Source organism: Stylophora pistillata, chromosome 8 (assembly GCF_964205215.1).
Source record: "Stylophora pistillata chromosome 8, jaStyPist1.2, whole genome shotgun sequence".
In the NCBI taxonomy this organism is placed as follows: Eukaryota; Metazoa; Cnidaria; class Anthozoa; order Scleractinia; family Pocilloporidae; genus Stylophora; species Stylophora pistillata.
The window spans coordinates 16594538-16664993 of NC_142526.1; the positions used below are offsets into that span (position 1 = coordinate 16594538).

A 70456-nucleotide genomic window follows, 5' to 3' on the forward strand; every position below is an offset into this window, starting at 1 on the left:
AAAGAATGTCACAACGTACTGCAATGCACATCAACTCGGACAATTCAGTTTGAGGAAAAAACACCAACACTAGAATTGGCCAAGGGATTTAAAGAAATCACATGCCTTATGTTTATACCTTCCCATTGTCTTAGCATTAGCTGAGATAAATAATGCACTAACCTACAGGTCCAAAAAGATTTGCAATCAATCCATTTGGTAAAGCAACTGACTGAAATTTTAGTCCATGTACACGTTTGTGTCCATTGTACACAGCCCTTTGCATTTCCCCAGGGCAACAAATGGGCCTGACCGTGCCATCCACAAAACCAAAACAATTATCCAGAGCAGTACCTTTAGGGAAAACTCCATCTGCATAGACTTGAAGACTATCAAGAAGGTTGTGATTGTATTTGGTTGTTCTATGGCCATGGAGGTTATAGACTAAGTCAACTACTGTGTTACAAACCATGCTCATCACAGGAACAGGGTGGCCAAAACGGGGAATTAAATCTGAGTACCTGCAGGGGTAGCTAAATCTTTTCAGCATAATGCATAGCCCTTCAATACCATTAGTCACGGATCCCTGACTGCAGGTGAAAGTTTCGGGTAAACCAAGGACTTTTGCCAGCACCGGGATGTCTACTTTATGGAAGCGAAATTCCGCTTTACATTCAGCGTCGTCCATATCTTCAAGATCAAAATTTCCATACTCTTCGTATGGAAACTCTGGATTTTTTGATCAATTGGCATCATATAGCAAGCAAAATTCCTCGTCGTCTATCACTCTGTTGTCATGACATAGAACCAAGGCATCTCTTGCATGCCTAAACCTCATTTTAACACGTATTTTGACACACAAAACTAAGATAACAAGCTGAACAAACCAAGCAAAAGAGTTAGAGGTAAGAAAAATTTTTTTTACTGCGATATCAGCAGGATGATAAATTAAGCTGACATATAAAACTTGCGTCATGTTTTGAAGCACCAAATACCCATGGTGTATAATAAAAATAAAAACGCTTCTTAATCAGTGATATGAAATGTTAAACATGCTGTAGAATAAACCAAAATGGAAAACATTTTCTGGAAGCACAGTGGCATCCTTGTCGACAACAATCTTAAGCTATTTAACCAACGCGTGAGACCGAGACTTAGGCCCAGTCATAACCGTCCTACGGCGCACCGTCATCCTCATTCCCGTCCTGGATCTTAAGGTCCCTAATAACGGGACTTAAGGCTTCAGAACCACTTTTAAAAGTGCTAGAGACTCGTTTTGGAGATGAATGAACCTGTAGGAGGAGTTTGAGAGAAATTTCAATTTTTGACCAAAATGGCCATGCTACCCCTTGGCCAAAAATTCCAAGATGGTGGGTACCAAATGGGGTGCTCCCATGGGAACTGCTATAACTCCCCAATCTCTCACGTTCTTGACTTGCAATTTATAAGAGCAATACAAAAGGTATAGTACTAGTCATCATCGCCCAGAATTTAGTGACATATCCGGGACTTTCATTGAGACACTGGCGCTAAATTTAAACGCTAATTAGAAAATGATTGCCAAAAAATAGAGGGAAAGGGCTGAAAATGTCGAGGAAAGCTTACGTTCTATTCGTTTACGGATAAACTACTTTTTGAATCCTACTTTTACCATATGGCTTTTATAGAAGAAAGTTCAATTGAACAGTGTATCAGTCACACTTTGCTCTTGCGCTTTCAGAAGAGGTCACAAATTTGCCTTGAAAATTGACTATGTTGGCGTCCTGCTGGTATGAGAAGTCGATCTCAGCACAATTTCAGGCGTAATTCATCTTCACTCAATTGCTAGATTTTTCTTTTACCATACGGTTATTTTTATTTAACATTCTAGAAAGCGCCATAGAAATTTTCAAGGGATTTCAAGCTTTCGAAGCAGTCGCAAAACGCGAATTTCGAAAACGTTTGCTCTGCATCGCAGTGATCTCTCCAAATTTGTCCTTTGGGGACTCCCACGAGAATACAAGTTACCCATTTCAAACTTCCCGCAAGATTATCAATATATGCTAAGCTCCGCCTCCGCAAACAATCGCGCAAACGCCGCCTAATTAGTATTGAAAATGAGGTGGTAACTAGACAAAGCTTAAAAGACTAAAAGCTTTTAAGATATGATCCCTACAAAAATATTTAGCGATCGTTATTATCATATGGAAACCACACCTCTCCATCGTTGTCGCAAGAGAGACTTTAGTTCTATTTCGACGATCGTCGCAATCACATGCCAGTTGTCAGAAGAATCGCTCAAATATTTCTCTACCGATTGAAGCGATTCTCTTGGGAGCAGGGTTGGCGTAGTGGTGAGAGCGCTCGCCTTCCACCAATGTGTCCCGGGTTCGATTCCCGTACTCGGCGTCATAAGTGGACTGAGTTTGTAGGTTCTCTACTCTGCTCCGAGAGGTTTTTCTCCGGGTACTCCGGTTTTCCCCTCTCCTCAAAAACCTACATGATTTGATTTAATTTACAGTTTATTTTCATTTCAGTCTCCCCAGTTAGTAGAGCATTCATGTTCGGCTATGTAGCTTTGAGACTTAAATAAAGTGATTATTATTATTATTATTCTAACGAAATAGAAAGTGGGCAGAACATCCGGCTATTGAACTCAATCCTTGGTGTAAGGTTCATGCAACCTGCTATCTTTGCGAGTTCGATTGTTCGACTAATCGAACTTTAACGATACCATTATTCTCTTACATGTCCCTTATTAAGATTTTTCCTTTGGCTGGTCTTTATGCTTGACTCAGAAATCAAGTTACTTCAGTACTTAAATACGTCTAGCAATGTTTGAAAACTTCAGTATAACTGTTTATTAAAGAAAAGTGTTATTTACAGACGAAAGATTTTCATTTTAAGGTAACATCTGCCTCAACAATTAATTTTTGTGATCAAGACTATATTTATTTTTAAAGATATCTTATGCAAATTATATCATATATATTATACAAATTTTTACATTTATTAACTATTAGTATTCTTACTTCTATTTTGTATGTAAGTTAGTAATAGACATTAGTTTTAGGACTAGTTAAATGCACGACCCCATAAGCGCGAAGCTTTAAACATTTATCGTGTTGAAATAAAGTTGATGTATGTATGTAGGTATGTATGTTATGAATTCAGATGCGCAACTGTTGGCAACTGCTGTCTAATTGGCTCTAATGTCACAAATATTGTTCCCTCGAAACAATTACCCTCGGGGGAAAAAAGCTGCTTTAATCGTAAGTCTCATTCAATCGCTAAAACAAGTTTCAAGAGTCTCATAATTTCAGTCATGTGTTTCGTACAAGAAATGCAGCGTATTGATCGGGAGCTCTCATCAGAGCTCGTAGAATCCCCGGTCAATCCTGCTTTCATTAATATCTCTGCACCGTTGATGGGTAACAAAAACCCATTCTTTACTCTTCAAGTCAATGGAGAGGGCCTCTGGCAATGGAGGAAGCTTCATAGTCACAGCCAAGTTTTCGATAGCCTACAGGTTAGCTTGGTTAAAGTCGGCTACGAATTATCGTCGTCTGCTCGCTCTCGAGTTGGGATGGCCGTCTACAGAAGAGTGGACTACATCGTGAAAAAAGCACGTGGCGTCAAAAACAATGCAACTCGCCAAGCGGAGCGATCTCAGTACTGGTGTCAAGTTGCTCTTCACACAGACGAGATCACCCAAATGCCTGGGGACATCATCCATCGGCTGAAAAAGGAAAATGAAGAGCTGATGTGTGAGAACCAAGAATTACGAAATGAAATGGAAGGTACGAAAAGAATAGAACGTTGTTAGTAAAGCCTCGTTCACATATGATAGCAGGCAACCGCCAGCGATCGTTTGCGATTAAATGTGGCAATGCGATCGAAGGAATAGTTCTATTCCTGTTCTATTCCTTCGATCGGTTGCGATCGTCTGCGATGCGATCATACCATTCGCGATCTTCGGTTGAGTGGTTTCAGCGATCGTGCGATCATGAAAGTTAAACCAAGGCTGACACCAGCTTGAACAGTAGCTTTTGAATTCTGAATGGTCAAATTAGTTTCTGGGCTAATGTTTTTCAGGTATCGACTTTAATTTTAGCTCCAGGTGAAAACCGTACATATGTAGACTAATAGTTTCATGTTTACCAATCACCAATTTTTACTACACAGAACTAACACACCGCATACAACTCTAGATGACTAGCCTGTATTAGCTAACACTAGTAAAAATATACTTGACTGACCTCCACCCATATGTTACCCTTTGCATAGACAAGGCATCGCAGCTTTACGACGCAATGGCCCAGCTAAGATGTCTGCGAGGACAAAATGGCCATCGAGGCAAACACATTGAAAATGTCGGACATCGACAACAACGGAGACATCTCAAGGAAATAAGGTATCTATCTTATACATTTATCGGACTTGACCAATTTTCAAGGCACGTTTTATTTTGCACTTTTGCGATAATATGAACGAAATTTCTGAAAACCATGTTTTTCTAATTTGTTACAGGAAAAAGCAGAGACTGCACTGTGGTTTGCAGAGACATATGGGCTGACTCCAAAATCGCTGAGTCTAGAAGACACTACTGGTCAGCTGATCAATGTAACATTTCAAAGTCAAGAATTTAATCAAGGTAACTACCGCTACATAGGTTGTAATGATGACTAAGGCCCAGTTGTCTGAAGGTGACTATAGTTCATCCCAGTTTTGTTTTACCAAAACACTTCAATATCAAGAATTTTTTCCCTTTATTGCAGAGAGTATTGTCTGTTCAGAGGGGAATCAGGATATGTCAAATGAGAAGAACACAAGTATGTTAAAAAGCAACAATAATCTCATAACAAAGTAGGCTTGTTCCTGGAGCCCTACAGTATGTCTCAGTATAGAAATTAACTCTCACTTTCAAATGTTCACTAGGCTTTGATACTGTTTAGTGTGAGCAGTTTGATAACTAGGCTTTTTCTATTTTTTCTCACAGGCCAACCTAATAAGCCCTATGACAACCTTGATGAGGAGGAAAAGGAAAAGATCAGGGCTCTCCTATTTATTATGGATAGATTTTCCATTTCACTGGAGGGATATCATGAACTCACCCAAGTTGAAAAGAGTCTCCCCAGGACATACCTGATTGAAAGCTGCACCAAGGTTTTGGACAGTAAGTGGGAAGTTAGACGGACACCAGGAGATGCACAAGGTGCAGAGCTGCCGTTCAAACTTCTTCTGGAGCATGAAGTTCGACAACACGTAAGTTGTATTATAACCTGTTTTCACTAATGTATTAGATGCCCAGTGTAAAAGTCTTCAGATACAAAAAATCCTTTTTACATACCAGCCCAAACATGTTTGAGCATGTTTAACATGTTTAATATTAAAGTCAAAGAGATATTGCCAACTATACAATAAGTTGAGCTAAAAAAGAGAATGTCAAGGATTCCACTCACACTGTGCCTCTGTGAGGTACAAATAAACTTCTTTTTCAGTTCCCTGGCCAATCAAAATCTCAGCATCGTAGTTTGATCCAATTGTTTCCTGTGTTGCATTCTTTCCATAGCTGAAGAATATTGAATTGCCTGTACAAACAATGAAAGTTAAGATATCAGGAGATGGCACCAGAATGTCTCACAGCAGCAATGTTTTTGTGTGTTCATTTGCCATTGTGGAGAATGGACAAAATTATTTGTCAAGCTCAGGTAAGTTGCTTATAGGAAGAGCAAACAACTAAACCAGTTTTAGACAAATGCCACCTTACATGTAGCATGATTTGAAAAAAAAAAATACAAACACTATTTAGAAATTCTCTTTATATGCACTCACGGACTGGAAGTTAAATTAATTTTTATAAAAAATTATCCTTTGTAGGAAACCACACCATTGCCATCATCAAGGGAAAGGAGGAGTACCAGACTCTAAAAGCATCACTAGCAAATGTCATCTGTGATGTGAATGCCACCATCAAAGAGGGTCATATTGTGGTTGATGGCCAGAAAGTTAATTTAGAATTCTTCCTGGGAGGAGATTACAAGGTAAATCAAGTTTCATGTACCTATTCTAAGATTTTGAAAAAGTAGTTATCTCTCCTGACAGTATGCATTTTTTTACAAAAGATCTGGATTTAACTCAAGCAAAAAGTCATTGCCATTGGATTTGTTTCACTTTAATTAAACCCTAACGAAGGATTAAGGAAGGATTAAGTAATCAAGATCCCACTGTATTATAATATAATGTACATGAACTTCATATTATTTCCAACAGTTCCTACTCCTAGCTATGGGAATGAAGGCTGCCACCTCCAACAACAGCTGTATTTGGTGTAAAATCTTTAAGAATGACAGGTAAACAAGATCATGTAACATTCTGGTCACAATGTCATACCATTTTGCAAAACTTCTAACTTAATCTGTAATAAGGAAAACATGAAGCATTAACAAATGTTCTCAAGTTACATTTCTCATTTTTGTAGAAGTAACTGACATATTTACTGATTTCTAGGTGCAACATGTCCCATAAATGTACTCACTTTCAAAGTGCTGAGCTGTTGCGGGTAGTTGATGGTACTTGGTCCAAACAGCCAGGATGCCATTCAGAGCCATTCTTCTCAATTCCTGTAAGCAATGTTGTCTTAGATGAGCTTCATCTAATGTTATGAATAACAGACCGGTTAGAGGAAGGACTTATCTATGACATTACTAAATGGGATAAGGTAAATATCAAACATGCCCTTTTGTTGAGACCTTAGAGAAATCCAGCAAAAAATTTCAGACAGAGAATCAAAACAAAGTGATCTACTGAAAAAGGCAAGGCCAGTGTCATGTGGTGTTCCTGTTCTGAGGCATATACTCATCTTACTTAAGACATTTTAACCAAACACAATAAACATAAGTAAATAGTATTTTCATATTCATGGAAACTAATGCAACCATGTATGTTTGCAGGATGACAACCACAAAAGACAAAAGTCTGAGACTCACTTACAAGAATTTCTTGTAGCCGTTCGTTCCTTGGGTGTGAGCCTTCGTGTCTACTGGGTTGGTGAGAAATTGGAGTGGACTTCTCTTTTGGGTGGGGAAAAAAGGATTTTACTAAAGAAGCTGCCTGATTTGTTTGATAAGTTTCTTCCTCAAGAGAGAGTTGAGATAACCCGCCAACTATGGATGGTATGTATTTATTGTGTTCATCAAAAATTTTTGGGACACACCAGGGGCAAATTACATCATGAGCACATGCACACAGTCTAGTATACATATTATATATCTAGAATGTGTAAAACTCTAAGCATTTTCAATTGCTTGATAAATGCAAGCTACAATAATAGACCTGTTACAAGTATGTAAAAACTTACTTATCATCTTGCTTGCCTGTGATTTCAGAATTTCAGAGAGCTGCTAGACATCTTGAACAAAGAGAATTTGACAGATGATGACATTACAGCATTTGAAACCAAGGTAAGATAACACAAAATACATAAAAACATAAGACTGCTCATATATTTATATCATAATAGTAACAAGGTTTTTCATAACTATGTAACAAAAACATTTGCTTACTCTTGCAGGCACAGAGTTGGGGAAAACAGATGCTGAACATGTCTGGCACTGGTCCTGGGTATTCACAGACCATAATCATCACCCCATACATGCACAGCTTGGTGTACCATGTGCCAGTAATGCTGCGTAACCATGGAAGCCTTAAAATGTTTAGTGGCCAAGGTATGCATCTTTACTTTATTCTATAGATCCATTGTAACAATACCCAAGATAAATTTATTATTTGGCATTGTTGGAAGTTGTAAGAAGCCAGACCTGCAATTAAGAAAAGTAACATGACATTTCATAACAGGTGTTGAGAAGAAGAATGATGATTTGCGGCGCTATTTCCACCGTAAAATCAACAGATGGGATGCTGCAACAAACCTGCTGCTGGTGGAGAAAAGGCAAGAGGAGCTGAGAGAGGAAGAAAGAGCTAAACGGCCATACCAAAAGAGGGACAGCTCATATTGGATGGATGGTGGCAAGCAGAAGGCTGCAAAGAAGGTTGCCAGAATTTCAACCTCAATTCTGTCAACAACACCAATGCCACAAGCAATGATTGAAAGTGTCCTCAAGAAGAAGAAAGTTCCTGACCTCATTACCCTGCTTGAGCAGAGAACAGGGAAGAAAGTTAATCCCAGAACCAGAAAACAAGACCTAATAAATGCACTATTGAGCTCAGAAACAATGCCCAGGTCTGAGTAACCCTGCGTTACTCACACTTAAAACAAAACGGCTCCTTTAGGAGCCACCAAATACATGAAAGCAATGACCAGCTTAATGGGTGGTGGGTGAAGCACCCCTAAAATAAAAATATTTTAATCCCTTTTCTCTCGACTCCAATTTTATAGTTAGCAAGAAGGCACCAGGTAAACTGACGAGAATCCAAGTTATCTTCAGCCCTAATTCAAAATTATATAAAACACCTGATGACCGTCCTTAACAAGTATTAAAAAGCATTTTATTACAAGCAAGAAAATAAAATGAGAATTTAAATGTTTAGATGGGCTTGTAGGGCGTTCCTGAGTTAACAGGCTTTATCATCATTACTACAAGACGTACCTTTTTCCAAGGTCTTTCCAAACGTTGAGAATGTCCACGTTTCAATCGCCGTCGCATCCGTTTTCTTTCTGATGTAAAATAAACGCGCGCAGACAATCTTAGCGAACAACCGCTTGGCGCAAGTACTGTTGTTACTCTTCGTAAGCTCTGAGTCTCCGAGTCCCTTTGTTTCGCGTGTTGTGTGAGAGAGACATGTCATCCGCGCAAGATCAATTAATAACGGTAAAACATTTTTCATTTCCTAATTTGGACTCTTGGCAACTAGGCCACATTCTTGAGCTCAGCTTCGAACATAGAATAGTTTTTCAAAATCACCAAACATTTCATTTTGCAGCTCACATTCACTGACGGCCAAGTTGCCAACTTTTTAGAGGAGCTTGGCGCCTACCTGGAAGGGCACTTAGCCCAGTCAGGTGAAGTAAGTAGAATTTATTCATATCTATTTTAATAAACATGAATAACAAGTCATTATTTCATAGCAATTTCTCAAACAGAGAGATTTCACATGTCGCGTTTTGAAACTCGCAAATGGCGTGAATTTGGACTAAATCTTATTAATCTCCCCTGATTTTAGGTCACCCAGCAAATGGATCCCCTTCAGAGATGGTTAGTATCTTGTGGATTTTTCATTTTTCACCATGATTGCATCATTGTTTTATGCTCTTCAAAGAATTTATTGTTCTAGTGGTCATTTCCGGAACTGTCAACTTTAAACAGGGACTTTATGGTGTTGCTGGCACTCCAGTTTGTGGGTTTCCAGCCAGCCGTGCAGGAAATTCTGGAGAACCAGAATACCGGTAAATGACTATTTTGTGTTAAAAAACGTATTTCATGCAAAATGAACGATAATACTAGTTGCGGTTATCGTAGGTGCGATTCCGTCGATCTCCGCCACTCTCTTGAGTCTGTAATTGAGCCCAAAGTTGTGGCATGATGTTAGTAATGTTTCACTTAGGTCTAATTTCTAACCAATCTACCCGCAACATCAGAATAATTTAATCGGAGAAAACAATTGGACTGTTAAGACTTAAAACCGATGTTTTTTTTTCCATAGGTTCCCAGACATAGTGTCATCAGGGAAAAAACTGCGGAATCAAGTTGTAAAAATTAAATAAATTTATTATCTCGAAAAGCGGTGTCGACTTATCAATAAGTAACTGTGCAGCTATGAATAAATACCACTGTTGCTCATAAACTTTTATTCCATTTGGTGGCTTCTAAAGAAGCCGTTTTCGAAAAAGCAGCATTTGGCTCACTGGATGCGTCCGGCGAAATAACTCTTCGTAAACTTGATCTGAACTTTCTCTACCGGGCGGGGAGCTATTTTGCGGCCTTGTTCATCTACGAAGGAAAGCGACTTGCCAAGAAACAGCTTCAAGCTGACTGGAGCTTCGACACGACATCCGCCGCCTGTTACTGTTAAACACCTCTTCAGATAAGGACCAAGGCCTGCTGCTATCAGTTCCTCTTCACTAGCGAGGTACGGAGACCCACGGAGGTCTGTTGGCAAACCAGGAAAGAGCGCTCGTACTACATCGTGCCGTATCGTGATAGTATCGTTGCATGCCAGGGGCGATTTTAAACCCTTCTCAAATAAAAGAGCTAGTCTCTCTCGGCATTCATCAGCGCGAAATGGATCGACAGATCTGTTCCCGAAGGCAGTGATGAGTTCTTCGGGTAGGTGCTCGGCTGGTTCCCACGTATTTTCACTTGGGGAGTAGCTTTGCCATTGAATGAAGTACTCTGCTCTGCTTCCTTGAACTCGTTTTGCTACAATACGTTCAACTTCGTAAACGCCCATAACAGTAGGTTTTACCTTCGGTCGGTATTTCGAATGAAAGCCACGATGGCGGACATCATTCAATAATGTTGCGTAAAAGCCTGGCTGATGTCTCGCACGCTTCGACATGTTGTTGCAAATAAGCTTTACTGAGCTACTGATTGGATTGAATGAAACTGTGCTATTTATGTGTTTTGATTATTCAAAACGGATCAAACTGTGAATAATTATGTAACTGTTCCCTCGGCCGTCAACCTGTTCGTGGCGGCCGTTTGTTAGTCGGTTTGCTTGCTTTTTCTTCTGTTTGGTCGGACTGCATTTATCGGTGGTGAAAAAAAAAGCGCGATTGTGAAGTGCAAGTGTGTGATATGCTTTTACTACCGTCAATACGGATAAACAAGGAAGAAAAGCCCTGTTTAGCCATCAAAATTTTTTAGTGGAGTATGACAACACAAGTGTCAACTTGAAGTTAAAGCGAGTGACCCGCACATCGCACTCTCTATAAAACTGTGAAAAGGCCATTTTTTCGCGCTCCTTATTCTCTTTAATACGGGGGCGCGCCAAAACCACATTTAAGACAAAGATTGAATGAAAATAAAATTTCACTTGACCACAGATTAGCTAGCTTTCTGAGCACCGCTTTTTATAACCTTCAATCAGGCGTTTCTTTGTTGTCAGTCCGCAACCGCAGGCCTTTCGCCCTCGAAAACCGCCTGATCGCGACTTACACTTTTTAAACCGCCTATTCTTTACGATACTATTTTCTAAATTTTTCTATTTTCATGATACTAATTTTTATAATTCAGAAAACATTTTAACCAACGGGAGTCTGTCAGTCTTTCTAAGAATCCGCTGCAAACGAATTTGCTAAACGTTTTGTTAAGAGCGTGGCTATTGTTAATTAGTGTTATTGTTCACTTTATATCACCTTGGGATTTACTTTACGCATCCAACCGTTTGATTGACAGCAGCTCAAATCTACAAAGAGACTCGTGTATTCCCAAAGCTTTACCTGCTGACCAATCACATCCGACTGGTTCAGGATATGCAAATTATTATGCTGCCCGCTGATTAAATGGGCACTGCAAGTACATGTCACGAAAGACAATAGTATTCTGGGCGATGTACCAAATATGAATTTATTTCTTCAAGAGACAATGGAGTTACAGTTCTTTGAAGATTGCCTGGCCATCTCACAATTAGGATATTTTTGCTTAACTTATAGACCTTTGAAAATTTCTAAGAAATTTAAAAATCATTGACTTCACCTAATTTTACCAGCATCAAATAGAACATAAACTGACGTTTTATGAATAATTTTTAAAATTAAACTTTCCCCTAGATTGACAGAAGTCAACCCAAATTGACATATGTCAATCAACATCACTTTCATAATTTAGGAATATGACAAGAAAGGAATATGACAAGAAAGGAATATAACAAGAAAGGCAAAAGACTGTTCTGTCATGCCTGTAAGTTTCAAGTTGTTTGAATGAAAAACCACGTGTCCACACTTTGTCAAAGTTGAAGCTTTCTCTCACTTTTTGCTCGGTGTTAAGTGAACATGCGTGTTGCAGACCTACAGTACGTCACTCCAGCCAAGCTTCAAAGCTGTAAATACAACCTTTTCTGCTCCCGTTTTTTGACTTTTTTGCACCCTTTAAAGAGTGCGCAGAGGCCGTTCACTTATCGGAAGATGTTTCTAAGGTGCTTGGGCACCTTCCTGAAACATTTTCCCCGCATAAGAAATGGTGCTTCTGCACAGGCTTTGCTTGAACTTTAAGGGTGCAATGACAATCATGATGTCAGTAGAGGACCTCTTAAAAGTACCGAGGACCTCTTTTTAGTGTTCAATGATGTTTGTGCAAGTAGTTAGGAACCGATTGGTGTTGCTTTTGAACCCTTCAGTTCCTTTCTTAACTAGTAATGACGTCATTTGTATAAAACTTCACACGCGGATAACTTTGCGTTTTCTTAGTTCTTTGCATATTGAAATACTGCTTTCGAGAGGTCTTGGCAACGATTACGTGCAAACCAAATTTCATTGCAATCGACTAAATTCTCATAAACTTATGAGCGTTTGAAATTTTGTTCAAAATGGCAGATGGAAGTGTTCGAACCCATGCTTCCCCTGGTATTTACACCAAAGTGAGGCCAACTTCAACGGCTTATATCTCCTCAGGGATTTGACTTCTGACTTTCAACTTTGAGGGATTGTTAAATGGGGGCAAGGCCTATGTGTGAAGAACTTTCTTTCACTGCACTAGAATAACTGTAGGTACTCAGTTAGCCGTTGAAGTTACTCGCTTTGGTGCAATTTTTCATGTTGGAGGACCTCCTCATTTGCACTTGAGGCCCTCCCATTTATGTTTGAATGATGGTTGATGCTTGTTTTATGCTTTGATGTTGTCAGAGGACCCCCTATTCATGTTTGATGATGATTGATGCTTGTTTTATGTTGAGATGTTGAAGAATGGACCCTTGTTACTAGAACTTGAGGACCCCCTATTCGTGTTTGACGAAGGACCATTGTTACCAGAACTTGAGGAACTCCTATTCATGTTTGATGATGATTGATGCTTGTTTTATGCTGTGATGTTGTCGGAGCACCCTTGTTATTAGAACTTGCGGACCCCCTATTCATATTTGATGATGATTGATGCTTGTTTTATGCCGTGATGTTGTCGGAGAACCCTTGTTATTAGAACTTGACGACCTCCTATTCATGTTTGAATGATGATTGAAGCTTCTTTCATGCTGCGACGTTTTCTCGGAGGAGCCTTGTCACTTGAGGAACTCCTATTCATGTTTGAGTGATGATTGAAGCTTTCTTCATGCTTTGATGTTGTTCATGGAACTCCTTTTTGAACATGCGCAACTTTCTTAAACCATTTTTTTTTAGTTCCCAGGTTTCTTGTTATTGCTAATGTCGGGTGTTTCTTTGATCTTCAATTAGAAATAACTCAAGCAAGAAAAACTAAGGAGGAGCTGGCCAACCTCATCAAGCTGATGAGGGAGGCACTCTTGACAATGATGGAGCGAAAGAGGCTTTGGCAATACATCAAGGAGTGCCTTTCAAGCCCCCAGAGGCATATTATCCCAAAGACATGGGGCAGACCCTTGCTAAGGAAATACAGTTCTTCTACTACTTCGTGGCGGCTAGCCAAATATTTAACTTAGACCACATAACTAATGTATCCTACAGGATGCTGTCGTACACAGTATCTATACGAGAGCATTGCTGAGAAGCGCTTTCCCCCTCACAACAACCTGGAGGTCAAACATGTTGTGTGACAGAGCCTGAAGATCATGAGAGATGCGTGCCAATCCATTGAAATGTTCTGGAGGTTCCAGAAGATGCTGTACAGTACTGTGGGAAGGGACATGACTGATGACACCGAGAGCGACCCTGATTATTCTCCCAAGGTTAGCCGGCGCACCCTTATACTAGCTTCATTGGCAACTCTTTGGTATTCAACTCAAAGGACGAAACCTAAACCCCCTTTCTCACTTATTAACTTCCTTAGGCGAAGAACATGTCCGAGGACAAAGAAGTGACCTTGGGGAAGTATATCAAAGCACCGATGGCGAGAGTGATGGTGGAGAGGAGGTGGAGGTGGGATGGGAAAAGAAGGTGCAACCAGCAAGCAAGATCGAAAGCCCCGCAAAAAAACCAACGCCAGAAAAAACGCCTTGTTCCCAGATGCAAGGGCTTTGCGGGATGGAATTTAAAGAGGCACCTTTCAAAAGGTAAAACCTAGTATTAAGTGTAATGTCTGTTCCCGTCCCTTTGCCTCAGTATATGCACATAACCAAGTCACAATCAACATGTGCAAGTTCGATTTGTTCGTTACTGCTCTTTGTTCAAGGTTCACCATTCAAAGGGCGAGATATCCAGTGGAGACGTGGAGCGTCTCTTTGCCCTAGCCACTGCTGGGAGCGTAAAATATAGCACAGTTCATGAGTATCAAGGCAAGGCTAGTACCTCGAAATCAATGAGAAGGCGGCGGTGTGGCCCGGTCCAGGGCTGCACATTTGTTGGGGCCTTCCCTCCCCAACATTTGTGCCAAGTCCACGATTTGGACAATAAAGGTATGTCTAAGCCTTTCTCCGTGTTTTGTAGAGTATAATGCATAACTAGGGTCTTTGAAGGTGGTGCTGTCACGTTTCTAGACCTGCAGTCCAAAAAACACCTTGTTTATCATTGATACTATTCTTCTAACTCCAAAGGGCAGACATATAGATCGTATTTACAAATGGCCCGTCACTATCAGGGGAGTGATGAAGAGTGGCATCCACACCTCTCCACACCCTCTTCCAAGAAGACCAGCCCTCTAGCCAAACACAGTAAGAGGCCATTGGAGGTGCTAACCCTCGCGGACGACTATGATTTGGAACCAAAACCGAAGAGGAAGAGAACAGAAAAGGAAAATGAGTCTTCTCAGTACTCATGGGAAGCGGTGCCTCCTTCACCCCCCCGCACCACAACACCATCTGTGGCGCCTGCATCAGGTGCAGAGGTGGACTCTGAGGAGTCTGACTCTGTGTATGAGCAGGGGGAAGATGAAAACGAGGAGGCATTCTTCACACATCCCACAACACAGACGCCTCGCCACAGATGGTTGGTGACATTCTTCACCTACCTTGTCACCCCGCGGCAGGCTACCACCGTGATAGAAACCGATAACAATAAGGTCATGTCTTTACAGTTCCAATCATACCAATTTCATGGTTTTGATGTTAAAAAGAAGTCAAGACCCGCTCTTTCCTCTGCCTTTTGTTTTAGTTTGCAGCATGCAGTGCAGGTAAAGAAGATCCTGGAACTGCAGCCATCTGGGAGCGATGCTTAGGTGCTCAGCAAGGACGATGGCTGCAAGGTTTGGTTAGATTGGGTTGTTCCCAATCTAACCAAATGGGCAGCTGGAACCCTCAAGAGCTACTTGAACTCACTCCATACGTTCCTGGAGTTCGTGCTCAACATGGGGAAGAAAGCAGACCTACCCGACATGCCAGAGACCGAAAGAAAGAGCCTGGATGAGGTGCACAACAGCCTCAAAGGATGGCGGTGGACGATAACCAACGAGACCTTGGCTGCAAGATACACAAAAATCTAGCAGGAAATGGAGAGGAACGTTCATTTCAATGCTATGTTCCCTAAGTTCACAAGCCTTTGGCTATTACATGCTACCCTGGATATAATTGTCCTTTATTGTTATAACTCTTAATTACAGTTTGCTCACCACCAAGGAAGTGAACGATATCATGACTTTGGAAACAGCCCAGGAAGGTATCCAGGTCTTGGAAGTTGCACAAAATACCACCGACAGCCATGGTCTAACTGTTGCCCAATACACAGCTGCGCATGATTACATCCTCGTTCAGCTGACAAGGAGCATCAGCACATGTCCCAGCACCTTGGAAACGGCCACTATCAGACAGTTTAATGCGGCCAAGGGATAAGAAAGAACAATGTAAAGTAATGTTGGTTGTTTCACACAAGCGAGAGGTCGATGGACCAGCGCCCATACCCCTAGACTCCAATATGGTGCACCAGCTTGAAATATTCATAACAAACCTCAGGTCAGTAGTGACCAAGAATGGATCGGATTCCAGGAAAATCTTCCTGAAAACCGATGGTGCACCCTTTCAAAAGGCCACCATCAGCTGGCAGATCACCACCTTTGTCTCCAAGACAGGTGTACGTGTGGACCACCCGATAAGCGCCACGGATTTCCGAAAGTGGTTAGTTACACGAATGAGACAGCAGATGCACGTCGGCATACCCATAAACGAGGATCTGCTACGACGCCTCATGTGCCACAGTGAAAAATCGGCAGACCTGGTAAGTAACAGGAATACATCCATCTTTAAGCAGCTTTGTGAACACTTCTTTCTCCCAAGCATAATGACATTCACACAATGTGTTTTACCTTCATCCCGTGTCCAACTCTAGGTACCTCAGACATGATCTAACAGAGCTTGCGGCTGCGGTGTCACAACAGATCAAGGTCCATACAATGCCATCCACTCCGACCAAGACCAAGGCCTCACCTACGGAGAGCAACCCCGTGGAACCTTCCCCTAGCCATTCTAGCCATTCTCTGACCCCAGAGGAGCAGGCCACTGTTTCCTTTGTCTTTGAAGACGACATCTGGGAACTAACAACTCCCCGGAAGAAACGTGTCGTCTCTCTGATGGGGAAGGATGAGGTCCTAGGGGAGATCGTGTTTTTAAATGAGAAGGTGAAGCGGGTGCTCGACAGGGTGTGGTACTTGGTCCAGTCTCAGCAGCCTGTCGGCCCCACCAACCTCCTGAGAGCTATGTCCTGTCCCAGCAAGTGGAAGAACAAGAGAAAGGAGAAATGTCTGCTGCGTCCCATAACTCGTCGGCGTCTGGTAGACAGGCATGGTCAGGCGAGGAGACAGTCCTCATCACAGAAGCAATTGCCCACTTGGACAAGGTGCCGACAAATTCGCAGATAAGATCAATTTTCTGCTCCAGCGTCCGACTGGAGGCGATTCTTCCAAAGAATACTTTCGAGTGTGTGAGGAACAAGGTCTACAACCTGTTCAAGAAACGCCATTAGATGCGACCCTGGCTGTGTACGTTAAAAAAAAAAAATAAATACACCAAAAAATACAGAGACAAAAAAAAGTCTGTGTGGTCACTGTTGTATCCCGTTGTCTGATTCTGAGTGATTCGTCAGGGATCAAGGGCGAGCTGGGGTAACCAACCCCTGGGGGAGTGCCCCACGTATCACTCAGTCTCATGACAACAGGTTCATCACATCACACGGCACCCGTTGTGGTTTTTTTTCGCTGCGTTTTTAACTCCACCATTGCCGGTCCAAGGTTCGGACAAGAAAGGAGGAGGGTTGGGCCTTGGTATTGCATCCCAAGCCTGTGAAAAACACTTGAGCAACGGAATATAAGTGTTATTGAAAGCTCTGATAGACTATTGTTCTTTGTTGTTGGAAGGAATAATGGACTTCAATCTTTTTTTATCAAACAACCACATATACTATATCGTTAGAAAGGTCTTGACGAGAGGAACATTTTGTTGTATTTAAAACCCTTCAATGCACAGGCCTAGCTAGGACTATGCCTACAACTAACACTATGATTTTGACTATCACTACAACAAAGACGATGGCTATGACTATGAAACATTCCACACCATTGCTTGATCTATTTATCTCAGTAACATAAGTAGGCTAAGGGGTGTAGGCGAGGATAACTCGTTTTGAGGCTTTAAAACCACTTTTAAAGCACAATCAATTTGTTTTGGGATCATTGAATCTATAGCAGGAGTTTGAGGGAAATTTAAAACTTTGAGAAAAATGGCCATGCCCTTGGCCAAAAAATCCAAGATGGCGGACGTCAAATGGGGTGTTCTCATGGGAACTGCTCTGACTCCCCAGCCTGTTATGCTCTTGAATTGCAATTTTTGAGGGAATACATAAGATATAGAACTAGTCACATACCAAATATGAATTTGTTTCTTCAAGAGACAATGGAGTTACAAATGTTTGAAGATTGCCTGTCCCTCTCACAATTGATATTTTCGCCTAACTCATAGACCTTTGAAAATTGCTTAGAAATTTAAAAATCATTATCTTGACCTAACTTTACCAGCATTAAATAGACTATAAAATGACGTTTGTACCATGTGAAATTCTATGAAAAATTTTAAAATTAAATGTTTGCTTAGATTAACAGAAGTCACCCCTAATTGACAGATGTCAATCAACATCACTTTCATAATTTAGGTGTATGACAAGAAAGGCAAAGGTCTGTTCTGTTCTGTCATGCCAGTAAGTTTCAAGTTGTTTGAATGAAAAACAACATGTCCACACGTAGTCAAAGTTGAAGCAAAATGGCGATGCTACCCCATGGCCAAAAAATCCAAAATGGCAGACATCAAATTGGGTGCTGTCATGGGAACTGCTGTAACTCCCCAACCTGTCATGCTCTTTACTTGCAATTTACGAGAGTATTACATGAGGTATAGACCTAGTCACATACCAAATATGAATTTATTTCTTCAAGAGACAATGGAGTTACAGTAGTTTGAAGATTGACCAGCGAAACATGAAAAATGGGCTAAGGGGTGACAGTGACAAAAACTCGTTTTAAGGCTTGGAGACCACTCAAAAAGCACTACTATAACTACCATAACTCTTGAACCTGACATGCTATTGACTTGCCTCCAGTGAGCTATAAACGTGGCATGAAACTAGTTCTGTGTGAGGTCTGACATAATTTAATGCAGAAGCAAGAGAATTAGAGAGGTTGGAAGATTGACTAGTAAGACGTGTAAAATGGGCTAAGGGAGTAGTTTAGCACGTCAAACCACGGATTCGTGTAAGGACTGGATCCAGGTTTAGAAATAAATTAAAAAACGGCACAGTCATGAGCCGAGTTTGTTCCGAATTAGATCCGAATTAGAGTTGAGAGCCAAAGTTGAGAGTCATAGAGTTATTAGAGCTGAAGATTGAGCCGAAGTTGTGCCGATTGTTACTGTATGTGTAAGCAGGTCATCACAAGTTGCTCGTAGAGCAAAAGATGCCTTGGTTTGTGTGCGTTGTAGTGAGTTGTTATTATTGTTAAATGTTGGGTTAGGTATATCTATGAAACCGTATCTTGAGTGCCATCCATGTGGGACGGGAAGACAGAAAAGTGTCTGCCCATGCTCAAAAAACTTTACGCATGTGTAATTGGATAAAGTAATGTTTGCACATTAGAGCAAATTATAAACAGAGGAGAACTGTACTACCAAGATCCAGAAGAACCTTGATCAGACTACGAAACGCGTGTAAAGTAGTTGAAAAGAAGAATGAGATTTTTAAGGCTGTCGTGGAATATAAAAAAGTGGTATACGAGTGGGAAGTTTCAGACATAGAATATGGTCGATAGACAGCATTATATCCTCGACAATCCTAAAGTAGCCATTGTGGAGATAGAAAGCATCTTAGATATCATTTTGCACGCGGATAAAGATTCTTTGAGAACAGAAGGAGAGAGAACGGCAGTGGAAAGAACAGAAGGAGAAAGATTGGGAAAACAGTCCGTAGTATGTACCGCGTGAACCGTATTGAAATGTTTCCTCCAGCGAAAACGCATGAAGATTTAGTACACGATTGGGATTTGAACGTGTATGCATATAAAGAGCATTTAAAACAATTTGAACAGCAAAGTGAAAATAAGGGGGAGAATTAGGATGGAAATTGATGATAATTCACCGGAAGAATTTTATTTAACATTACTGAGTAACCATGCCAGTAAAAAGTATTATCTGGAAAATTCAAATCGTTCGTGGAAAAGTTGTTTGGATCGAACCATTCGTTGAAAAGGGACTTGGCAAGTGGGATTATTGAGTCTTAGTGTACCCACTCGAAAAATAGGAGAATCAGATGATGAGTTAAAAAAGTATTTGGATACACTTCAAGATACCGACATGTTATTATCTACGAGTTGTGTTACCCTTTCACCTACTCAAAGACAAACTCAAGTCAAACATTCGGTCACCTACTGACGTATGAAATTTTATTGGTTGGATACACCGTTTGACGTGTTAGAAGCACTTTTTAAAGAAGAATATCTTCATTTTATTTATGATTGTCCGGCCCATTTATGAATGTGTTTTAGCAATGGTGAAAAAGCTCAATTTGAAACACTCTTCAACTGTCAGAGAGGTACCATCCAAGTAGATACGATCAATATCGATCGCAATCAAATGACAGATTTTACAATTCAGCAAGAAGTGTATTTTGAATTAGCTAAAGGATTGTGCGAAGTCGCCGGATGGATGCGAAAAACACAGGTACTGACCACAGGAATAAGCGGGCAATCAATAGTCAACAATAACGTCACGTGGCCTGGACCTAATTTGGACGCATGAAAAATTGGAACCAAGTGGACCTTTGATAGAAGTTACGACACCGTAAATTTGTTAGATGAAACCTACGAGATACCGTTTGTAGATCGAAATAGTCCCGTCACGCATCGATTTTTAATGAGCAATGTGGCATGGACGTTTTTATATGTAAATCAGCCTACGCACCTCGTGGCTTCCAAGAGCCACGCCTACAGAAGTCTGTATGTGTATTCGTCACTGATTGATCCCATTCTCATGGGAGATCAAACCGTGGATTTGTTGCGTCAGGTACCGTTGGAAGAAGTCGAGAAAGGCACGTATTACTTTCAACCAAGTCAAATTCAGTATATCGAATTATGGAACAATCAATTTCAAGTCGTGGAAATGCAACACGGTGAAACTCTGACAAACGAATTAGCAGATATTTCAAAAGAAGGCGTGAGTATATTGCCTTTGGATTTTAAAAAGGTCAAGTAGTAAGAGTCCCGTAGCGTCAATCAAATTAGTAGATATTTCAAAAGAAGTATATACGCATTTTAGTAGAGTCACGTTTGAATAACAATGTAATTCAGTCTATTCAAATTTTGGGATTTCTTTTGTCATTTCAAAAACAATACTTACGAACTCTATTCAAACAACTCGGATTACAAATTCAACCGATGCTGCAGTTTCGCAGTCGTTATTGAGAAATGGAGTGGACAGGAGATATTGCGAGAAACTATGCTGAACTGTATATATTTATCTTGGAATGGATGGGTTATTCAACTGAACCCGAAGTTCAGTCCTTTTTAGCTCAATTGAGGTTGCTAGCAGATCTCACACGGGTTCTATACAGACATATGGGACGTCTGTTGTGGGAAGTAAGATACCAGAGGAGGTTGGTAAGATGTACCAGGTTCCCCAGAGGATAAAGCTGTGTATATACTTGATGTGATAAGTAGTTTAGGGCGCCTTACTGGCATAAACCGCGTGGTCTAGGTCCAAGTGGTTCAGCCGAGTGCTTAATTTATTCATATTAGGGTTAGAATTAGGTTTCGGGTTAGGTTTCGGGTTAGGTTTCATTCATATTAGCGTTAGGGTTAGGTTTCGGGTAACCACATTAACATCTTTGGGGAATCAGGCTAAAAATATCTCAAAGAAGCCCAAATTTGGTGCGTAGATAGTTTGCATGCTTGCCTATTAAGTGATTTTAACCAGCGTCCATTCCCTCTAATTTTAGAAATCTGACGCAAAGCAAAAAAACCTGGTACAGGTATACAACCTACACAAGGCTTCACACGAAACTCAACCTTGAAACTAGGGCTAGATCGCAAAACTGCTAAAACCTTTATTCTTGGGAGTTGAGAGCTGAAATTTTCAGAGGATATTTATGGCATACTTTCTTTCACGTGCACCAAGTTTCAAGTCATTTCAATTGATATTTTGGATTTTTTAGCCTTTTTCATCAAATTTACATATTTTGAGAAAAGTGAGGGTTAGGGCTTAAGGGCTTTTTGCGTTTTTTTAAGCACCATTTCATTGAATGTAGACATGTTATACATCGTTGGAAAGGTCGTATTGAGAACTACAACTTGATTTATTCAAAAGTATTGAAATTACTGCGCATGCGCTGGAGACCGTAAAAGCTCGAAAAAAGGGGTGGTTTGATTCTTTTTTTGCAGGGCTAAAACACCTTAAAAATCAAACGAAATTGACACGAAATGATATACACATGATTGTCCATTTCCTTAATATTGGTTCGTTGTAATTGGCATAGAAAACGGTCAATTGGAGATTTTTTACGAATTTTCCCTTAACACGGGTCTCATATGTACGCTATGTGGACCTATGTTTTTATTTTCAAAAATTCCTAAAAAAAACGCGTTTTATCGGTTTTTCGTTAAACCTACACCAAAATAATAACAATTGAACGTACTTTTAATTAAAATTAAAAAAAGGATTGATTTTTCTAACCCTTTTCGTCTCCTTTTACACGCCATAAATCTTAAGCGTTTCTATCCATTCACCTAATACTTACACATACAATGGAACAGTTTCCGTACTTAATGCCTGCTAAGTTTGAAGGCCGGAACAAGGAGGGTTTTTGAGTAACAGTAGATTTAATGAGTGCCTGTCCATTTCACGATTACGTCATTTTTGCCAAACTCCTGACGTTTGAAAAATTCTAAATAATTTACAATTTATTCATTTTACCTCATTTGACCAGCATAAAATAGAACATAAGAGGACGTTTTGTACCATGTTAAATTCTATTTAAAATTTAAAATTAAATATTTGCTGTGATTGACAGAAGTCAACCCTAATTGCCAGGTAGCAATCAACATAATTTGCATAAATTAAGAACACGATAAGAAAGACAAAGGACTCATCTGTTATGCCTGTAGGTTTTAAGTTGTTTAACAATAAGGTTATTGAGTCCTTAAGTGTGACGTCACGTTACCATGGCGCTAAAAAATGCAGTTCTAAACAAAATATCTTATGCGAGCGCTTTGGACACGCTTCCTTTGTTTTGAATGTCTAAAGCTTTAATTATCCAGTGTAATCCCACAAAAGACAGTAAAAAAAAAAAACAGGAAAGGTTAAGGGGTCATCCAAGGGATCAACTTTTGTTTAAGAAGTGTAAAGGACGCGGGTCAAACGGGCAAAATGGTTTACTGTTTTGCTCCTACATGTGGCCATTCGTCGGAGGGCAACACTTGCAAGTTCTTCGCTTTTCCAAGCGCTACAAAGCAGAACGACGAGCACAAGAGATGGATTCGACTCATAAGGTATGAACTGATATTCAAAAAGAATTCCTTAATCGGTGAGAATTTGATGAATTACGTGATTTTAAGTGAGATTTACGGACTCTATTCAGGTGAAGAGTTGACATCAGGACATGAGGGAGAATCATCGAATACTGAATTATAGAAGCTTCAGCTAGTTGTCTTTTTAACGGTCGCTTTGTATTTTCCGTAGCCAAAACCTTAAATCTGAGTGCTTCATCGTGTTTTTGGAGTTTAGATACATTTAAAACCAATGTAGATCTGCTATGTAACGTGCTTGATCGATTCACAAAATGTTTCGCGTCGCTTCACGATTTTGCCTTCGCTGGTTGTGGAACGGCTATGTTGTTGACAACAGAATCACTAAATCGGGTGTTTTGTTATTAACAGAAGAGAAGATCGAGAGCCCAGCAAGTACTCAAGAGTATGTAGCTGCCATTTTAGGAATGGTCAGAAAGCCAATGGTCCTGAAGTGTTTGAATGCAATAAGCATAAGTTATTTACTGAACAAAGGGGTCCACTGCCGAAGAAAATAAAGAATACTGAATCAAAGGTAGAGTCTCTTTCACAGATGATAGAATTTCCCCGAAAAAATGAACAGCCATTAGTAGCTGACACAGAAGAAAACCTGCAAACAACACAGGAGATCATCCTGGAAGCAGAGCTTGACTTTGATAACAGGGAGCTAAAGGAACTTAACCAAACTGTCCAGTATAAGAGGAACAAGTACACTGTGTCTGCGCTTGAGGGAGATGTAATACGAATGGAGACAGGTCTTCCAACCAAAGAAGTCTTTAATATTGTTGTAAAGCATTCTCTTAGATTTAAAGATAGCATGAACTATTTTGCTGGATGGAAGGTAGAATCCATCAATTTTGAGGATCAAATTTTTATCACTTTAATGAAAGTACGACAGAACTACACACAGCTTCACCTAGCCCAATTGTTTCATTGTAGTGTGGCCACAATTTCTAACATTGGTATAACATTCACTCATGTTTTGCATGAAATTTTGTTTGATGACCTAATGACGTCGATTCCATCCCGGGAAAAAAACAAGATCTCTGCACCCTCCTCTTTCAGGCAATTTGAATCCTGTCGGATTGTTGTAGACTGCACAGATATTGAGGTTGCTGCACAGGGATTGATGAGTCAGCAAAATGCGACCTATTCATCATACAGAGGAATGAATTCCTTTAAGGTAATAGTTGGTGTTGCACCAAATGGAGTCATTACTTATGTCAGTCGGCTGTATCCAGGTTCTATTTCAGACAAGGCCATTGTGCAACAGTCTGGACTCCTTAATCACTTGACAGCTGGAGATATGATTCTGGCAGACAAGGGTTTCCTTATCCAGGATGTTGTACCACATGGTGTCTGTGTCAATATCCCACCTTTTCTGAATAATGGAACTTTCACAGAGAGTGAGGTCAAGAAAACAAAAGCCATAGCTAAAGCACGGATTCATGTCGAAAGAGCCAATGCTAGGCTGAAAGACTTCAAAATTTTAGGCTTCATTCCTTCGTATTTGCGCTGCTATGCTGACATTTTGTTTCAGTTATGTGCAGCACTTGTAAATTTGCAATTTCCTCTCATCAAAGAGGGATGTGAAGATATGGTTTTTGAGTAGTTTTATGCTTGAAGACTACATTGGACAGTTTTTTAATAATTATTGTTATTCAAATAGAAATAAAATAATTTGTAGACTGAGGCTTACTTAGAAGAAAATACAGCTAGAGGGGTGGGAGGGGAGTTCTAATATAACAGTAAAGGGATGATTTTACCTCCTAGGGATTACAATATTTATCATCTAGTACAGCCTGGGTGTACATAGGGTGTCAAATTAGATCACTGCGAGAATTCTTTTATCATGTTTAGGAGAACAGAAGTTAAAAGAAGTTTTGACATATGTTTTACAATGGATGTCTTTTTGGGGATAAAAATAAAAGCAAGTACTGCCCACAGTTACCCTTAAGGGGTCTTTCTGAACATTTCCCATGAGCATCCCATCACTTTTATATGGGAGTTTCCCTTCCCCCCAGGAAAACAACATTAAATGATGTACCATTTTTCCATGTCTTTTAAATAATACCATGTTATCCTTGTGTTTATTAATAAAAATGCAAATATATGTATAGCCTGTTACCACAACTCCCTCACACCAAACTAGTAGTGGTAGGTCAATTTGAGGACTGAAAACCGACGAGTATCATTATTTTTTAAAACAAATCGTTCATTAACAAGCCTTTTTTTATTTCACTACTAAAGAAAATCACGCCCTCGTGTTCATTTGGGCAACAAAAACAGTCTAAAACTTAATCTTGACATTTGGCATTCAAAGGATAAAGGAAGAGAGCTAGACCATAATTAGCAAATTACAATTCTCCTTCCACTATTCTAGGGAATATATTATCAAAATAGAATTGGGTCAAGACAGGAATGTTTGCCACCCATTTTTCATCTCTTTCTATTTTTACAATAGCTATATCCTTTGTGGTCCATACCACAAAATAACAAAACCTCCTACGTGAGAAGTACATTTCTCCCTGGACCTGGTGCCAGTAAACATGGTCTTTTTTCAAGGCATAGCCCTGTCCACTTCTACATTTTTCAAGGCAAAATGTTGCTGACTCCACTGCCTCTGCTACTGTTAGGTTCCGTTCCGTGTACGGACACTTCACCTCGAGAACAGTTCCTTCATCAATGATACCATCTGGAGATGCACCAAGAATTCCAGATGAATGAAACCAGATTCCAGTTCCTTTCACTGCCAACCCTGTTTTCAGGGTGAATGCTTTGACGCCTTCCTCTTCATTATTTACTCCCCATTGCACTGCCTTTACCCTTGATAGGTCGTACTCCCCGAGAAGATGTTTAATAAGTGAAGGAGTGATCCTCTTTGCCTTTAGGACAGAGCCGAAGTTACTGGCTGTAAGGCGACCCCTTCTCGCCAAAAACCAGGCCGGGTTGTCTCGCTGGCCAGCAGTTAATTCGCTAACCCTTAAAATGTCTGTTTCTTGTAATCTGGAAAGGCGAACCAAACAGTCCAGCTGCTGCTGACACCCAGTGGCTTGAAGAAACTCGTCAGAGAAAATAATTTCTTCTATGGTTGGAAAAGGAAGCTGGTTAGCAATAGGTGGCTCAGGGCTGATTAGCCAGCAGAGCCCCGTAAACTGCCTTTATTCCTTCAGGTCTTTGTACAACGCGCAACGGTCAGCTTGTGTAGGCTTTCTCGACAGAGCAGAATACCTTTTAGGCGGGGGGAACATTTCTGTGACCGCTTGAGTTGAAAGCGATGTATTTGACTTTCGTTTCCGCCACCGGCATTCGACGTCGGTTCGGCTCAGTTTGTGAATACCGTGAATAAAGAGGGCTGCTGCGTGACTGCATTTAAACACACCTCTTGGACATTCACACTCGGTTGATTTTATTTCATGTTCTTCATCCAAATAAATCTGCAAGATGTCAAGATTAATGGCATTTAGTTCGGCAAATAGAAACGGTTTTTTCGGCAAGATGCTACTAGTAAAAGATCGATGATGCAAAGAATAACAACTCACCGTCACTTTATAAACCTTTTGTTTCATGCTTGCGTGTACTTCTCCTCGTAAAACACCCTGCTGGTAAGTAAATGCTTCAATGTGATCTGACTTAAAGTGGTTTTCCCCCTTTTTTATACTTTTCTTTTCTTCTGAGAAGAAAGAAAAAAGCAAAGCGATGGATAATGTCGCCATTTTGAATCGAATGGGCGCTTGTTTGGAACTGAGATTTTTAGCACCATGGAAACGTGATGTCACCGCTTAAGGACTCTATTGAGTTACAGTAGAATGAACGAGTGCCTGTCCATGTCACAATTATGATATTTATGCCTAACTCATAGACCTTTGAAAATTTATAAAAAACTTAAAAATCATTCACTTGACCTAGTTTTGCCAGCATTAAATAGAACACAAAATGTCTTAAACCAGGTGAAATTCTATGAAATAGATTTCAATTAATTTTTTGCCTTGATTCACAGAAGTCAACCCTAATTGACAGATGTCAATCATCACTTTCATAATTTCGGAATACAAAGAAAAGGCGAAAGACTGTTCTGTCATTACTGTTAGTTTCAAAGTGTTTGAATGAAAAACCACGTGTCCACACTTTGTCAAGCTTGAAGCTTTCTCTCACTTTCTGTCCAGTGTTAAGTGTTTATTGTGTGTTGCAGACCTACACTACGTCACTCCACGTCTACTAAGTAATGGTATGTGTAGCAATCCATCTAAGTGCAAGGAAATCATTTTCCGCAAGAAAGGTTGTACAATAGAGTTTCCGATGGTGTCTGGAATACCACAGACAAAAGAGCTTACTATTTTAGGGGTAACATTTCAGGAAGACAGTAGGTTCATAACACATATTCGGGAAAAACTAATCAAAGCAAACAAGTGCCTGTTCATTTTAAGATCTTTAAGGAAAGAAGGGTACAATCAGGTCGAAATAGACCATCTGTTTCTAAATCTGGTTCTACCAAATATATTATACGGGCTGTCCGTATTTGGCGCTGTAAATTCCGAATTAACAACAATCCAATGTTTCTTAGATCGATGTTATAAGCGCAAGTATACATCCGACCACATTAATGTTTATGAATTGTTAGTTCAACAGGACACACGTATCTTCAAGAATGTTTTTAATAATACAATACACCCTTTAAGAGCTATAATGCCAAAAAAGAAATCAACCAAGTACAATCTGAGGAAAGAGACAAGTCACCATCCTAAAATAAACACTGATAGGTTCAAAAACACGTTTGTTAATCGCTTAATTTTTAAACATAATCTAGTCTTATAATTTTTATCTTGATTTTCTCTGTAATTTATATATATACCTTCTTTTAATGTTGTTACATAGGATATGTGATTATTTATCTTATGACTTAATAAAGATTCAATTCAATTCAATTCAATTACTATGTGCAATAAATCAATATTGGGGGTTAGAGCAATGCGTGGAATAAAGAAAAGGGCAAAAGCTATAAAATAGCCAGAAAGGATATGACAGCTTTTTAGGGATGTCTCTGTTGTCAGGGCTCTTCGAGTAGCCCTGACCGCGCAGGGTTTGGGGCGAGGGGGCAGGAATGCAAACAAGTATATGAAATGGGTCAAGCTGGTATACCTTACGTCCAGCGTAAATCACAGAAGTTGTTGTATTGCTATGGTAAAGCCGACTGGGATCACTTAAGATCGCTGTTATCTCATATTCCATGGCATTGCGCCTTCTTCGACAGCGATATTAATCATAATTGGGCTTGCTGGAAAGACTTGTTATTTACAGCAGTGGATGAGTGCATTCCCAAACGCAAGAATAAAAAGAGATCCAGTGCCCCCTGGATTACACAGGAACTTATCGTTTTGTGCAAAAAGAAGAAATTATTGTATAATAGAGCTCGCAGAAAAAACAATTCAACTATTTGGGAAAAATATCGGCAACTCAACAATTCTGTTAAGAGACTTTGTAACACAGCTAGATGGTCTTATATAGAGAAACTTGCACTTGATCTTCAGGAAAATGAAAACCCGAAACCTTTCTGGAATTTTGTTAAGTCCAAGAGAAGAGGCACTAATAATCTCATCTCTATAAGCGTCGATGGATGTGTTCTGACTGACGACTTCAGTATTGCTCAGAGTATGAACTCATACTTCTCTTCGGTGTTTACTACCGAAGATTATGCAAATTTTCCCACTCAAGACTGCACTGTTGACAAGAAACTTGCGAAAATTGATTGTTCTGTCAATGAGGTCAAACGCCATCTTCTGAAACTCAAGCCCAATAAGTCTCCTGGGCCTGACCATATCGCGCCGTGCATTTTTAAGTCGTGTGCTTCGGAATTAGCACCTTCGTTGACGTATATGATAAACAAATCGTTGTCTCTTGGCCTTTTGCCTGAGGAATGGAAACATGCCGACATTACACCTCTACATAAGAAGGGTTCCAAATCTTCGAGAGAAAATTACCGCCCAATTTCCCTTACTTCAATTGCTTGTAAGATCTGTGAAAAAATTGTTTTTGATAGGATGATTAAGTTCTGGCGCGAAATCGACTTTATCAATAGCAACCAATTTGGCTTTTTACGAGGAAGATCTACTACAACTCAAATGTTATCAACGTTTAATGACTGGGCGAAATCCCGTAATTCATCCACTCCTACCGATGTTGTTTTTCTGGATCTTGCCAAAGCCTTTGACAGCGTTCCTCATGAGCGACTGCTTTTAAAATTGAAATGTAGCGGCATCGACGAATGTTTACTCAACTGGCTGAGACATTTTTTGGTGGGGCGCAAACAACGTGTAGTCGTTAGGGGATCTTATTCTGATTGGTCGTGCGTTACCTCCGGAACTCCACAGGGAACCATTCTCGGGCCCCTATTGTTTTTATTGTATATTAATGTCATATCTGAATTCCTATCATCTACAGTGAAACTATATGCAGACGACACGAAGATCTACAGAGAGATAATTGACCCTATAAAAGATAGTCAGCTTCTTCAGGATGATCTTAATAATCTTAGCGCATGGGCTCGTAAGTGGCAGCTACGTTTCAACGCAGACAAATGCGAATCTATGCGAATTACGCATTTACGCGATAAGTCGGTAACTAATTATTTCTTAGAAAAGCCCCTGAAAGATGTGACTAATTTTAAAGATCTCGGTGTCACACTAACTAGAGATCTTTCATGGGGCCATCACATAAGTATCACTGTCAATAAAGCGAACAAAGTTTTAGGTTCCATTAAACGCTCAGTAGGCACCGCTAACACAAATGTTTTTTCTATGCTGTACATGTCTCTGGTACGGCCAATCTTGGAATATGCGGTACCTGTTTGGTGTCCTTACCTTGTTAAGGACATCCATACCCTTGAAAATGTACAGCGAAGAGCCTCAAGACTCGCTTTAAATCAACGCAAAGGAGAAATGTCCTATGAAGACCGATGCAAACTGCTAAAATGGCCCACTCTCTCTGACCGTAGAACTTACTTATCTTTAGTCGAATGTTATAAGATAGTTTTTGGTTTTTATCATTTAAATTTTGAAGACTTCTTTGATATTGCCACGATTCGGTCTACGAGAGCAAATCATCAATACAAACTCTATATTAAACCAGCTAGACTTAATTGTTACAAAAATTCTTTTTTTATTAGGATTGTCAAATTATGGAATGAGTTACCGGGTGATATAGTGGAAGCTGACAGCTTTCAGCATTTTAAATCTAAACTTAAATCGTACTTAAATATTTGATTGTAATGATTTTGATTTATATTTTGTCTTTTCTTTTAAGGGAGTTTTTACACAGGGATAACCTCTTAACTTCCTTTTCTAGAAGTATTTTCTTTTTAGTTTTATTTGTATATAATAGTTATCATCTGCTTCTGGAATAAATAAAGTATGTATGTATGTATGTATGTATGTAAGCTAAAGTATAATGTGCTCTGACATTAGCGTGGAAAAGTTTTTAATGGGCTTTCTCCTGGCAGAGAAGGTCTTTTTAGGAAACTGGCTGTGTGGGATTGGGTCCGAGTGAGGTTAAATATACAAAAGCAGTATCGCCTTGCCTTGCCTGTTCAGAGGATACCTTTTCTGTTGGGGTTGGGGAAGAAAAGGGGTTAGGATACGGGTTATGGTGGAGTGCCCTCATCTTATCAAGCTAAGAGAGGTTGAAAACTATATTCAGGGACAGGTGGACTTGTGAAAGCTCATGTGATAGTGAGTGAGGGAACTGGTAAGTCAGTAAGCCCTGTTCGTCAGAAAATACGGTTTCCGCGGTACATAACCTCCTATTCATGTTTGAATGATGATCGATGCTTGTTTTATGCTTTGATGTTGTTGGAGGACCCTGGTTATTAGAACTTGAGGACCTATTCATGTTTGATGATGATGATTGATGCTTGTTTTATAATGTGATGTCGAAGGAGGACCCTTGTTACTAGAACTTGAGGACCTCCTATTTATGTTTGAAGATGATTGATGCTTGTTTTATGCTGTGATATTGAAGGAGGACCCTTGTTACTAAGACTCGAGGACCTCCTCTTCATGTTTGATGATGATTGATGCTTGTTTTATGCTGTGATGTTGAAGGAGGACCCTTGTTACTAGAGCTTGAGGAACTCCTATTCATGTTTGATAATGAATGATGCTTGTTTTATGCTGTGATGTTGTCCGAGGACCTTTGTTACTAGAACTTGACAACCTCCTATTCATGTTTGATGATGATTGATGCTTGTTTTATGCTGTGATGTTGGAGGACCCTTGTTACTAGAACTTGAGGAACTCCTAGTCATGTTTGATAATGATTGATGCTTGTTTTATACTGTGATGTTGTCGGAGGACCATTGTTATTAGAGGAACTGTTCACGTTTAAATGCTAACCACCTCCCGGTTCGCTCAATGGATAGAGTGCTGGACTGTTGTGCGGAGGTCAAGGGTTCAGTCCCCGGCCAGACCAACACTCAAGGTCTTAAAATAATTAGAAGAATATGCTACCTTTCTGTAACATCAAGAAATAGCTAGACATTCTAGTCTTCTCGGATAGGGACAAATAAATGGACGTCCCGTCTCCTACAGGGTTAGGGGTAGGAGACATTAAATTCCCACGCATGAGATTACTGTGTGATGGATGTCCTCCCCTGGGGTGGGAGGGGTGGGAGTGGCGGGTTAGGATTGATTGTAAGGCGCTGTTGATCTGTCATTGTAAATAGCACTCTATAAGTGATAAATTGTATTGTATTGTATTGTATTGTATTGTATTGTATTGTAATGATGATTGATGCTTTCTTCATACTTCGATGTTGTTCATGGAATTCCTTTGTTGAACATGGGCAACTTTCTTCAACCGTTTAGCTTTTTTACTTCCTAGGATTCTCATGTTATTGCTAATGTCAAGTGTTTCTTCAATCTTCAATTAGAAATGGCTCAAGCAAGGAAAAGCGAAGAGGAGCTGGCCGACCTCATCAAGCTGATGAGGGAGACATCTCTTGACTATCATGGAGTGCAGGAGGCTTTGGCAATACTTGAAGGAGTGCCTTTCAAGCCCCCCGAGGCCTATTATCCCAATGAAATGGGCCAGACCCTTGCAAGGGAAATAAAATTCTTCTGCTATTTCGTGGCTGATTGCCAAATGTGCAATTTAGACCACATCAAAAATGTATGTCGCAGGATGCTGTCTTACACACAGTATCTTTATGAGAGCATCGTTGCAAAGTGCTTTCCTCTCAACAACAACCTGGAGGGCAAACATGTTGCAAGATAGAGCATTAAGATCACGAGAGATGTGTGTCATTCCGTTGATATGTTGTGGAGGGACCAGAATATGCTGTACAGCACTGTAGAAAGGAGGAGGAGAGAGATGAACACGGAGGGGGACGTTAGCCAGGATACCGAGACTGACCCTGACTATTCTCCCAAGGTTAGTTGGCGTAACCTTTTGCTAGCTTCATTGCCAACTCTTTGGTATTCAACTCGAAACATGAAACCTAAACCACCTTTCTCACTTATTAACTTCCTTGGGCGAGGGACACATCCGAGGACAATGAAGTCACCTTGGGGGAAGTATTTCAAAGCACCGATGGCGAGAGTGAGAGTGGAGAGGAGGTGGGGGTGGGAGGGGAAAAGAAGGTGCAACCTGCAAGCAAGATCAAAAGCCCTGCAAAAAATTAACGCCAGAAGAAGCCATGCCTCGTTCCTGGATGCAAGGGCTTTGCAGGATAGAATCTAAACAGGCACCTACAAAAGCTAAAACCTAGTATTAAGTGTAATGTCCTAACACTAATCCTTTGCCTCAGTATATGTGCATAGCCAAGTCATACTCAACATGTGCAAGTTCGATTTGTTCATTACTGCTCCTTGTGTAAGGTTCACCTTTCGAAGGGCAAGATATCGAGCAAAGACGAGGAGCGTCTCTTCGTCCTAGCCACTGCTGGTAGAGTAAAATATGGTGCAATCCATAAATATGGAGGCAAGGCCAGTACCTCAAAAACAAAGAGGAGGGGGTGGTGCCCTGTCCAACGCTGCACGTGTGTCGGGGCCTTCCTCCCCCAACATTTGCGCCAAGTCCACCACTTGGACAATAAAGGTATGTCTAAACCCTTCTCCGTGTTTTGTAGCATATAAAGTGTAACCAGGGTCTTTGAACATGGTGCTGTCACATTTCTAGACCTGCCATCCAAGAAACCCCTTGTTTATCATTGAAACTATTCTTCTAACTTCAAAGGGCAGACATATAGATCGTACTTAAAAATGGCCCGTTACTATCAGGGGAGTGATGAGTGGCAACCAAACCCATCCACACCCTCTCCCAAGAAGACCAGCCCTATCACCAAACCCAGCAAGAGGCCATTGGAGGTGCTATCCCTCACCGACGACTCCGATTCAGAACCAAAACTGAAGAGGAGAAAAATTGAAAAGGGAGACGAGTCTTCTCAGTACTCCAGGAAAGCGGTGCCACCTTCACCCCCTCACGCCACAACACCATCTGTGGCGCGCACCAAAACACCATCTGTGGCGCCTGCATCAGGCGCAAAGGTGGACTCCGAGGAGTCTGACTCTGCATATGAGCAGGAGGTAGATGAAAACGAGGAGGCATACTTCACACATCTTGCACCACAGATGCCCCGCCACAGATGGTTGGTGGCGTTCTACACCTACCTTATCACACCTGCGGCAGGCTTCCATTGTGATAGCAACCGGTAAGAATAAGGTCATGTCTTTACAGTTCCACTCGTAGCAATTCCATGATTTTGATCTTAAAAATGAAGTAAAAACTCGCTCTTTCGTCTCCCTTTTGTTTCAGTCTGCAGCATGTAGTGGAGGTGAAGATCTTGGAACAACTGCAGCCATCTGGCAGGAATGTTCAGGTACTCAGCAAGGACGATGGCTGCAAGGTTTGGTTAGATTGGGTTTTGTCCAATCTAACCAAACGGGCAGCTGGAATCCTTAAGAATTACTTGAACTCGCTGCAGATGTTTCTTGAGCTTCTGCTCAATAGGGAAAAGAAAGCAGACCTGCCCGACATGCCAGAGAGTGAAAGAAAGAGCCTAGATGAGGTGCGCAACAGCCTAACAGGATGGCGGCGAACGATAACCAAAGAGACCTCGGCTGCAAGATACACAAAAAACTTGCAGGAAACGGAGAAGTACGTTCATTTCGACACTATTTGCCCTAATGTCATAAGCCTCTGGCTATTACATGCTACCCTGGATATAATTGTCCTTTATTGTTATAACTCTTATAATAACAGTTTGCTCACCACCAAGGAAGTGAACGATATCATGACTTCGGAAACAGCCCAGGAAGGTATACACGCCTTGGAAGTTGCACAAAATGCCACCAACAGCCATTTCATAAGTGCAGCCCAATATGCAGGCGCACGTCACTACATCCTCGTTCAGCTGACAAGGAGCGTCGGCACGTCCTGGCGCTTTGAAACCGCCACCATAGGACAGTTCAAAGCGGCCAAGTGAGATAAGAAGGAAGGGTGTAAAGTTATGTTGGTTGTTTCACACAAGCGGGAGGTCGATGGACCAGCGCCCATCCCCCTAGACTTCAACATGGTGCACCAGCTTGAGATAATCATAACAAAACTTAGGCCACTAGTGTCGAAGGATGGATCGGACTCTGGGAAAATCTTTCTGAAGACCGATGGCGCACCTTTTCAATGGCCGTCAACCGCCAGATCACTGCCTTTGTATCCAAAACAGGTGTATGTGCTGACCGGGCAATAAGCGCCACTGATTTCCAAAAGTGCTTAGTCACAAAAACGAGACAGCAGAAGCGGGTGGGCAGGTTAGTAAATGAGGATATCCTAACAGGCATCATGTGCCACAGTGAAAAAACAGGGCAGACCTGGTAGGTAACAGGAATACATCCATCTTTATGCAGCTCTGTGTACACTTTTTTCTCACAGGCATAATGACATTCATACAATGTGTTTTACTTTTATCCCATGTCCAACTCTAGGTACCTCAAAGACGATCTTACTGAGCTTGCGGCAAAGGCGTCTCAGCAGATCAAGGTCCATACAGTGCCATCCACGCCGACCAAGACCAAGGCTGCACCCTCGGAGAGCAACCCTGTGGAACCTTCCTCTAACTGGTCTACCCATTCTCTGACTGCAGAGGAGCAGGCAGCCTTTTCCTTCGTCTTTGAAGACGACATCCGAGAGCGAAAAGCTCCCCGGAGGAAACGTGTGGTCTCTATGATGGGGAAGGATGAGGTCCTGGGGAAGGATGAGGTCCTGGGGAAGATTGTGTTTTCGGAAAAGAAGGTTAAGCGGGTGCTCGACAGGGTGCAGTACTTGGTCCAGTCTCAGAACCCTGCCGGCCTCAAAAGCCTCCCGGAAGAAGATCCCGCAGCAAGGACCAAGAGCTATGTCCTGTCCCACCAGTTGGAAGAAGAAGACACAGGTGAAATGTCTGTGGCGTTGCATTACTCGTCGGCGTCTGGTGGACAGGCATGGACGGACGAGGAGACAGTCCTCATAACAGAGGCAATTGCTCACTTGGACAAGGTCCCCACGAACTCAAAGATAAGATCTATTTTCTGCTCCAGCATCTAACTGGTGCAGATTCTTCGAAATAATACCTTCGACCATGTGAGGAACAAGGTTCACAGCCTATTCAAGAAACACCATTAGTCGCGACTGTGGCTGGGTACCTTGGAAAAAAATTAGAAAAAAAAAAAAGAAAACGACAAAAAGACACAAAAAGACAAAAAGACACAAAAAGACAAAAAAAGTCCGTGTGGTCACTGTTGTATCCCGTTGTCTGATTCTGAGTGATTCGTCAGGGATCAAGTGCAAGCTGGGGTAACCAACCCCCGGGGAGTGCCCCACATCTCTCAGTCTCACGACAACAGATGCATCACATCACACAGCACCTGTTGTGTTTTGTTTTTTTTTCATTACGTCGTTACGTTTTGTTTTTTTTTCGTTGCGTTTTTAACTCCGCCATTGCCAGTCCCAAGCCCGGATGAGAAAGGAGGAGGGTTGGGCCTTGGTCCTTCATCCCAAGCCTTTGAAAAACACTTGAGCAACGGAATAAAGTGTTATTTAAGTTCTGACAGAGTATTGTTCTTTGTTGTTGGAAGGAATAATGGACTTCAAATTTTTTTTATCAAACAACATTATATATCGTTAGAAAGGTCTTGATGAGAGGAACATTTTGGTGTATTTAAAACCCTACAATGCGCAGGCCTTGGACTATGCCTACGACTAGGACTATGATTGTGACTATCACTATGACAAAGACAATAGCTATGACTATGAAACGTTCCACACCATTGCTTGATCATGGTAACTGTTCTAACTCCCCAACCTGTCATGCTCTTGACTTGCAATTTATGAGAGCAATACATAAGGTATAGAACTAGTCACATACCAAATATGAATTTCTTTCTTCAAGAGACAATGGACTTACGTTTGTTTGAAGATTGACTTGCAAAACATGAAGAATGGGCTAAGGAGTGAAAGTGAGAAAAACTCGTCTTAAGGCTTGGAGACCACTAAAAAAGCGCTACAAGTTCCTGTTGGGGATCATTGAGCCTATAGCAGGAGGCTCAGGGAAATTTAAAATTTTGATCAAAATGGCCATGCTACCCCTTGGCCAAAAAAATCCAAGATGGTGGACATCAAATGGGATGCCCTCATGGGAACTGCTCTAATTCCTTAACCTGTCATGCTCTTGACTTGCAATTTAAGAGAGTACTACATGAGGTATAGAACTAGTCACATACCAAATATGAATACATTTCTTCAAGAGACAATGGAGTTACGTTAGTTTGAAGATTGACCAGCTAAACATGAAAAATGGGCTAAGGGGTAAAAGTGAGAAAAACTCAGTCTTAAGGTTTGGAGACCACTCAAAAAGCGCAAGAAGTTCCTATTGGGGATCATGGAGCCTATAGCAAGAGTTTCAAACAAATTTAAAATTTTTACCAAAATGGCCATGCTACCCCTTGGCAAAAAATTCAAGATGGCCGACATAAAAAAAGGATGCCCCCATGAAAACTACCATAACTCTTGAACCTGACATGCTATTCATTTGCCTCTTCTGTGAGCTATAAACTTGGCATGCAACTAGTTCAGTGTGAAGTCTAACCATAGTCATAGCCATAGTCACAACCACAGTATGGTCCTAGTCATTATCAAAGTCATAGCCACGACCAAAACTATGACTATGACTATGTCTAATTATGACTAGGACTATGACTGTCTATGACTAGGACTATGATTATGACTAGGACTATGTCTATGACTAGGACTATGATTATGACTATGGCCTAACTCTTAGTCATAGTCATATTTATAGTCATAGTCATATTTATAGTCATAGTATCAATCAGTCATAATCATAGCCGGAGTCACAGTCATAGTTTTGGTCATAGCTATGACTTTGATAATGACTATGACCATACTATGGTTATGACTATGACTATGTCTGACCATGACTAGGACTAGGACTATGATTATGACTATGACTAGGGCCTTACTCTTGGTCATAGTCATATCTATCGTCCTAGTGTCAGTCATAGTCATAGTGTTAGCCATAGTCACAACCATAGTAAGGTCATAGTCATTATCAAAGTCATAGCCATGACCAAAACTATGACTATGACTATCTGACTATGACTATGACTATAGTGTTAAGGTTTGAAGGTTTTTAAGGTTTTTTTCAGCACCATTTCATTCAATCTAGACATGTTATACATCGTTGGAAAGGTCGTGTCAAGAACTACAACTTGACGTATTCAACAGTACTGAAATCATTAATGCGCATGTGCTGGAGACCGAAAAAGCTCAAAAATGGGGTGTTTTGACTCTTTTTGCAGGGCTAAAAAAAACCATCAAAACTGCACGAAATTGACACAAAATGATAATGACATGCTTGTCCATTTCCTTAACAATAGTTTGTTGTAATTGGCGTAGAGATTGCTCTATTTCAGATTTTTTTACGAATTTTCTGGTAACAAGGGTCTCCCATGTACGCTTTGCGGACCTACTATTATTATCTTTAAAAATTCTTTAAAAAATCACATTTTATCGGTTTTTCGTTAAAAATACACCGATGTGATCACAATTTAACGTACTTTTAATTGGAATTTAAAAAAAGATTGATTTTTCCAACCCTTTTCGTCCTCTTTTCCACACCATAAATCTTATGCGTTATAATCAATTCACTTGATACTTACACATACAATATAACAATTCCTGTAGTAACAGCTTGCCAAATTTGAAGGCTGGGACAATGAGGGTTATTGGGTTACAGTAGATTGCATGAGTGCCTGTCCATTTCACAATTATGATATTTTCCCCTTACTCAGACCTTTAAAAATTTAAAAATCATTGTAATGACCTCATTTTACCAGCATTAAATGGAGCATAGACTGACGTTTTGTACCATGTGAAATTATAAAAATTTTAAAATTGAATTTTCGCTTTGATTGACAGAAGTCAACCCTGATTGACAGATGTCAATCAACATCATTTTCATAACTTAGGAATATCACAAAAAAGACAAAGGATTGGTCTGTCCTGCCTGTAAGTTTTAAGCTCTTTAAAAAATGAGGGTTATCGAGTTACAGTAGATTGAATGCATTCCTGTCCATCTCACAATTACGATATTTTCGCCTAACTCGTAGACATTTGAAAAATTCTAAAAATTTTAAAAATCATTGGCGTGACCTAATTTTACCAGCATCAATTAGACCATAGAATGACGTTTTGTACCATGTGAAATTCTATGAACAATCTTAAAATTAAATTTTCGCTTTGATTCACAGAGGTCAACCCGAATTGACAGATGTCAATCAAAATCACCTTTATAGTTTAGGAATATGACAAGAAAGGCAACGCACTGTTCTGTCATGCCTGTAGGTTTCAAGTTGTTTGAATGAAAAACCACATGTTCACACTTTGCCAAATTTGAAGCAAAATGGCCATGCTACCCCTTGGCCAAAAAATCTAAGATAGCGGACACCAAAAGGGGTGCTCTCATGGGAACTGCTATAACTACCGAATCTCTCACGCTCTCAACTTGCAATTTTGTGAGATATAGACATAGCATGGAACTAGTTTGCTGTGAAGTTTGAAGTAATTAGATGCAGAATCAAGAGAGTTATGGTGGTTGGAAGATTGACAGGTCAAACGTGTAAGATGGGTTAGGGGTGCAAGTGAGAATAACTGGTCTTAAGGCTTCAGAACCACTTTTAAAGCGCTAGAGACTCGTTTTGGAGATCAACGAACCCATAGCAGGAGTTTGAGGGAAATTTTAAATTTTCACCAAAATGGCCATACTACCTTCTTGGCCAAAAAATTAAAGATGGCGGACATCAAATGGGGTGCTCTCGTGGGAACTGCTGTAACTCCCCAACCTGTCATGCTCTTGACTTGCAATTTATGAGAGTAATACATAAGGTATAGAACTAGTCACACACCAAATATGAATTTATTTCTTCAAGAGACAATGGACTTACAGTTGTTTGAAGATTGCCTGTCCATCTCACAAATATGATATTTTCGCCTAACTCATAGACCTTTTAAAATTTCTAAAAAAATGTAAAAATCATTAACTTGACCTAATCTTACCAGCATTAAATAGACTATAAAATGACGTTATGTACCATGTGAAATTCTGAGAAGTTTTAAAATTAAATTTTCACCTAGATTGAAAGAAGTCAACCCTAATTGACAGATGTCAATCAACCTCACTTGCATAATTTAGGAATATGATAAGAAAGGCAAAAGACTGTTCTGTCATGCCTGTAAGTTTCAAGTTGTTTGAATGAAAAACCACGTGTCCACACTGCAAAGTTATGAGCATTTGAAATTTTGTTGAAAATGGCGGATGGAAGTCTTACAACCCACGCTTCTATCACTTCTAACATGTGTCCGATGGCGCACCCTACCCAAAAGGGCACAATCGGCCAGCAGATTACCGCCTTTGTCATCAAAACCGGTGTCCGTGCCGACCGGCCGCTCAGCATCACGGATTTTAGGAAGTGGTTTGTGACGAAAATGAAAGAACAGAAGTGGCATGCTGATAGACGAGGATCTGCCACAGCGACAAGACCGCACATACTTGGTAAGTACCATAGGAATACTTCCATTTATTAGTAGGTTTGTGAACATGTCCTTCTCCCAAGCACAATGACATTCAAACAGTGTTTCTCTTTCATCCCGTGTCCAACTCTAGGTACCTCAGGGATGATCTCACAAAACAGCAGCTGAAGCATCGCAGCAGATCCAGCTGCATACCACATCGACGCAAAAGAACACCAAGGCCGCACCTCCGCGAAGCTTGCCTGCCATTTCCTCCCCTGCATGTTCCATGCATTCTCTGACCCCAAAGAAGCTCGCTGCCGTTTCTGTAGTCTTTCAAGACGACATCCGGAAAAGGTCATCTCCCTCGAAGAAACGCGTGGTGAATCTAATGGGGAGCAATGAGGTCCTCCGCAAGATAGTGCACTACGGGGAGAAGGTAAAGTGGGTGGTGGACTGCGTGTGGTACTTGATCCAGAGTCACCAGCCTGTCGGCCTAACCAACCTCCCCGAGGAAGACCCAGGAACAACTGTCTACTTCCTCCCTTTTCTCTTCCTCCTCGAGCAGAAAGCCCTGGACAAACGAGGAGACGGAGCTTATAACGACACTTGCACTTGCTTGAAAGTTCATCAAAACTTTTATATCTTCCACAATTGCAAATAATATTGAAAGAAAATGCTGTCTACTTTGTCCTTTGCTCTCTGAAAGAATTCCTTATCAAAAGCTATCCTCGTACAAACATACAAATCATGTCTAATGTAGGAAAAGAAACACACCACTGCAAACCTGTAGCCAAAGTTGGCACTGTACTTGATAAAGATAAATGTCTGTACTCTTAAGTGAGTAAAGGTTTGTAAGTGGATCTTTAACTAAATATCGCACATTATGAAAGGTGGTTTCCCCCTCTTTTACTACTTTAATCTCCAATAATCAAAATGGATTTTGTCCATGCTTTATTGCATCCAAGTCGTACACTTTTCTGTCAAGGCTGCAGCCTAGCCAGGGGCCCTTTGGGTGTATTATTAGTCCTGAAGGAAACAGATGTACTCTGCCCCCCTTTGCAGAGTTAGCATAAACCATTGCAGCATGTGGCTCCAGCTGAATCCCTCTTTTCATTGCTGCTGTTTGTATGAATCTTGTTGGGTTTAGTTGCTTAGCTAAACTGTTGAAGGGGTCTCATAGCATATCACATAACACAATCTATTTTTAGTTATAGCAGAAAGCTCTATTGAAAAGACATTAGTTTCAAATTGATGAGTCAAAAAGCCATGCTTGGGAACTTTTCTAACAATAAGGTTACACAACCTGCACAGCATGAGGACGTGAGAAATTTACCATTGAATAGGTTATTGTTTACCACTGAAAACAATTAGTAACAGTTGCAATAACAACACAAACCATACGAAAGGTCTTAAACAAAGAAAGACAACAGACACCAGCTTTGTTTCAGCCTTGTTTTGACTACTGTAAACCCAACATGTCTTGCAGAAATCAGCTTAAAGTGTCGAAGTACGGCTTATGTTATTTCGCATCGGATAAGTCGACGAGCATCGTTCCAACCAAAAATATTGTGAAAGTTGTTCAAGGCGACAATAAAACGAGAGGAAGTGTTGTCAATAAGGTACGAAAAGGAGGAACTTGAAGCAACAATCATTGGAGTTGCAGGTTAGACCAATGACTTTCTTTTTACATTTTGTGTGCCCTGAATTTGCTTTGTAAAAAGCCACGACTAAGGTTCCAAGGGAAATTATAATGAATTATGTTTTATTTTCTATACCTTGCAGATGACCAGACAAAACTAATGCGTCTGAACGCAGAGTTCGTTGCTAGCAACAAGGACCTTTATGCTGTTACAACAGCACCTGAGTCGCTCAACCCAACCAATGCAGCAGAAGTAACTGAGACCGCAAGCGTCGAAAAGGCGAATCAAAAAGTAAGTATGTAAGAATAAATTACTTTTTTGAGCCGTTACCTTTGATTTGTAAAGCAGTTGATAGCACTTGGCCACTTCTTTGCCTTGAGGTTTCAGTACAGTTCCGTTTTTTTTTATGTTTTTTAAAGTTGATTAACAAGGGTGCTAGAGAGTCCAGTTTTAGTCACCCGCATGGAAGTTAAAACATTAGTTCAAAATGGTTTCCGAATATATCACGAGTGAATTTTACAAGATAGTAATTTGCAGGTCTCGGAAGGAAAACACCCCTTTTTAAACTGTAAATCAGCATGACGTGTGTTAATGTTGACTGTCTGCTCAAGTTCCTTTAACAAAACTAACAGATGCAGAACTCTTTTTGGTATAAATATATAAAAATCTGGAATGACTTGCCAAGTGACATAGTTAGCTCTAGCTCTGCTAGTAAGTTTAAAAAAAACTGAAAGAACACATTTTTAAATAATATCAATAATATTGCACCAATATCCATTTATCAATTAACTTGTTTTTTCAATAATTTTTACCTTTACATTTTAGTTTTATTTTTATTGCATATTGCTTTTATTCTGGGGGCTGCCGTCAATGAGAATTTAGTTCCTCTCTGGCTTGACCCTTTTTGCCTTTTTGCATCTCGATGTTATTTCTATTGTTATCTGTCTGTATTATTATTATTATTATTATTATTATTATCTTATTATTTAGGCAAATGAAGTTATTATAAATAAATAAATAAATAAAGATCCTGTATTTGCTTGTTTGTCTCAGACGGTTTATAATCAAGCGGTTCCCACTGAAGACCCATACTCGGAGTTCTTAGCCAGTCAGAAGAAATGAGAGGAGTGAAGGGAAAACCAGCGCGATGTAAAAAAAGCTAAACTATGAGCCCCTTCAACACCAAGTTACCCGGCCAGTGGAACTGACATTGAAGACAGTGTTTTGGAACTGTCCAAAAAACTTGCAGAATGTAGCAGTTTGAGGATAAAGTTTGAAAATAATGAGGAATTACTGAAAAAGCAGATGGATTTTCAAGAGTGTTTTGAAGGTAACGTTTCTTTGAAATTTGCTGCCAGTTTCCTGTTGTCTGTTATCATCATTGTCCCCCAAAATTAGTATACTGGTTGAACACAGGCTTTTTGATCAATTTAGATTCCTTGGTTGAAATTTTAATTGACAGAAAAACATTAAATCGATGCCGAAAGTAATTGAGTTCAGTGAATCGAGCGTTCGACTTGGTTCTATTAGTAATGTCAGGATTTACCTCAGTTTTAAGCTCATTATCACATCTTGCTTTCTCTTTTAGATGCTCTTGAAAATACAAGGCTGTGTAGCAAGTTTAGAAGAAAAAATGGCTGCGGGTATCTCACAACTAGAAGAGCGCCTCGAGGGACTTGAGAGACAAACAGTTAATTTATTCCCTTTGGTGAGTTGCTCAGTAATTTTATGATTTGCTCCTTAAAGACCCTTAGAATACTTAACTGAGGGAAGCAGTGATTGTGTATTAGTGTAACCGGGACTGGAGAGTTAACATCTGTTTCTGTAGCAATACCAAATAATCAGGACACTGACTTCCGATCCAGCATAACAATTTATTTGTGCTTCTGTATACATACTATTGCTCAAGTTACACTTCGCGGATGTTTATTCTTTACGTAAACTTAAGCCCAATATGCTATGAGTAAATTGCAGTCAACTGCTTAATTCGTATAATATTATCTAAACCGAGACACACAATTATCACCTGACTAAAACGGGTTGCTATTTCTTTGCCTTTGTAGTTACATGCCACTATCAGCTAAAGTTGCGTGAATGAAGGAGTCGCAGACGAAATCGACACCGAAGACCTTGCCACCATCAACATTGATACCTTGAATACACTTTGCAAAGAGAACCAACCAGAGACTAGGCTGCATCTCCCTCCTGCATTGCAGTCACCCAGCACAGCACAGAACGTTGGCAAGGAGCTTATAGGCACCTGCGTGACTCCCAGCAAAATAAAGCTCGTGCAGCAGACACTAGGAAGAGAAAACGAGCGGCACTTGTCCGCACTTAAGCTTCTTCCATTTTTTTTCAGCAGGGAAGAACTTGTGAAAAGTAACACGGACGGTTCCCATGACAAAAGATGTCTAGACAACAACAAACTTAATTCTTTAAAATTATTAATTATTATTATTGTGTTTTACGGGGAAGGGGGAGGTTCTAACACAGCTAGCATGACAATAGAGAAATGTCACTATTGTAAAGTGGTTCATTGTTAGCACTGTTTAATTTTCGCTATTTTCGCGCAAGGGGACTAGGCGTGAAATTTAGATACCACGAAGTCGGAGAGTCAAAATTTCCACGTTTCCTTTTCTGGCTATGAACAGCAGTTTCCTCGTTGACACTGGCGATAGCTTCTGCTGAAATGTTGCACTGCACAAGATCATGAATGTTGCTTGGATCGGATAAACCCGGGACACTTGGTGAAGGCAAAGGTGCCTTTTTTAACTATACGATAGGAGGGAAGACAGGGCGAGACTGATACACAGTGTATGTGATGGCATACGTGATGGCACCACTACTCTCAACTCTTTTACATGTCCTTGAAAGCCTGGGAAAATTAGAACAATGAAACAGAAGATTGACGCACCTGTGAAATTAAAACACCGCTAAAAACCCTTAAACTTTGAACACGCGAAATCAAACCACTGCTAGATTTAACCATTCTACAGTAAATCCCAATAACTCCCCTAGAGATTATACTTTGCTTTGGTGTTTCGTACTTGTTTTTATTTTGTGTAAGAAGGTAACTATTTCATTTACGTTGCAAAGCATTGCATTTAGTCAAAAACATCAAAACGAGGAGAGCGTACACTTTCTCACTTTAGTAACATAATTATCTTCAGAGAAGTGCTAGGGTGTTATAAAACGTGCAAGAAAACAATTAGTTTCATAAGTCGCACTGCCAATGCCGCCAGTAAACAGCAGTACTGATAAACTCTTCATACGTGTCATGTCAAGAAATTTACTGTTAAATACACTTCAAGAAAATCTTTTAAAAGACCCAAAAAGTCAATCATCGTGTGCTCTCTAAAGGAGCCGTTTGTTTATTATCTGTAGTGCAACGTCAAACGTTCAACATACAGGATTTTCCCTGCTGAATGCAATGTCTTGTTCTGGCAGGATTCTAGGAGGTGGAGCTACAAGGTCCTCTGTTCCGGGCTTACAGAATGCTCGAATCTCGCAGAAGAGATACTGTTTTTGGTCGTGACTTAATCCTTCAGGGTTGATAATGGGTGGCAGCACGGATGCAGGCAGCAGGATAGTTTTTCACTGTTTTTCATCAGTGTTCGGGACTGTTTGGGAGAAGTGCTAAATTCTTTTAAGTAAACTTTTCCGGGTTCGTCTTTCAAAAATCTGAAATGATGGTACTTTTTTATGTTCGGTAGTTTGTTTAAGTACCTCTTGAGAAATGAAGACCATTTGTAAGCTGGAACAATGGTGCTTCCGTCATGTGTACCAACCAGCTGTGCCTTGTTGACACCAATGGTGCTTGAACCCTCCACTATGTCTGCAAACTCATACAAAGATGAAACAAAATGTACTTTATAAGATCTCTTGACGATCGGGACCAAACTTCGTATGGCCGGCAATTAGGAAAGAGTAATTAATGGAGTCATGCAACCGCAGGATCGTTCTCCATGCTAGGAACCAGATAAAATAACTGTTTTTGTTCTGTCCCGAGCAGTTGTCTGCGTAAAGGAGTGCCTGTGTTTTGCCAAGTCCATGGTTTTGGAAATAGTGATGAACATAAGTGATTGTGGTGTTTGCTCCTTTACCAACGTCACTCGCCTCGTCAATTAGATAATTCACTTGCCGGGGTATTGCTTTGCACATGACAACGAAAATTCCACAGGGTGTCTTGAAATAAATGGGTCCTGGCTGCATCGGATTGCTAGGAATATGGCTCTGCTGGGCAAAGTCGAAAATATAATGAACTGCTGTCTGCAGGGAACAGGCTTCATGAACTTTGTCCAAATCTATGGTCTTCAATTGTTTGAAAGTTGGTTTTCGCTTCCTGGTAGACTCTTATAAAGCTCTCTTTCCATTTGAACACAGTTCAGATGCTCTTGCTGGGCTCAAATGCACTCGGATTTTTCCTGGTCCAAAAGGTTAGCAGATAGTAGTAGCTTAGGTGTTTTGCTGGCAGGTTATACATAGGTCAGACATAGGTTTTGCTACAACAATGTCCAGGTGAAACTGCTGCCACAGATCAATAAACTTAGTGTAGGAGACCACTTGCTTTTCAGTTTCTTGACATGCTTTTTCAAACTCGCGCAAAACAGACATTTTGGTAGCACTTGATGAGAGCAGCTCGATGTTGTCATTCTTAAACCTGGTATCCTGCCAGGAAGAAGAACAGCGTTTTCTTCAACGTAATTTGTTAGAAAGCTTTTTACATCCTCATTCACCGCATGCGGTGTGGTGGTGTGCGGCAGTGTTTAGCGGTTTCTGTGAACCCTCAGCGATATCCCGTTTTCTTCGTAGTGGTCTTTCAGTCAGTGGAATTGGGAATAACTGATCCCATAAAGGTTTAGGAACATTTCTTTGCAGATGGCTCTGGCTTGAAAAGTAAACCTACATTGAGGACTCTGTTTTCTTTTGTCACCCGATATTTCAATGCTTGTGAATGCTTGGATGTTGGCCAGTATGACCAAGTCCAGTTCACCATGTGATAGTTCCATACAGTTATTCAAATTTACAAGTAAAGCTGCTTCCGAGAATTGTTGAGAACAATGACCACCTTTAATGCCCCGAGAACATCCGCATCCAGCTTGAAGAAACTGTTTTACTTTCCCCACGATTTCCTCTTTGTCAATTAATAACTTAACTTGATCCTTTTCAGCCATTTTGGTGTTTTGATGAAGAGTTGTAGCAAGTTTTAAATTCTATGTGGTTGTCAAGATAACGCACTTTAGAGTGGAAGTTGATTGGCTGAACTGAAAGTTACGTTACCTTTCGCAAAATATCAAACACCGAAGTGCGTTATGCAAATTTCGCTTGTGACAAATGTTATGCTTTGACAAGTGTAAACACCACTCGTTGTTCTTATTGACACAAAGAGATGGTTTCGTCCGCTTAAAATAACCTTAGCTCTCTGTATCTTTGTTACTGGTAGATACTTAACGAGAAATGTGCACAGGGATGTTTGATTTTGAACTTTAAAACACAGGTTCTGAGTTTATGTCGGAAACGCGACCACAAAGTCAATATTCAGCTGAAAATTGAATGATGTTTTGAAATAATTATCATCTTTACCCATTCAACCATTCACAGCAATCTGTTTAGCCATTCACCGTAGCCGTTTAGTCGTTCACTGTCAGCCATTCAAAAATTTTCCACAGCAGTTCAGCCGTTCAAAATTTTTCTTTGAACTGTTCAAAAATTTTCTTCAGCCGTACAGCCATTCACTTTGAGCCGTTCAAATTTTTCTTCAGCCATTCAGCCGTTCCTGTTAGCCATTTCAATCGGCTTGGCCATCCGTTCATCGTCCGTTCACTAACCGTGTGTTTTGCCGTTTGAATGGAAAGCCGTTAGTGTACGTTTTCGCACGAGAGGTCACATATATACAGAGTTCATTTTGAATCTGATGTTTAAAGAAAGCAAGGAAGATAAATGCACACAAGTAAGCTTATAATACACAAATCTTTATCACATTTATCCTAATACTAACACAATTTCGTTTGTTTTACTAGGAAATTAGGCCTAAGTTTGAAAAATATATATTCAAATAAAGACATGCACTTAGTTATAAATAAAAGACCATGTTAGAGTGTCAGCTCAGTGATATTAAAACAGTGCTGTATAAAAACTAGGCAAATAATTGTGTTCATATATTTACTAATATAATTTGGGTTATAGTAAGAAAACAGAATATCTATGTACCTTTAATATCATGTAGATAGCCTGGTTCAGCCATAAACTTGCATGCTTTTGCTGTGTTGCTGCAGCCAGACCTATCCTTCGAATACTTCACAACATCAAATGTCAAAGCTGGAAGGCGAGAAATGTCTTGTGTCTCTTGATCGTCTGCTATTAAATTATCCTTGTTTGAGCATTCACGGTCTTCATTCCTTTGCAAATCTTTTTTTTTTTATTGAATAGACTTTTGTTTCCTAGTAGTTTTCGACCAAAATAGTTCAAATAAGTAACGTTCTAGGTGTATTTTTTACTACACATACCATTGCGAAGTCGCCATTTTGTTTCGTTGCGACGAGTGTGTGCATCTGCAAACCTTCCTAAAGCGGGCGTTTGAAATAGCAGCCTGTTCTCAATATAATCCAAAACTAGGGTTCAGTAGGATACTTGACGATGACAAGATTAAAAAGAACTAAGTCTCTAAAATGCTTGAAACTTTTGTTTGAAACCACATGTGCTTAACCTCTATAGCACTTTTGTTTACTGGAACGCTTGCAGTCCAGGGCCGGGTTGTTCAAAGCTGGATTAAGATAACCCAGGGTTAGTGTGAAATTCGATTTCAGATCCGAAAGCTCTAAAAGAAAATTCAGTTTAATTCCACCTGTCTACAATTTGATGATTGAATATCCTAGAAAGAATTAGAAAAACTATCCCAAAACGGCTTTTGATCAGAGAAATTTAGAAACCTAGATTAAAATTTAACCCTGGGTTAGTGCTAATCGGCCTTTGAACAACTGGGCCCTGCAAGGCATTGTTATGGGGTTTCCAAGCACGTGACCTCTAGCTGCAAAAGGCCTATTAGAAACAGTTAGACAGGCTCTACTTAGTGGCAGTAATGCAGATTCCTTTGAGAATGTCACCTTGAAGTTCATTAACACAAGACACCTAAGATAGTTCCACACCCGTGTTAACAAAACAGTAAAGACCAGGTGGATCTGACATAGAGGCTATATGCTTTCTGAAAGAGGACTTTATGAAGTGGAACTTAGATGCAAAATTGATAATTGATGTTGGCGAAGACTATGTAATTCTTTCAAGCGAACAAAAAACTCGCATTCCAGCCCTCACGACTCTTGGCCAGATTGAGGAGCCAGTCTGTTTGGATGGCTGTGAGAGCCACGCAAATGGTTTCACAGAAATTGAGCTGACAACAATACCACCCAGTTTTGAGAAGGAACGTTTAACTTGTTAGTATGTTCGTATGTAAACCAGGTGAGAATTCAGAAAATATAGAGATTACGATTAAGACTTTTGATGAAGCAGTAAATGACATATTTCCATCTGTTGCTTGTGAACGTGGCCTTGATCCTGAAGAGTTCAACGGTAGAGAGTTTGATGCTCATACCTATATTGGGGACGAAGGTGGTGCCTTGTGGAGTGGTCTTTGTAAGGCCAAAGGTGACGATATCAAAAATGAAACAGTGTCAGATTTTTCCATATCAAACAAGATATCAGTTGACACTTTCAATACTTCAAAACCGACAAACACAAAAAACACTTTGAACAGATAATGATTGATGCATATATTGCACCTACTTCCATCCATGCCGATGAAGCGGAAATAGCCCTGGAAAACCTAATAAGCAAGCGGTCAACTAATGTGCAGAAAATGAAAAACTTCACAGCATGGTGGTGGAGACAAAGATCTCGTTGGCAGCAGTGGTGTAGGTTGTATTCCTCAAGTTCAGCATCTTCTGCAAAAGTGTCAAATGCAAAATCTATCAGTGCTTCAGGCTACAGGGAAAAAGTGTTATTGGTAACCAAAGAATGTTCAGCCACAATTCTTGAAGCTGCTGAAATCAAGCACCAAGTTCTTGGTCAAAAAAACAGTCGGGGATGGTCCCACTGCAGCTGATCAGGAAGAAAAAGAGCAAAATCAACTCTTTGCAGGTCGGAATGCATGCAATTCTGCTGTTCAGTATATAGCAGAAAATGTAGAGTCATGGACTGGGAAGGTAGATTTTTCAATTGATGTGGAAACTGCTCAAAAAGGACTATAGAGTTAACACCAAGGACAGCCACAGATCGGACCAAATGAAAAGAAACCCAAAACCTAAAACAACAAGCGACACAGAAGCTGTTCCGCATAAGAAGGACTTTCAATACTTAGCAAGGAAAGTTGATGGAGTTACAATGGGATCTCTTGGAATGTAACAGCACAGTGAACCTATTCAAGTTTAAAATTCTTAACACATTGGGTTACCTGGAGAACGTAACACTGACTAAAGACTCTGCTTCATGTACATCTCTGGCATGCAGAAGGAACTGTCATCACCTAGTTTGGGTGTTTCATAATGTTTTCCATTTTACTAAAGATGAGCCATTAATTTATAAAAGAACATTTACCCAAGCTGAATGGAAAAAAATAATCAATGCCTTTCCTGAAAAAGTAACCCTATCGCAATTGCCAAAAGTCACAAATCAGACATTCCAGGTTAACTTGTGCAAAACCACTAAAGAAGCTGAATGTGCTATATGCAAAAAAACAATAACACCAGGTGATCTACAGGCTAGCACTGAAGGTGCATACCAGACCATCCATCGTACAGGGATTTTGCATACATTATTCTTTTGTCCCAGTATGCCCTGCATAACAAAAATGCCAAGAAATTCATGTATTATTACTTTTACTCCATCTCAAATGACATTGCATTTGGATCCAGATTGAATGCAATAACAGAGACTTAGCGTTGGAATACTTTGATTTAATACCACTTGTACTTCTTGAGATATCGTCTGTTACAGTTCATAGTCTAATTCAGTGTCGAAATACATATATTCAGTAAAACACACTTTGGATACAGCAAAGTCAACATGCATAAAAACCAGTCTACGTGCGCCGCCCACCCTGCCAAAAAAAATACATAAACAAATAAATAAAAGCTATTTAGAGCCACTGTAAGGGGGTGAAACTTAACTACAGTTTATGAGTCGTTGCTAGGGACATTTCGTGCTTCTAATTTCACACGTGTCTTCACTGAAATAGGCGGAACCATGAAACTGAACATAAGACAACATTAAATGGACATTAAACATGTGCAACTAGTGCCAGTCCCCAATCCCGCTTAAGAAATGAAGAAGCGCTCAAGTTCAAAGAAAAGAGAATCCATTTTTTGGGGGAATCATAAGCAATTCAACTTTTAACATCTGTAGCGTTTAGACGTGAGCAAGAAAGTCTGTTAAATAAAATGTATGAAAATAGCCTGCAATGATGTCATAGCTTTTTCAATAACTGTGAATTTCAAGAAGGAATGTTAAACTTGCTAGTAAGTCAGATCTTTAATTGCGATATTCTTAAGCCATTGGCATTGGTTTTATTGTGAAAGTTGCAAGACGTTTGGGTTTTAAAGAGTGTTTTTCTGTGTGTTCAGGTCACGTGACTTACCAAATATGGTGTGACTCATTAAACGTGACAGAGGAAGAACCTTTAAACCTTTGTTAGAACCTTTGTTGTTGTTTCACCTCATTCAATTTGTGTTTTTCTGAATCTGAATTTTAAAGAATTCGAATAAGCAAAGATTTGGTAAAACATTTGACAATGAAAAACTGCGATAAAATATTATAAAGCATGACACGACGTTTTGACGTTTCCAGAACGTCATTATCAAGTAAACTAAAATAATAAAATTGAGTATATATATAATGAAGCGGTGAATAAATTACAAAACGTTAAAAGTTAAACAAAGAGTTTAGCCCTAATGGAATCGCTCTGGGTGTTTAAATTGGGCCTTATTGTTCTTATGTACAACATTTCATAAACAAGACAATCCCATGCTTAAAAAATGCGGCACGAAATGGGATTGTCTTGTTTATGAAATGTTGTACATAAGAACAATAAGGCCCAATTTAAACACCCAGAGCGATTCCATTAGGGCTAAACTCTTTGTTTAACTTTTAACGTTTTGTAATTTATTCACCGTTTCATTATATATATACTCGATTTTATTATTTTAGTTTACTTGATAATGACGTTCTGGAAACGTCGAAACGTCGTGTCATGCTTTATAATATTTTATCGCAGTTTTTCATTGTCAAATGAATTTTAAAGGACGTGCCTTTGGAATAAATACGTTACCTAGTTACAGAGGCTAGTTTTTGGTAGTTTACATTAAAAAACAAAGTTATTTTATGCTGACTCGCATGGCTCGCATGTTGACTCGCATGACTCGCTGGCTCGCCTATTATACACACTCAATTTGAAAGCTTCAGCTGCCTTGGCCACTGAGGGTATGTACAAAAAATTATATATTCTGTATATAATTTTTTATTCATTTCCATAGTGAAAATAAAGTTAAAGTCGAGTAATGCATTAAAGCAAATTCCCAGCTATAAAATTTACTCCCTTTGCACTTGATTCCTGGCCGTGGAAATACTGAAGGATACATTTGCAGCTTTTTTCAAGCAAAATTTTGAAAGTAACTACAACAGGTTTTAAAAATAGTTTATCAATCCTCTTACCGCTCAGACAGGCGAGTCCCACTTTGACTTCTTGCAAGGTAAAGACTGCCTTGCAACATCCGATTCTGCCAATGCTGAAACGATCCCCCGTTTAATTGCTGAGGAGCTGAAGGAAAGTGGCCTGCAAGTTGAACACACCTGTGGATTTGGTGCAGACAGTGCCAGTGTCATGACAGTAGCCTAGAATGGCATTGGTGCCAGGCTACAAGCAGTGTGTCCTCTTCTTGTACAAACACACTGTATAAACCATAGATTGGCTCTGGCCTGTGGATATGCAGAAGATCAGGTCAAGTTCATTACCCCAGTGGAAACTACACTCAAGCAGCTCTGGAAGTGGCTCAAATACCCTAAGAGATATTCTGCATACATTAAGGTCTGTGAAAGTTTGAGGAAAATTCAAGTGCCAGATCCTACACAGAAGAAGTCATTGGCTTATCAAGCATTTGTACAAATTTGGTGGCACTGATGCAAACGCTCAGAAAATTCAAGGAGCATGATGCTACAGCTGATGGTCTACTGAAAAGGATGAATAACGCCAAGTTTGTTGGTAACCTCCTCATCTTAAAACTTTAAGTAAAGTGTTACAGCAAAAAAAGATCTCCTATTCTGCCATTAAGCCATCACTGTAATCAATAAAGAGCTCAGGCACGTTAAGGCATGGTTACAACGTGAAAACGAGGCAAAAAAATTATTTTTTCATTCCAGGCCGTTGTAGAAGATCAAATTTAACAAAATTTGGCGAGGTTATTACTATGGAAATTATGTATCACTCCATGCAATATCATTGCCATAGCAACCATAATTAAATTATAGTCACCCTTGACGACACCCAAATTAATTACCTTACTTTGAATTGAAATGGGGCAAACCAAATCTTCAAGACTTGAATCAAGTTCGCCCAAACCGTATTTAGGAATAGTTAATTCATAAGAGTTAGCCCTGCAAAGGCGTCGGCATCAGCCATATGTCCGTGGATGAATAGGTAAAAGTCAGGAAATCGTCACGGCAGCAGTTTGGAGGGTCTTTACGTTAAATTCTTAATGGTTACGAGCTTTGGGGTCAACATTGCAAGGCTAAAACAAGAAGAAGAAGTTCAGCAGAACTAACGTATGTTAAAATTTTTCACACTTGAATCGATTTTCTTTCCCCCATGGCGCAAAATAGGTCGTCACTCGACAATGTTCCGATTCGGACGCCATTTTGTTTCACGGCCGTTGGGAGACTGAAACAGAAACTTCGAATCCCTCTCCCCTGGGGAAGAATTTAATTGTATTTATGCCCTTTTTCTGGGGGATATGGTGAAATGAACTGTGGACTAAAAAGCAGACTTCAAGATGGCGGTCGAAGGAGAGGATTCTTCGAGCTCTCGAATTAAGATTAAATCGGGTCGTTTTTAACTTTAGGGTGCCTAACAGCCATTTACAGTGTACTTCTAGGCTACAGAATACATTTCAAGGTAGTGTTTTCTTAATATTTCCGTAATTCTTCAATAAAAAAATCCACAAAGAATGGCAATGGTCCATTCAAACCTTCGTAGACTTTATATTAGTTCATGAATGAATAAAGTGGTCCGCAAACGCGGCTCGTATGACATGTTACATGAGCTCCTTAGTTTTTGGCGCGCAATTTGTCTTAAATTTCGAGCAGTTAGCTAGTTCAAGTAGCAGCGTGGAGAGTTCCAACTTGTGTTTAATTAGAACACATTATCAAATCCCATATCCTCTGCCAAGGCAACAAAGATGTCTTTAAAGATTGACTGTGCTTGGGCAAGAGTGTTTCTTAGAGAAACTAAAAGTTTAAGCAAAACTGAAAGGATTCCCGGTGAAGGAAATACAAAGTTTGCTGCTAGATTGCTGCAAGATAGATTTAAAATCTTCAATGAACATTTTCAAGAATACCCTGGGCTACACATAAAACGGGAAGACTTCATGCGGCATTACAGAACCATTGATGAAAAATTTTACAACTGGAGAAGTAAAACCGAAAAAGAAGCATACCTAACAGCATTTTCCTCAATGAACTGGAATGAGGGCAAAGTAATTAGTAAAGAAGGGAAAAAAGATCACTCATTGACCAGCTGCCAGGCCTGCCTTTTATTCAACTCTCTACCTTCCCTATAAGTAAGTTTTGCAGAGGTGCTAGGAAAGGACCTCTGACTGAACTTAACACAAATGTCAAGAGACAATGTCAGAGAGAACCTAAGGTCACAAAGAGGAAATTAAAAAGCATTGGGGAAGCAATATATGCCACTTACAATGAAAAATGCCAGGAAAACTTTCAAAAATCACTAAGTGACATTCTAGTGCTTGTCCCTGAAGCGGATCTTCAAAAGAAGCCTTCACCTGCTGAAAAGAAAACAAGGAAGAGAAATGAGCGAAGGCAAACAAAAAAAGAACTAGAGACCAAAATGTCACAAAATGACAGTGCAGTTCACCTTAGCCTTCGTCAGTCTTACAGTTCAAGACAAATCCAAAGAATGGCCCTGTCCTTTGAAACCTTTGAAGAGGCCGAGGAGAGAGCAAAAACGACCCCACCAAAGGTCAGGGAACGATCCCACACAGCTTCACTTGCTAACATAGAAGGAAAGTTGGACCAGCTACTTGCAGATGTAGAGTCATGGCCTGATGGTCCTCCAAACTGGTCAGAAAAAGCCAGAATGTACAACATCAAAACCAAGGGAAGTGATTCGACACCTGGCAATGGAGGGCAATTAGTCAAAGCCTTTTTAAACTCAAACAAAGTAGACATTACCCGATTTAAGCTCCCATCAGAAGTGCATCTCACTTCAGAGGATGGCCTTACAGGTAAAAAAAGTGGTAAATTTGTAACTAAGCCGACAGTGGAGAGTTACATCTCTGCAATATCATTTATAAGTGAAAGAAATTGTGTATTAGGATTGAACAAAATTTGATTTATTAATTAAAGAACAGTGAGATTTAAGAGTTAAAATTTAGAATTTAGAAGTAGAACAAGAAGGCCTAAAGTAATAAGAATGCATACAACAGTCTAAGTCAAGTTAATGATGAATATGTGACCCTATAATACTTTCATGGGTTTTTTTCATTTCTCTAGCCTCATGTAAGGTTTGATTAATTTTCCAGGATTCAGGGTACGCAGAGCTATGAGGAAGCAAAAAGGGGGAGAAATTTCTGTGCCTGTGATGCAATCAAATAAACAACTCAAGCAAAGCATCCATGAGGGAATAGAGAGTGGCAAATTCAACATAGGAGAGCCAGTGATAGAAAGAGAGATTACCAAATTGGCTATAAATGCAGAGGGAGAGATAGAGCAGAAGAAATGCCACTTGCAAGCGAGGAAAATTCCCTTCCAAGACATTAGAAAAGAAGCATTGATTAAAAACAAAGACCTCCTTCGAATAAAAAATGATGCATTTTATGAAGAGCTCAGTGAAAGTGAGATTCGTGCAGAGCTAGAAAAGATCAGTGAGGATATAAGGGGAACACATGATGAAATCAAACAAAGGCTGAAAAGCTTTCAGCGGAAGAGGCATTGGCTGATTTGGCATGACCATTCAACCCTTTCAAATTATGGTCACATGCTCTTTTGTGTGAGAGAGATGTATGACCCAGCAATTCATTTCTCTGATGCAGAAGCTAGAGTTCAATATGGAAAAGATGTGGATGTCCAGGCAACAGTGGAGAGGCCCTATCTGTATATGCTGGGGCAGAGCAGTTCCAGTATTGAAGATCAGATAAAATTTGTTCCAGCCAGACATGATGATTTAGTAAATTTAACCCAAAAAGTGAAAACAGAGGAGGATGTTGAAGTAGAAGATGAGATGAGATTCATGAATGGAGACAACCCTGCAGCAAACTTTGAATGTGGAAATCAGCATGGAGGGCATTATGGTTGCCCAGGTTGTGATGGGCATTTAAGCATGTGCCATGATCTAGATTACATGGCCCAAAGAAAGTACAGAACATTGACCGAACGGCAACAGCTGGTGTTAGCGGGAAGGAAAGGAAAAGAGGCAAAACAACTCCTGAACCCATTTAAAGATCTCAAGGTCAACGAGCTACGAGCTGAAATTGAAGCAAGAGGACTTGGAGATTCAGACAAAACGAAACCACAACTTGCAAAAATTTTAAATGAAGAACTTGGAGGGGCAACAAGAATTCCAGCACTGTTGTTTGGGGATGAGAGTGTTTGTGTGGAAAGTCTCAACCTCCAGTCCTATGAGGTACTGTGTTTTGAAGCTCTTCACTGCTCCATGAATCACATTAAAAACATTCTGGAAGAAATCCCACATCACATTTCTGACATCGATACACTGATAAAACTTAAAGAAATACTGGCTGTCCAACTTAACAAAGAGAAAAAGCGAGGAGTAGATTATCGCAAGACACTAATCTACTTAACTATAGCCCTTTACCAGACAACAACCCATGATGTAAGAGCTTTGCTGGCCACCCTGTGCGAAATGGTGGAAATTTTTTATGCCCAGGACAGAAAGAGGTCACCAAAGTTGATATTACGGTTGCATAACCTGTGTTGGAGGCATGCAATTTTGTGCCGAAAAGTGATGACGCCAACTAGAGCCTTAACAAGCAGAAAGCTCTTTGGCATATACTTCCATGCATGTGTATCTCATTCCGCCTTTCTTCTTCGTCTTGCTTCACACCGTTCAACTAATGCAGAAATGTTTGAGAGGTTGTTTGAGGAGCTGACTGACATCACCAGGAAGACCTGGAACAACCGAGTTGAAAGCTTAGTGAGCAATGCAGTTCTGCATATGCAAGCAGAGAAGACTTCAGGAGGAAACACAGCTGTGACCTGCATCATCAGGCAAGAAAAGGAAATCAGCAACATCAGCAAAGCCCTACCAAAGCTGGGAAACACAGTTTTACCCAAAGATGTCATCAACACACATGCTAGGCACTGGGAGGCTCACCTTCAGTCTATTGCTGACTTCCTCGTACCGGGAGAAGGAGTTTGGTGGAGAGAAATTGAGGATGAAGACTGTATTGAGTTCTTTGATGGTCCTGAGGAAATTGAATTCAGGGAGCAAGGACCTTCCCTTCACCACTTTCGCTCCTCCAATATCAGAATGGAGAAAATTTTCCTTCAACACTGCTGGGAAGATTTATGCATTCAAAGCAGAATCAAAATCCCAGCTACCAGAATTCCCAATGAAGAAAACCATAATGGAGAAGAATGCATGCAACAGAATCTGCCAGTTCAAGATCAGTCATTTGAGAGTGATGGTGAATGTGAAGAAGAAGCTGAAGATACAACTCTATTAATTGATGAAGAAGAGAGTACTGAAAACCTAGAAAATAATCAGATTCTGGAACCACAGCAGCTGAGTGAAACAGTGCAAAATGAGACCGGTGAACCACTGGCTAAGAAACCAAAATTATCTGAAGATTTTTTACCATCCAGCAAAACAGCAAAAGCTCTTTCAGAGATTCTTGGCACAACCAAAGATGTTATATTATATGAAAAACTTTAAAAAAATGCAACAAAAAATTCAAGCTCAAGATACCACAAAGAACACTTCTTAAATCACCTGGCACACATTCAAGTACAAGTTCTAAAGAAATACAAGGACATAAATGAAGCAATTACTGAGTGGTCAGCCAACTTCAAGAAAGTCTTTAAAAAAAATCCCACAGAAAAACACATGAAAAAAGATCCAGTTATAGCAAAAACATGGAGGAAAAATAAAGTTGCCACTGAGCTACTGAAAATATGGAAGATCACCATTCACCTTCCTAAATAAACACTTCAAATATTCAATGTTTTAACGTATAATACATGCTGATATTTTGTGATTTGCATAATATTTTTCCAAGCCCTGAAAATAATTAATATTTACAGTCCTCAACATTAAGTCCAAAGAAAAGCTTTCTTCAGTGGGTTCCACATGTACTGTAAGCATGAAAAAGCACCAAAAAAAAAAAATTTAATACATACCATTTTGAGGAACTTTAGTATAACAATCCAACTGATAAATATGAGTATCCTACATGTATGTAGATCTGGAACATAACTGAAGGCAATGTAGCGTGGTAGAAATCTAAAAAAGAACAGCAACAACATGATTAATCAAGTTGCAATGTTTAATTTTGTACAGCAATTTTTAAGTCATCAATTTATTTATGCTTCCAAAGGATTCATTGAACAAAATGAGCTCAAAATGTAACATTTGCCAAGTGCATGATGAATAATGTCGAGCAAATTAAATCTACTCAAGTGATGTTGAAACTAATGACTGTATTGTTAGTTCTCATGGTTAACTTTCATCCAATTTAGCAATTTGATAGCTTGTGAGATGTGATCAAACTTTTTGAGGCAAAGAACAAGGGCGGAAAAATTCCATACTTACTGAGGTTTGTTGATGTTATGTTTACTTGTCAGAACTAAATCATAAATTCCTCTACGAAACATGATTTTAACTTAAGCTAACAAAATGCTTTTCTTCTTACAAATGTCCCTTTCTCTTCACGTTTGTAAGTTGGACCTTATATTTAACACAGGATACGCTGATCAAAAGAAAGATTCTCTATCAACACAAAACAATTTCAATTTCTCACGCTTCGTCCGAAACATATTGAATTAAAAAAGCGTGGAACTAAATTAACACCTGCTCGGCGATGAAAGTAATACGTAGCTTTCCTGTCGGTCAACAAACGCATAAAGCCTAGAATGATCTAGTCTGATCGAACTCACACTGAATTCAATCGAAGGACGCACAACAAGGAACACCTTTAAACAACGTTAAAAAGGAAGCAGTGATAAAAAATTTCTTACCTACATATTCTTCCCAAGAGATTCCAGACCTCTAACAAAAACAAGCCTCAGAATATAAGAGAGCGACAGAGTTTCCGAAACTTCGATGTGCCACAATGTCCGCCATCTTTGCCGCCATTTTGAAATGTTTTTCTCCAGGCACGATTGACTTCGCGGGGGGGATTTTATCATCCAGAGCCATGCCTTAACGAGCCCGAGAGGAGAATTACTAAGGTTCAATCCAGCTGCAAGCCACTTCATGCCCTAAAAGAAGCTTGGATAGGCCAGTACAAAGATTTGGAGCTACCTCTTCTCTTATCACAGGAAGAAGTACTGGCCAACCAGTGCCAAAGCTACACCTTAGCACTGGAAGAGAACCTGGCCAGATGCTTCACTCAAGCTGCTCTGGTATTAGAAGCCTTCAGCATCTTTAATTCAACCACCCTGCCAGCTGCCACTGATCCCGAGTTCATAAAATATGGTGTGGAGAGTGTGAAGATTCTAGCTGGTCAATTCTAGTTCAGTGAGGATCAAATGAAGACCCAGTGGCAGAATTTCAAATACCTCATGCTATCCTGGCAGCCACCTCAGAATGTGTTGCAAGGGGGGATGGAGTCGAACTATCACCCACTAAATGTATTCTTCGTAAAATTGTAATAGAGCAAGCACTGCTTAAAGTAAGCAACCGCTTTTCGGTGGATGCTGCAAGGATCTGTCTCACACAACCAATGTCAAACGCTGTTGTTGAAAGGAGAGCCAGTGCAGTCAAAAGGGTCAAGACAAGGCAGAAAAGCCGCCTGAAGAATGACATGCTATCAACATGCCTTCACGTTTCAATCAATGAACTGGAGCCAAAGTACAAAGAGTGTCAAGTAATCCTGACAGAGGCAGCACAAGTATGAAGGAACACCCACAAAAGAAACCAACCTCCACTGAGCCTCCCAAGGATTGGTGGCAGCAGGCACAAAGATTTTAGGATCACCGAAACAGCGACTGTTGCCATTCAGACTGAGGCACCTGGTTAGTATTACAGATAATAACTTTAATCATTAATAGCCGCAGCTTTTGTGAAAAACTGTGTTTTGAAGCTAGTTGAGCAGATTTCGGGTCACTGTTGTAGTTTTAAAGGCTCAAACTTACCACAAACCCACTGACAGCTTCTACACTCAACGGCCTTTTGATCCAAGTGCAAAATGGCGGCCTGAAAATGTCGGGCACGCGCAGAAAGCAAAATTTAGAGAAAACTTGGGGTTGAAAAGTAATGCCCCACTTATGACTTTTATTTTTCTCTCTTTCTCCTGCCCTTTTTTTCCCCTTTCCTTGCCTGAAGTTTCTCCTCACTTCCTGGAAATTTAGTAGGCTTCATTTTGGTGTGGAGATTTTTTAGGAAACTACTCATTACTTTCAAACCACATGCTCAGAAAGGTAGGTGGGTAATGGAATAAGATTTTCGTGCTGATTTTCAGGTCAAAGTTAAATTGGTTTTTTGGCTATTTCTCCAATCTCCTTTACTCAATTGCGCTCACTCTGGTATTGTTTGTAAGATATTTTCAACCTGTTCAAGTGCGTGCTCAAAGTCGTGTTCCAGGGTTAAAAGTGATGACGTTACAAGGCGTAGAAAGGGTGTTGGTCCACATGGACGCTTACGGGCACACTGGACGTCAATAGGTTAAACATAAGTCATAGCCCCAAATAAATAAGATTACACAGTAGTCAAAGGGATAAAAAAACACAAATAGCCATTGAAAAACTGATGTTTATTGAATTTAATTGCAGAAAAGCTAGACGTGATTGTGGAAGAGCCCCAGTCATCAACCTTAGCAAACAGTGACAGTGTACACAAGGCACTGACTGCAATGGACATGGTTGATAATTCTGATGCAGATGCAGACTTTGAGTTTGACTTTGAAGACAAGACATTTTAAGCTCTGCTTAATGTGCCCTATTTTCAAACTAGCTGTTTTTGCAGTATTACTCAAAAATGTATGTGGTTTAATAAAAGTTCTATAATCAGTGGTGCAGTCATCTCTCAAAATGCACCAAAATGCACTTCTCCAAGCTTTTCCCTCCTCCCATATCCTCCCCTCCCCTCCCCCTCGCACCAAAGGCGCATGGAAGGCACTTGTGCACCGTTATAAATTCCTCTACCAGCTACTCCATTTTATTCTCCTCCAACTCCAAAATTTAGGGAGAACCCTGCTGATGCTCCCCATTGAAAGTCTTTATCATGGAGACTAACATCATAAAAATGAATCAAAACTAGAACTGATGCATGGACATTATGTTACTGGTTCTGCTATGTAAACTTTTCTTGTAACTATAACAATAAATCAGTTACTTTCATGGTGCATTTTTTTGGCATTCACCTAAAATCTTGTGGCTTGCCCATTTAGCTTGTAGATCTCATCTCTACAAGATATCTTTATCTTGTGACAAAAAAACCAATTTCTATAACCACAAGGCCGAAATAAGGCATCTTCAGGAAGAGAACCACAATTTGAGAATTTAGCACAACTCGATTACAACTCAGTTAAATGAAGTCATAGCTCAGCTTCAACAAGTAAATGCTGAGGGGATGCTGCCAAAGCAGAGAATTACAGAGACTGAAAATGTTTTCTATAACAACAAAAAGGACTTCTGGCAATTAACACCAGCTGCCAGAAATAATAAGAAAAGACGAGTCAGGCTTAGTGGCTCAATTGGTGGAAGGACTGGAGGAGTTCGAGCCCAACGAGGTGCGTAACATTTCTACTTTTTTGTAAAAACTAGAACGAGACATTGACCCACAGCAAAGTCGCGAAAACAAAATTATACATCTGTGTGTCAATGAATCTATCTATCTAGCTATGTTCATATGAAAACAGATTTTAATGGGAAATCCCCGTCTTCTTCTTCAGATTAGGTTCCCTGTACAAGGACGTAAAGTTGTCATTCCCCTTAGGCACGATGCTGATGACGAGAAAGAAAACTCTACTAGTCGGACAATGCAGCATGTACCTGTTGCAAAAGATGAGGGCTTGATTTCAGACGAGGCACACCATGAGTTGAGGATGGCCTTACCAGACAAGGAAAGAGATATACTTCCACCAATCAGTGTTTTGAGACAGGAGAGGAACAGGCAAAATGGGATCATTAACTTGCATTCAATACCAGAGGTCAGTGAAAACAAATGGAACTTTTTTAATGACATGTACCTCACTACCAAAGCCATGCGAGACTATAGTGAACAAAATCTGAGCAGTGTAGAAATCACAAAGATTCAGTTACAAAGGAAAAATCATCAAATTGAACAGTCAAATTAAATATACCACATTATCAGTTCTCGTGGAAACAGCACATCAAGCAAGTTACATGTATCAGTAAAATATAAAAAAATTACTGGTCATTATGGGATATTATACATAGTTATTGTTGTTGGAGTTATTGAAGTTATTACTTACCCAAAATATAATAGATTTATCAAACTGGAGCTATCTGAAATTTTTAAACCAGATAAGTGAACTGTTGGGATCTTCCTAGAAGAGCTCTACAAAGCCTGCTAAGATCCCTGTTACTGTAATATCTTACAGTCTCAATGTTTAGGTTATTTATCATGGTTGTAATCTCAGACTTAAAGTTAGGTGTATATCATTCAAATTAATTAATACCACATCAGTTCTTGTGGAAACAGCACATCAAGCAAGTTACATGTACCAGTAAAATATAAAAAATTTACTGGTCATTATGGGATATTACCCTTACCAAAGTAAAAGTATGGGTCTGATATGGCAAATTATGGCCCTTACGTGGCCCATATATGGGTAAGATATGGAATGGTTAGACCACCATATGGGATTGATATGGTGCCCAGTTTTGTGAAAATTCAAGCTATGGGAAGCATATGGGATTGAAAGCCTGAGAAAAGATTTGTATGGTAATACTATGGGAACAAGGTGCCCATACATATTCCATAGCAATGGCTCATCTGCTTCACTTTCCTTCTCTATGGGAATGATATGGGACCATCACATTGTGTGGGATAACTATGGGAATCAAGTGCCCATAGGAATTCCATATAGCAGCTGGTAATTAAAGCATGCACACTGGCTTTACCTGCTCTATGGAAATGATATGGGATCATTTTACTGCATGGTAAAACTATGGGAATAAGTTGCCCATACTTATTCCATAGCAAATGTGTGATGTAGGATTACATCAAATGTTATGGAGATTCCACATAATTTCACATCTAGAAGAAGTCTAGGAATATTTAGGTGCTGGCAAGCAATGTATGCAATATCACTGCTTGCATTTCCATACAATTGTATAAAAGAAGCATCAAATTTAAGGGCAAAAACAGACAAGTCAGTCAGTACTTTAGCACGATTTCTGAACACATAATACAATGGGTGCTTTTGACAAAATTGGAGGTGTTTGGATAGCAGAAGAAACACTTTATCAAATGTTTGATATGTTTGCTTGATTGAACAGAAACTACAGAATCAGGTTGCCATGCTACAATCACTGTCATGGTTTTTCTTTGACAACAACATTGACTTTATTCTTTTTTTAAAATGCAAGAAATAAAGGCTTTTGTAGCCCGCAGTTAGCAAAGCTATTCTAGGCGGGCTACCTAAACAGACGCTGCATTGTTCTCGCCTGTTTTATATAAAAGCTTCCAGCTACTTTGTATAAAATTTTTAATTTCTAAGGATGTATAAATAGACTTCACCACACAGAAATAATACTGTTAAAAGTACTTCACAGATTTCAATATCCTTCTTTTCTTTTCAAAACCGCAGTTACATTAATTAATAGTTTACTGTACATTAATCTCGTTCCAAGTGATTTGGAAAATGAGCTGCATAATGCACCTCACTGTCTGAAAATGCCATATAAACACAGACATCAATAATGTTTTCAACTGGAACGATAACGAACAAATGCCTGTGTGGGTGGCGCAAGGAAATGATGTGACTCACTGGTCTCCCAAGCACTTCATGTTGCTTGCAGAGACATTGGCTGCTTCTTGACAGTGGCTTAACCACAGCGCCACTGGAAATCCTCGAACCAACTGGTGCTTTAAAGAAAACCTCTATTTGACCATATTCAAGAGAGGGATGTTCATCCAATCTGTAGGCAACTGTGAATGTATTTCTTCTGGAAACCCTCTTGTACTGTTTTGAATGAAGTACAGCGCTTCCAGCTTGGAGTCTTGTAAAGAACTTCACAGATGATAAAGAATCCAGGCCTAGGGATGATTGAAGATCATCTTGAAAAGGCTCAGTCATAAAGCTGCCACTCTTTACTGCACCGAGAGCATAGAAATCATCTTTCAGGTGAGTTTTGTTGCTCCTTTAAAAGAACATAATAACAATAAGAATTTGAGATACTAAGTTCTCCTACATAATTATACTGGTAAAATGAGGGTGACAAATGTAAATGTTGCTTACATTCAAAACAAAAGCATCACAGTCAAATGAGTATCATTTTAAGAGTTGAAAGGCCCCCTAAATTTTAAAATAAATATTTTTTCTTCCTCTCACCTACAATAATGGTATAATCAGGGAAAAGCCAATGATGAGATAACCAATTGCAAAAAGATTTGAAGTGGATCACATGAGCACAGATACAACTATAGTCACTATGGCAACTCTACCTATTAAGCTGTCCTTGAAGGCGCATTACTAAATCTTTTGCACTTCCTGGAGGCATCTCCTTGATGAGCTCTGGGAGTTGCTGTTGACTTGTGACAGCTGTCATAATCTAACAATACATTCAAAATTATGTATCAAACAGCATGAGCAACATTTTTAGATATTAATATTTCAGTTGATGAAATAATAAAGACCAAAACAGGTCAGTTCTGTTCTTAAAATCTTAAGCTTCACGCTTCTTGTTTTCTCTCTACCTTCCTTTTGAATGCTTGTCAAACAAGCTATCCTATTTGACCTTGTTGCTATATCAACATGAAATCATTTTCCACAAAAGTCCACTAACCTGACCAGCTATGTTCTGAGTCCCATGGAAATAGTGGCCAATGTCTCCATTCCAGTCCTCAAATACGAAAAGAGAACTAGACCACAGGGGACCATGATTAAGGACAGATTCCTTCAAGTGCAGCAACATGTGCTGATTCATAAGAACGTAACGTGAACCTATGGGAACAAAATTTGTATTTTAAGGTTAGTCTTAGGCTGGTTTTCAATGAGTAAGACTTCACATGACTTAACTCTATGCTTTATGGGTAAAAAAAAAGTCTGTTTAAGAGCCACGAGGCCCATCAGGCCAGCACTTAACTCCAGTTTCTTTGGCATGAATGAAGCGACTAGGAGTATTTCTACTCCCCCCTGGATGGGATTCTAGTCCATTGCAGGGTTACCCCTGGCATTAAATTTGTCAGTACCTATTTGTACATCTGGGTGAAGTGAGGCACTGTGAGAGTGAAGTGTCTTGCATAAGAACACAACACGATGCCTCCGGCCTGGAATTGAACCAGACCACTCAATCCAGAGTTGAGCGCACTATCATGAGCCCACTGTGCCTCTTGTGCTTTTGGGTTGGGAAAGTTTGTTGTTGAAAATGGCAATCAATTAACTAGAAAGTAAACAGGTAGCATGTAATAACGGAGGCCACTGCACAAAATGAACAGATTTGTAATGTATATCAAATAATTAATGTACATTAAAGTTAATAAACTTTTATTTCTCATATTCAGAGGATTTTCACCTTAGCTTATAATTAGGTGCTGTTGTAAGTAAACAACAATCAAACCTTCACTGGTTTACTAACCATAATATGCATCAAACATCTCCACAAAATGGATCAAGAGATTACCAGCCAATTCAAGTTGTTCTGGGGATATAGATCTTCCTGAGAGTAAAACAATTCCACCAACCAATAAAGCATAATGCTGATAGTATTCGTCATCCAAGATACCTTTCATACAGGGTAGTGAATAAAAATACAGCCAATTTCGGTACTCGGTTGCTGCAAAAGATCAAATACAGGTACCAGTACTTCAATTTAACTAAAAACTCTAACAAATAAAATATACACTACAGTCAGTGGAACATTGATTTAACAAACCTCTGTTTTACAAAGTCCTCAATATAACGAACAATATTCTTGAGCCAAGCCACAGTTAGGTAGTGATATGTATGGAACATGTATAATGAATGTAATACGCAAACCCAAACACAAAGTCTACTGTCAACACAAAACAGAAGATGAATGTGGAACAGACCAACAGCAATAAAAATCCTTTAATCTTTGCAACTCAAAACGTAGCAATAAGCTGCACTAATTAGGTGACAAAAAAGTTGGCAAGATATACATGTGTACCTTTACAAATCAATCATGAAGTATACCTTATTATTAAAAACTGGATCATTGGATAATGCAATTCAAGACTTTTTATTGGGTTAGCCATTGTGTTACATGAGCCAATATATCACAATCTACAAATATGGTAAGCATTTGCAGCAGCTTAAAATTAAAAGGGAGATAAAAAATTTGAAATTTGTCTAATATAATTTTATTGGGGAGTTTTAATAAAACTATTGTTCCACTCATACTTGGATATGAGACGGCTATCATCTCATATCCAACGTGTACTCATGGATTAATTGTTAAATATAACTTGCATTTGGTCATTTTCTCCTCAAGTTTATTATATGAAGGTTTTCAATGTAACAAACCCTCGATTAAAAAAAGCAATCCACCCTTTCCTTAGTGACTTTGTTAAATCAACATTCCACTGTACTATGCAATTTTTTTCAGTTTTAGACTTGGACTGAAAAACTGGATACTTATATTATAGGAAATCATCCAGTGTACCACTATCAATTAGACAACATTTCTTAAAGATAGTGAGACTTACCTTTCCAGAATTTTACATGATGTTCTAAACTCCTGGGAACTCTGGTAATGACACTGGGGGGCCTTATCTCCAAAAGACGCATGTCAACTTTCTGAACACTATTTCCACAATACCACATTTCTGTGCTGTGTTTTGAGTTGAACCACAAACCAACTAGTTGTTTTACCACCCCAAGGAACACACAATGCATGGAATCTATACCAATTCCATTAACAATGTCAAAACTTGGAAGCTGTAACAAGGGACTGGGGGCCTTAAAGCCAGAGACCTAAGAAGTATGCCCAAAAAAATTCTGAATCAAACTACATGTAAAACTAGACATTGTAAGTGTTGATATAATTTCTTATATTAAGATTGTATAGTTAAATATTAGCAGGGCTGTCTAGCCAGCCCGTTTATCCCAATGTGAAAAAAAAAAAGACATTGACTTTATATTAAAATTAATTTAAAAAGTTCCATTTTACACCTGAACAAGATTGTGGTTGATGCAGAATTACAAAAGGCTGAAAGTTGTTAAAGGAGCTTTGTCACAATTCATGTATTTTGAAAAAATTGGCTAAACCTTTCAAAATCATTTGAATATTGTTTGTAAAATGCAGTGTATCATTAGATGGCAATGTTAAGCAACCTACCACTGAATTTTTTTCAAGTGCCTCAAATGAGTGGGATGTGACTAATTCTGCAGTTCGTGATTTAGCATGTCCTGATGCTGTGTTTCTGAATGGAAATGACATCACATGGCCCCTGGGACCAGTCTTGACAGTTTCACCATGCTCATCACAGTAACAGCAGCTGTCATGACCAACATATGTCACCTGTTCTAATACACCAGCACGGGCAGGAAGATCAAAATGGCTTGAGAGAGCCTTGACCTTAGATTTTGCCCTCTGTCCATTTGGAAGTACCACTTCAATTCCTGTTGGTTAAAACAGTTGATTAGTAATATAAATAACAATCATTCATCATTAGTGCTGGCCAGAAGAATAAGAACCACACAAAATGTAAAATGCTGGTTTGTTTGACTAAAAGTGCAACTTACCATTAATTTCTGTTTCTTGCAAAGCGTTAACAAATGGTTTGAGGAAGGTAGAAAAAAATGGTTTTTCTTCTCCAAACCACAGGCCACCAAACACCCTGAACTTGTTATTTATCCTAGATAAACAAAGTACAGTGTATATACACTTGTGAGACAAATGCAAATGAGAGAAGACTACACTTAGCATCTGTATTCTGATCTGTGTGTTGTTGCAGTGTGAAAGTACAAAGTTCTACCTTACAAAACAATGTAAGATATTAATTCATACTTAGTTTACATGTTAAGGACATTAATAGTGAGGATTTTTCATTTCACTTTACAATGCACTAGCTTGCAAAACTCAAAGTGATAGTCACTTCAATCTCCAGATTACTCACAACAGAATACCCGCCTGAGCTCTGGCAGGTGCCGGGTCTTATTGAAAGTGCTGTTTATGTCTGAGTGACATGACCCTTTTTGTTACACTTACCTCATTGCTGGAGGGAGTTCATTGACAAGAAGAAACAGTGGCCAAACTCCAAACTGCGATGAATGAAATATTGCCACACCATCAGTGTTAAGCTTGACAGAGATGTTGTACGGTTCTGAGAGGAAGCCACTTGACTTAAACTCCTTTTGGTAGAGTGCACCATCATATACATCTTCCATGTTACTGTCATCCCTCTTCACTCTTTGAAATCGATATTTTAAGCCACTTACAAATTCAGGGTCTGCAAAAAAAAAAAAAAAAAATAGGAAGAAAAATAAAACATCAATATTATTCCTTAATTGCATGATTGTTGCACAAAATGTTAACTCTTAATCTTGCAAAGATAAGGGTACATGTTATCATTCCAGTTTGTAACAGCAGGACTTAAAAATTACAGCTCATTTCTTTTGTTGTTTATTTGTGACAAATCCACATTGTAGGTTCTGCTAACATTGCTGCCATCCGGCTAAGATTTGCTTAAAAAAAGGCTGGGAAAACAAATATTAATTGTTAGCTTTTAAGTGTCCTTTATCATTAGAGGGTCTGTCCCTCCGCAATAACGAGAAAGACACTTTACTAAATTTGTAATCCAAATGAACCCTTATTAGGACATACTGTATGTACAGAAGCCTCAAAGAAGCTCACTGTATGAATATTCTTGCATGCTGCTTGGCCCAGATGTCAATCTTTACCATCTCTGAATGGAAAAGAATAGATATTAAGCTAACTTTAATTAAACTCACCTCCGAAAAATGTTTGCAGCTGCTTAACAATCGGAGCTTCTATGAAGAATCCATGAGTGGTAGCAAGATTCTTACCACAAATGTGACAAGTTCCCTTTATTCCAGTATTTCCTCGATTATCCTGAGTACCTTTGCCAAAATACGCCTTGCAGTAAGAACAAAAGAAGTGTTTGACAATATTCCCTTTTGCTTGACTCACAAACTCGAAAAGTTTCTTAACTTCCTTCTTGCAGTTGTTGGGTCTGGGGCAATGAGCTTCAATCACTGCAAGCAAGTCACGAAATGCTTCTTTGGTGAGTTTATATTTCATCACAAACGACAATATCAAAACAATGCTTGAAGTGGTTGTTATTGGCGAACCAGAATATAAAACATCATCCTCTTTTTCACACTCCTCTGAAAGACTTTCAGAGTCTGATCCCCCACTGTTCTCAACATCACTAAAAATGTCTGAAGAAGAGTCATCCTCCTTGATGAAACGTGCATACATCCTTTCGCGTTCGGTGAACTGTAATGGCTCGTCGTCACTTGTACTGTCGCATTGTAAAATCTCGGCTGTAAACACTCCACAATCTGTGCTAAGAACTTCGTCCTCCATGTGGTAGAATTGTTCATCGCTGTTACTACAAGACAAACTGGCGTTTGTTGTCATTGTCACATCGCAGTCGATCGAGACATCATCTTCGCACTCAAAATCGTGATCGTGCAGAGAAACGTTTTGCGACCGACGAATACTGCGGAGATATCGCTTGGATACGTTTTGTCTTCTTGCTGCTGGAAATTTAAACGGGTTTGAATGCCGCATGTACTCTTTGTAGCGTCCTCTCTTCTTCTCCGCCATTTTCCTTGATTTCAAGTGACTGCGATCGTACGTGCCTCCGAATAGAAAGATCAGTGCGCACGCGTTTACTTCTGATCACATGGTCACTTTGAACCAATCACAATGTGACAAAAAGAAAGCGCGTGCTTTTCGAATTTGTCACTCGCGATTCATCAATGTTTTAGCAAGATTTTCGTCGCGTTTAGCTTACAGCGAAAGATTCCATCCGATTCGAGTGCGTTTAAAGTTTCAATGGCTGACCGTACCTCACGCAAGAGAAATATCCCAGCTCGTCTTAGAGAAGGTAAGAAATTTCTTACGTGTGAATGCCTTAAGTTTCAAAAGCTTATGGTGTCATTCCTTTGAGAACTTCGA

At 39.7% G+C, this 70456-nt stretch overlaps 5 protein-coding genes, 1 long non-coding RNA gene, 1 other non-coding gene and 4 pseudogenes across 17 annotated transcripts in view; 6 read left to right on the top strand and 5 right to left on the bottom strand.

Annotated features, from left to right (window-relative positions):
• LOC148725230 (uncharacterized) overlaps positions 1–1451 on the bottom strand; it is a 2124-nt pseudogene extending 673 nt beyond the window's left edge.
• Positions 1452–4494: 3043 nt separating this feature from the next.
• LOC111343330 (uncharacterized) lies at positions 4495–8210 on the top strand. Its single transcript, XR_015991098.1, has 11 exons — positions 4495–4612; positions 4737–4790; positions 4958–5223; positions 5531–5669; positions 5839–6002; positions 6232–6311; positions 6469–6679; positions 6912–7208; positions 7341–7421; positions 7532–7685; positions 7816–8210. It is a non-coding gene; the product is annotated as an uncharacterized LOC111343330 (transcript).
• Positions 8211–8472: 262 nt separating this feature from the next.
• Positions 8473–9699, top strand: LOC148725231 (uncharacterized). Its single transcript, XR_015991290.1, has 5 exons — positions 8473–8789; positions 8902–8985; positions 9142–9173; positions 9285–9364; positions 9622–9699. It is a non-coding gene; the product is annotated as an uncharacterized LOC148725231 (long non-coding RNA).
• Positions 9700–22412: 12713 nt separating this feature from the next.
• Positions 22413–25119, top strand: LOC148725232 (uncharacterized). Its single transcript, XM_088730768.1, has 2 exons — positions 22413–22991; positions 23379–25119. The coding sequence occupies exons 1-2, from the start codon at positions 22870–22872 to the stop codon at positions 24616–24618; spliced, it is 1362 nt and encodes a 453-aa protein (XP_088586894.1). The 5' UTR covers positions 22413–22869; the 3' UTR covers positions 24619–25119.
• LOC148725233 (uncharacterized) lies at positions 25066–27224 on the bottom strand (annotated as a pseudogene). The gene is made up of 2 exons (XR_015990815.1): positions 26549–27224; positions 25066–26443 (listed from the first exon to the last, which is right to left on the bottom strand). The product of XR_015990815.1 is annotated as an uncharacterized LOC148725233 (transcript).
• A 6373-nt stretch (positions 27225–33597) lies between these two features.
• LOC111328274 (uncharacterized) lies at positions 33598–35062 on the top strand. Its single transcript, XM_088730767.1, has 3 exons — positions 33598–33708; positions 33813–34154; positions 34260–35062. Exons 1-3 carry the CDS (start codon positions 33629–33631, stop codon positions 34480–34482), a joined length of 645 nt encoding a protein of 214 aa, XP_088586893.1. The 5' UTR covers positions 33598–33628; the 3' UTR covers positions 34483–35062.
• A 9644-nt stretch (positions 35063–44706) lies between these two features.
• On the bottom strand, positions 44707–48448 carry LOC148725234 (uncharacterized; annotated as a pseudogene).
• Positions 48449–50613: 2165 nt separating this feature from the next.
• LOC148725235 (uncharacterized) lies at positions 50614–60394 on the bottom strand. Of its 10 annotated transcripts, none has more exons than XR_015990552.1 (5): positions 59178–60291; positions 58337–58439; positions 52400–53472; positions 51327–51429; positions 50614–50789 (listed from the first exon to the last, which is right to left on the bottom strand). XR_015990552.1 is itself a non-coding variant. In XM_088730059.1 (4 exons), exons 1-3 carry the CDS (start codon positions 59411–59413, stop codon positions 54851–54853), a joined length of 525 nt encoding a protein of 174 aa, XP_088586185.1. In that variant the 5' UTR covers positions 59414–59428; the 3' UTR covers positions 53479–54741; positions 54834–54850. The 10 variants fall into 10 exon arrangements, 3 of the variants coding, with proteins under 3 accessions (XP_088586185.1, XP_088586184.1, XP_088586186.1); XR_015990557.1 differs by having other exon boundaries at positions 50619–50789; positions 59174–60394; XR_015990553.1 differs by lacking the exons at positions 50614–50789; positions 51327–51429; positions 52400–53472 and adding exons at positions 53479–54744; positions 54834–55092 and having other exon boundaries at positions 59178–59540.
• LOC111347001 (uncharacterized) lies at positions 55560–58338 on the top strand (annotated as a pseudogene).
• Positions 60395–63664: 3270 nt separating the features above from the next.
• Positions 63665–70102, bottom strand: LOC148725236 (uncharacterized). The gene is made up of 9 exons (XM_088730909.1): positions 69262–70102; positions 68519–68759; positions 68053–68165; positions 67646–67929; positions 67014–67281; positions 65924–66121; positions 65132–65289; positions 64791–64897; positions 63665–64486 (listed from the first exon to the last, which is right to left on the bottom strand). Exons 1-9 carry the CDS (start codon positions 70100–70102, stop codon positions 63961–63963), a joined length of 2736 nt encoding a protein of 911 aa, XP_088587035.1. The 3' UTR covers positions 63665–63960.
• A 148-nt stretch (positions 70103–70250) lies between these two features.
• LOC148725237 (uncharacterized) overlaps positions 70251–70456 on the top strand; it is a 4240-nt gene continuing 4034 nt past the window's right edge. Inside the window, exon 1 of the mRNA XM_088730912.1 lies at positions 70251–70385. Coding sequence (XP_088587038.1) covers positions 70334–70385 — 52 coding nt within the window. The 5' untranslated portion in view covers positions 70251–70333. The remainder of the gene's footprint in view (positions 70386–70456) is intronic.

Bases quoted from the DNA above. Each gene is read 5' to 3' on its own strand.
- LOC148725232 (XM_088730768.1), top strand. From the start codon at position 22,870: ATGGTTTACTGTTTTGCTCCTACATGTGGCCATTCGTCGGAGGGCAAC. The intron at 22,992-23,378 runs GTATGAACTGAT...TGTTATTAACAG, and splicing joins AGATGGATTCGACTCATAAG to AAGAGAAGATCGAGAGCCCA.
- LOC111328274 (XM_088730767.1), top strand. From the start codon at position 33,629: ATGCCCCGCCACAGATGGTTGGTGGCGTTCTACACCTACCTTATCACA. The intron at 33,709-33,812 runs GTAAGAATAAGG...CTTTTGTTTCAG, and splicing joins TTCCATTGTGATAGCAACCG to TCTGCAGCATGTAGTGGAGG. The intron at 34,155-34,259 runs GTACGTTCATTT...TTATAATAACAG, and splicing joins AACTTGCAGGAAACGGAGAA to TTTGCTCACCACCAAGGAAG.
- LOC148725236 (XM_088730909.1), bottom strand. From the start codon at position 70,102: ATGGCGGAGAAGAAGAGAGGACGCTACAAAGAGTACATGCGGCATTCA. The intron at 68,760-69,261 runs GTGAGTTTAATT...TTTTTTTTGCAG, and splicing joins GCTGCAAACATTTTTCGGAG to ACCCTGAATTTGTAAGTGGC. The intron at 66,122-67,013 runs GTAAGTCTCACT...GATCTTTTGCAG, and splicing joins TCATGTAAAATTCTGGAAAG to CAACCGAGTACCGAAATTGG.
- LOC148725235 (XM_088730059.1), bottom strand. From the start codon at position 59,413: ATGAAGTGGCTTGCAGCTGGATTGAACCTTAGTAATTCTCCTCTCGGG. The intron at 58,440-59,177 runs GTAGGTAAGAAA...GTTCTTTTTTAG, and splicing joins GAATCTCTTGGGAAGAATAT to ATTTCTACCACGCTACATTG. The intron at 55,037-58,336 runs GTATGTATTAAA...TTTTCTGACCAG, and splicing joins TACTAAAGTTCCTCAAAATG to TTTGGAGGACCATCAGGCCA.